General features: G+C 40.7%; 1 protein-coding gene across 1 annotated transcript; it reads left to right on the forward strand.

The window, feature by feature from the left end:
* Positions 1-5,830: 5,830 nt before the first annotated feature.
* On the forward strand, positions 5,831-29,213 carry lrrc24 (leucine rich repeat containing 24). The gene is made up of 5 exons (XM_074687784.1): positions 5,831-6,406; positions 22,631-22,825; positions 25,835-26,113; positions 26,482-26,650; positions 27,192-29,213. The coding sequence occupies exons 2-5, from the start codon at positions 22,664-22,666 to the stop codon at positions 28,433-28,435; spliced, it is 1,854 nt and encodes a 617-aa protein (XP_074543885.1). The 5' UTR covers positions 5,831-6,406; positions 22,631-22,663; the 3' UTR covers positions 28,436-29,213.
* Positions 29,214-72,089: the final 42,876 nt, after the last annotated feature.

Below are 72,089 nucleotides of genomic sequence, written 5' to 3' on the forward strand. Positions count from 1 at the left end.
TGTGAATCTACTGTGTATGGAAATTTTTCTCTTATAATTTAAACAGCACTATTAAAGGTGAATTCCCTTTCTTGTGATCAGTGCAGTGAGCAGTGGGAGATCTCAGACAGCTTCGGTGCTCCTCTCCCTGTGTGCTTGCTTTTCTTGTTCCCTCACGACAGCGTTTCAGCATTCCCTCATGAGTTTCTGACCTTTTTCATCTGACCTTTGTGACTCTGCCTTTGTGCCTGTTGTATTGGATACCTCTTCCTGTTCGACTGATCTCTTGTGTAATAAATCTTTCCTGTAATTACAAAGGCTTTGATTTTGCATCCAGTGTCTGAGTCTCACATCCGGCCCTTACCTTGATTCAGTATTGACACAAATCGGGTGATTAATTTGTTGTTGTGTTTTTATCTCACACATGGTTTTAGTTTTATGGCTCATCCCTTTGAACAACCTGTTTTTCACACCACACTAATCATGAACATTCTTTATACTTGAGAAAAAAAAATGTTTGTAATCAGCTTGTCTCTCCAGTTTTAACTTAGCAATTCATAGTGTATGCTGTTTGTATTTTTTATGAAAAAGTAGTCCCAATGCAAACTTTCGACTCTGAGCTTGTGATGCTAATTAGAGTTAAACTGGTGTCATTTTGGGGATAATATGTCTGTTACAAAATACCCTGAATATTAATGTGTGTTACTTTGTCCTTAGAGGTAAGATTTTATTCATCTCACTTGTATTTGCTGAAGCAGGGATTTAAGTGATCTGTAATGGCACACAAAAGCAAAAGTATCTGTGGTTTTAGATACCACTGACAAATTTAAAAAAAAAAAACAACTTGTTTTTTGTAGTGGAGGGAGAATCACCCTTTAATCTGAGTGCTCTTGTATAACCCGCAGTTGTTTACTTGATGTGAGCACCCTCTGAGTATCTGCAGGGAACATGCCTTTTCTGCACAGATCAGCGTAATCCCTTTATTCTGTGATCTCTCATGTCAAAATCACTGACAGCTGTCAAGGTGTGAGGGCCAAGGCATGGTGAGGATGCACGAGAGGCTCATCCAAAGTGTGTGCTTGCTTGCGAGCGCGCGTGAGTGTGTTGTTGGAGTCACGGTAGCACAGCCTAATACCATAAGACTCTCTTAGCCTCCATTCGGCTGTATTCCACAATCCCCTCAGTGATTAGTGGAACAAATGTCTGCCTGTCGCATTACAGCTGTTGTTTTGGCGGCCATTTGTACAGCTTTCATGCCCTGCGTGCTTTTTATGGTGAGATCATCACATTACACAATGTGAGTGTGTGTGTTAATGAGTGTGTGTGAATCTTTGCTCTGAAATCGCTCTTATTGCCCCAGCATCTGTCTTTGCATGTAATTGATTCTCATCCATTTCGACCACATCCCAAACAAAACAGGCAATTTCCTCACCTGGGTATTTATTTTCACATTTATATGGAAATTGTGTTCATTTTTATTGCTCCGTAAAATATGTAAATTTAAGTTATAACGCCCTGTTGATAATTTGGCAAAGTCTATCCCCCCCTCCCCATCTCCATCTGTCTGTCAGAATATGAATCAAGCCATCACAGTTTACCTTTTCTTGCCATTTTGAGAAAAGCAGGAACCAGTCAATTTCAGCAACAAAGAGATGGATGATTCAGTCTCAATTATATTCCTCACAATGACAAGACATCTGTGTCACTCTGTGCTTCTTAATCCAAGCTTCTTTCACACGCTGTGATTCAAGAAAAATGAATCCTTGCGTTTCTTCTTAAAAGTACCTGGACAATAAAGGATGACACATCATTTCAATATCAGAGGAGGAGAAAACCCTTCATAGCAGGGCTGAAACAAATGTGTTCCCTCTTTGATACAGTGCTGCTTTCATTTACAAGGAAAGTTGCTAATTACTGCAAATCCCTCTGGGAGAGGCTGCAAAAGCATGAAGGGTTTTTACTCAAACACACACTCCCACACACACACTAACACCTGGAAAGAGCCCAGAGCACCGCAGTCTCCTCAGGTTGGCCTCAGAGCAGCACTAATGGAACTGTGACAAGTTCAAGTGCACTTAGACAGTTGGACGATGTGGTGAGTAGGTGTACAGGACTGATTTCCCAGCAGGTCTGTGGATTCAGACTGGCAACCATGACATTATAAGCCTAACTATCTAACTCTAAGGCAGTTAAATTGGGTGCTTTTGTTTTTATGGCTGGAAAACACAACTTGTTAGCAAAGTTTATGGGCCAATTTATGTGCAAATAAAACGTGGATGAGACTGTATGTGCATACAAATAGCCTGTGAGTTGTAATTTAAAATTTGTTGCCTTTTCTCCGAGGCGGAAAGAGGAGAGAATGAACATCAGGATGAGAGGGGAGATGGTAGAAGAAGCCTCTGCTCTTACAGACATTTGAGTGTGATGTTAATTATCCTGATGTGGGTCGAAATAGGCTCATGCTGGCCCTGAGGGGGTGGGAGGAGATCATTAAAATCTGAGCTCAAACACACCGCGGTGCGCTCAGCTTCACAAAGACACGCAATTAGACTCAAACTGATGTCGGGTACCTGCTTAGGCACGGGAACCCTTTCACACATGGATACGCATCAGCAGACATGCTCATGCACACAGGCGTCAATCGAGCGATGATAAATGTGGGTCAGCGCTGTTTCAGCCACTGTGTTATGTGATTAGAGAGTAATAAAGTCATCACATCACTGAGGGAGAGGAACGTAACTTCTGTGGCTCAAATCAAGGAGGGGCTTCTTGTGCCAAAGGTGCTGGTTCTGGAAATGTTGCGATTATAAGAAAAGGACAAAAATGATGGCTGGTTAACAGTTCTTCCAGGATATTGTGGATACGTGATAAGAGAACTACATTTATGAATATCATCAAATTTAGAAATAATTATGGCAAAAACTGAATGATAACTTTGTCATCAAGACTGGAGGTTGATGTTTTGGATGCTACTTACGTACACGTCATCATTAAGTGTCTCAAGACAACATTACTTATGAAGTGGTGCTATAAAAATCAAGTTTGATTGATTAAATGATTGATTGATTAATGCTTGTCTGTTTCTGATAATGTTTAAAGTTATGTTTTGTCAGAACAGAAGCCCTGTGTGTATATATATATAAAAAAATCCAATAAGTCCCAAATATTGAAGAAACTTTTCCTAGGTGAGGGTAGAGTACCAGACTTTCATCTGACATCTCCCTGACCTGACTTGTATCACAGTAGAAACCACATGCTACATTTGAAGCTAACCAGCTGTTTACAATGTCTTACTGTAACTGTGCATATTAAGTCTTGATAATCATAAAATCTCAGGGGTAATGGCTTTTTCTAAACTTTTTATTTTAATAAAGACACAAGTTCATCCCCAAGTTCAAATTGTAACCTGGGCATATATGGAAAAACTTTTCCTCCAGAAGTAGGGATGATCTGATGAACTCTGATGAACCTGTGAACCTTAGGTACTGTGACAGACTGAAGGAGAGAGGAGAGAGGAAGATATAAACAGACATGCAAATATAACTTCAGCTTTTGCGTTGAAATCCACAAAAAAATTTGTTTGATTTGTCCTTGTGTTGTCAGTAACACAAGAGCTATGCTATTGTTAGATGATCTAATGAGGTAGTTTAAGAGCACACACTGCAATACACTAAGTTGCTGAAAAACCATGAATTAGTAGTTAAGTTAAGCTAAAATAGTTGCAGCATTCATTTTAGAAATGGGTTTTGGTTGGGGTATAAAGCAATCAGGGTTGAAAATTGTTCATACCATATTATGCAAGGATTGGAAAAGATGTGTCTCTGATCTTGCTCTGCTCTGTTGCATGTTGACTTCCTATGTCAGCTCACACAGGCTGGCAAATTGCAGGAGTTCCCAACACTTATCTCTGTATTACTGATCCTCTTCTTGTTCATGTTGGGCTGTAAAACCTCAAACCTGTTGACTCCCACCATGCTGCGCTTCTTGTTGTAGTTGAGCTATTTTGAAAGTCACTGTTTTTTGGTAGTTTCCATGCATGACTTCCTGTCCTGCTCAGTCTGCCTTATGGTGAAGTGCCACGTCACAGCTCCGGCATATCTGCTGTGAGCTGCAAGAGCAGGGGCGCAGCTGGATCACAACAAAGGGGATCCAGTTTGATGTGACTCATTGACTTGAATATAAACCTTTCTGATTCTGTGCCGTGACAGAGTGAAGCTGGACTGGAGATGCATATGTTGTATTTTGACTGTAAGCTAGCTTGCTAGCTAGCTAACAGGTACAAAGCTCCCTTGACTTTAAAAGCTTGTTTATGGGCCTTAAACTTCAAGATTGATTGATTAATTGCTTGATTGATCATCCATTTATAGTGATGATCAAGGTTATAAAAGAAGTTATGCTTAAAGTAATCTATTTTCAGTAACCAGTACAGCATCTCTTCACTTTTCAAATACAATATTGAGCCATAAATGAACAATTGAAAGAGCTCAATACCTTCTGTCAAGTTGAAACAATTAAAAAATATCAGTGATCTGCAGAATAGGTTATGCCAACATCAGCAAAGTAGTATCCTTGGAGAGAGAAAGAGAGTGTCTGGTAAAGAAAGAAACACAAGGGCTGATTTTCACCCAGGTATGAGCTTTCCTGAATGTAGCAGCATTATTTTGAGACCAAGGACACAGATATTACCTAGTAATGAGTTGTAAACACTGTGCATAGAGGAAAACTTTGTCCACTGCAGCAGACTGTCCAACCAAACAACACAATTTTCCTCAGCTAGTTGCCAAGGAGCGGGATGCTGCAGATGGTGGTGACTTAGGTGCAGCTCACAATAGCTCTGATAACCAAGGAGAAGCCACAAGCCTTAAATCGAAATCACTGCCAGTCCCATAATATGTTAACCAGGGAGGGCTAAAGAGACTGATTATAAGGTTTAGTAATCTGAGGACATGCTTTCCATATCAGCTTTTAAATCTGCTGCTTACAGAGAACCAATTACCATAACAGCAGTGAGACAAGAGGCAGGGTAGATTAATGAGAGAAGCAGAAAGGAGTAACAAGTTATTGGAGTCCCTATGGTTGCTATTTGACAGTTGTAACTAGTAGTTTAAACTAATTGCTCATTTACTACCAATTTGCACAACACTGCAGCTGAATGTTTGTAAATGTCTGGGTAGATATCAGTCCTGCTAGCGAGGTAATAGCTTACATCTTGGGTAAAAGACTGATAGGAGTGCTCAAGCAATTGTGTGGAAGCAGTCCTGCTGTGAGAAAACTCTTTTGGAAACTTTTTTTTTTTTTTTTTGACAATGCCACTGTCTTTACAGGCCACAGCTTTAAGTCTCAACCTGTTTTATCCCACATACCACTGCAGTGGTACAAATACAGAACAATCTGAGACAGTGGCCCTTAAAGTGATGTAAAAAACAGAATGAACATAACTTTTGTCCAGATTCACCCACTCCAACACAACCAGTAATGAACTGTGTCCGCCTGCTCCAGCTGAGAAATACGGTTTTTCAGGATATTGAGGGACCATGGTTCAGCTTGAATTCTTTTGCCCTTGGCTAGACAGAAATGGCACTTTCTTTCAACTCACTCTTTCGCGCTTTTCCACACTTATTCCAGACTTTACCGCCGCAGGAAATAAAACGTCTGGCGCCGGTCTGTCAGTGGAGGCGTGTGGAGGATCAAACTAACGCGCGTAACCTTTCATAATAAAAGACAAGGCCGCTGTCCGTGGTGCTGAAATGACTCTGCTCCCATCCCAACGTGTGCTGTTTTACAACACAGTGTCACTGTTTTTCCGGGCTCATTTAGCAGCGAAAATTACTCTTGAAGTTAAATATGACACCCGCTTTCAGGCAGCTACGAGACCACCTAATTTATGTTTTGAAAGTGAGAGAAGGAAAATAAAGACAGCCCTCTTTCTCTCTCTCCACCTCTTTTCTCTCGCACACACTCATGCTCAGAGAAAGAGGGAGAAAGAAAGGGGGAGGGAGTCAGTTCAAGCAGGGATAATTAGAGGAGTGGGTCACTGTTGGAAGATAACATCCGCGTTGAGAGAAGACGAAAAAAGAGGGAAACGAATCAAAGCTGCAACAATATGACAGGAGGGAGATAAGAGTCTCAATCGACCACCATCAGCGCTGACGTCCAGTGTTGGCAGATGCGAGCAGTTTCCTCCGGCTCCCAGCATCCAATTACAATGGACGAGCTCCGGCTGTGTGGACTCTAGAGCGCTGCCCAGCCAGGAGCGAGTGGGAAAAAGAGGAAACCAAGCGAAAGAGAGGAAGAGAAAAATGCTCTGGCTCATCCATCTGCACTGATTTGAAGTGGGATTCATCTCTCTTTTTTTAAAATTGTTTTGCCTTCGAAGTCGCCTGTGTCGTCCTGCTTCCAGAATCAAGTCCACGCACGCGGGGAAACGGTAGGAAGCTGTTGTGTGTGTTTGGGAAGAAGAAAGGGGACAGTGTGCGCGCGGGATAGTGACACAGTGCTTCTCAAATGTTGTGACTCTTGTTATGTTGGCTTTATTCAGGATTGTGTCCTCAAATTTATTTCAATTTCACCCAAATGTCGACTTGGTGAATTTCTTTTTTATTCCTACTGGAGTAAAGATATGTCTGCAGTTTACTTTGGTATATTGTGATGTGAGAGTGGAGCCAAAGAGACGAAGCGTGTTTCATAACATGGATTAAATCATACTGAAAGAATTCAAAGTGAAACGATATCCATGCTTTTGTGACCCTGAAGGCATCCGAACCTGAGAATCCCTGTCCCCCATTATCCAACAATAAGTGTAAATAATTAAGGGGTTAGGGGTACACAGACTGCATACATACACGAAACAGGTGAAAGGTGAGAAAAAAGTCTTTCCATATTAATATGAAATGAGAGGATAAATATTAAAACACCTCTCATTATAATGTAGAAAACACAAAAACAGCAGAAACTACAGACCCCAAATGTGCCCTGTAGCCCATCCTCTTTGTGTTATTGTTCCACAATGGTTATAAATATTTTATAGATCTGAGTCTGAGTGTGTGTGTGTGTGTGTGTGTGTGTGTGTGTGTGTATACCTGTGTAAGGTGCACTTAAGCAGTCCAGTCTTTCAATTCAAAATATTTAGTTCTTGGTGGCTCTATCAGAGATGCACAAATTTAATTTGTGTGTGACAGAGGTGTCACAGTTTAGGGTGATGTTGTATTAACCTGAATAATATGAGATGTGCTTCTAATTTAGAACCCTAATGCAGCGCTCACATATCTGGGATGAGGATATATCGGGAACCAAGTTCCATTGAAATAAGTCCAGTAAAACACCATCCCTATATGAGCAATATGAAACATCTAATTTAGTTTATTATTCTATGACAGAGTCAGAGGAGGCAAAACACAGCATCACAGAAGGGTCAGTTAATGGCAAAGGTGTTGAATTGAACTGCATCACACTGTATATTTACATTTATTTAGCAGGAGAGGGGGAGTATAATATGCATAGCCACAAATGACTGCAATAAGATGAATCAGTCTTCCTAAAGCAACAAAAATTAAACACAAAAATATTCATCGTTTAGAATTCATCTCAGGGCTGCTGCTTTTCCTGCATCTAGTTTGGCAAGCTGTCTAAAAAAAGCCGGCTGTGGAATCTGACTACCTAAAAGTCTCTGATCTGAACTGCTAATTCATGCTTTTGTGTTATTTTTAAATGCTCCTGTTTGTTTTCCTCTCATAACACACAATTCTGAAATGAACTTGAGTCTGGATGTGTCATAGATGTGGTCAGTAATGTAATGTCATACCAAGGTTTTCCCCATCATTTTGCAGTACTACAGACCCAAAACTGCTGTCCTGATCTCATAGTTTAGAGACAAACTATACCAATTTCCCCTGCAGAGCCTCTGTGTATTCAAATCACATGGGGGTTTTCAAGTGCTACTGTTGTGATAAAAAAATGGAGTATAATAAGATGAGTGCTGAGCACAGCATACACCCTGTAGGAATCTGGCAGCAATATTACAGGGACACTAAGGGAGACGCCAGGAGGAATTCAGTGTGATTAGATCACCATGAGCTTACTATCACATGCTATATGTCTCTACAAAGACACAGTCATGTTTTCTCACACTGGTTTCTTAAGACCTTAGGTTCTTCCCTAAAGCCTGAGTCCTAAACCACGTCTGGTTAATTGCTATTCTGCACAGGAAGCAGTGAAAGTCCAAACAGCGGGCCCCTGGATAGGACCTCGTTTGTTAAACTCTGAGGTCGAAATGTCGGTTTGTGTGGACAGATTCATACGGACAAGTTGACTGCTTATGCCTGCAGAGGTATTAAATTTTTCATTGGGTACTGTCTGCTAGACAATGAAGACTGAATCTCTCTTTCTGTGATAGTGTAGCCCCCAATTCTGCCCCTCATTGGGAGCGATGGGGCAGAGGGAAAGAATCAGCTAGGATAAGAAATGCATGAAAGACAAAACAGATTACTTTTACAGTTTCATTATTTCCTGTCCATATGCCCGACTTCACAGATAAGCACAACACAGGCGGAATGCCATGGTATTATTTGACACACATCTGGCATCCATCACTTGCAGTCAGCAGATGCTGTCACCTCCATGGCAACAAAGAAACATAATTTATGAGGATTCAATGGCTCCTTCTGCAGACACTACTGCACACCCAATATTACTGAAACGCAATATAGCCTGCATGATAAGCAATCATTTCCCAACCATTGCAAAGTATTCAATTCATTTTTCGGACACACATCCGCGCACTTTCTCTCACACATTTGCTGCTGCTTGAGCAATACTTGCAATTTCAACTGAGCTGCCATAAAAAAGGAGTAATATTTACAATTCAGATTCACCCGTCTGGAACATCAGGGGAAACACAATAATGTAACAGCTTAGAAGAAAATAGAATCACATACAAACTCAGTCATGTGGATACTTTTGTCAGAAAGAGAGGGAAAATATTAAAATGGAAGTCATTGTTCTGCTTCTCAATAGAGGAGGACGTGACTCGGCCTCATCCATCTTCCAACCCGTCTGATCTCATCCATCCATCACGGCGCGAAACAAAACTCCAGAGCAACTGTCAGATATGATGGCTGTGTGTCTCATTTTGCTCCTCTTATTACTACACCCCCCCCACTCCTACAGCTAGTTACACAGAAGAAGTGATGAACTGAAATGGGGTGCAACCAGACTGATGAAAATGAAACAAACGAAGTCTAAAGATCAAACCCCTCATTCTGCCCTGATCTAATCCACTGACTCATAAATCCAGCAGCCTGTCAAATGAAGCCACAGTGACAGAAATTGCTCTGATCAATTGCGTCAACCAACCTTGACAATTAGAATGGACGCTGAATGGACGCCGTGAATGTGTGAATGTGTGTGTGCATGCAAGGCGGGCAGGCGGACAACGAGAGACGAGAGAAAATTGTTATTTGAAAGTGGGCGACACAAGAAAACACACAGGAGTATGGTTCAGAGAGGTGGTGTTGACAAAGAGCGTCTTTTGAAACGTGAAGAGCAGGAAACACTAATAGTTATTTTCAAAGGGTGAAACAGTTAATGAAACTGCTGCTGTGTTTGTTTGTGAGAGTAACCGCCTGAGTACAAGAGAGGCACACCACACCATGGTGGATTTCTTCTTTCCTCTATCTTATTAAAGAAAGGAAGCATAGTTTTTACATTTCACAGACTGCACTTTTTGTTTCCATCCCTATCTGATCAGCAGCTGGATAAAGAGTGGAAAGGGAGCACAGATAGTGAGGCTCTTCTAAAGGAAATAAAATCCACCAAAAACTCCTCTCCACAGAGTCTCCACCAGGTTGCTTGGAAACCACACGTACACAACAAGACTCCAGAAAGTCTCTGAGTCTGAATTGAAACTCCTCATAAAACGTTAACTTACAGTTAGTGCCTCTGAAATCACTTATAATGCTTGACAAACTCGTTTTGTTTGCTGGAGCTGTATTCTCTGCTGTGTGAATAAACAGCATGGATCCTCTCAGACACACTGCGACACTCAGTTAGTGGATCAAGTCTCCTCCTGTGTAATGGAAACAGTGTCTGCTTGTACCCAGCACAACCACTACAATGTCTGCACTAACAATTATATGACCAGCTGATGATTTAATTACTGTTTTCAAAGCTAAGATACAGTTTTGAAATGACATGATCAAGTCAAGGTTGAATGATGATGTGGTGGTAAGAGAATGTTCCTGGTTGAAATCTCTTTCTGTGTTGAGATTGTATGTTCTTCTCCTGTATAGATGGGCTGTCTCACAGCATCATGCATGCATCAGGTTGAATGGTGACTATAAAGTGCTAGTGGGTGTGTGAATGTGAATGGTTGTCCGTCTCTACATGTTAGCTCTGTGATTGGCGAGTGAATTGTACAAGGTCTACCCAACAACAGCTGGAACAGGCTCTCACGACCCAGAAAGGAAGTGGTAGTGGTAACAATAACAGTTGGCTTATAAACTCATAACCTGGCTGTGTTACTCGCTTGATTCATATTGGTTATTACAGAGCAATAATTCATAGCCACGATCTTTGATTTATTGTTGACCATGCAGCTAGGAAGGCACCATTGCACAGGATTATGGTTCTTTTATCACAGACTCTGGTGGACCAACTAAAATGGTAACAATGCGGTCTGGTGTATTAGACACTGGTTTCATCTTGGAAATCCCAGAAGACACAAGGGAAGTGGGAAGAAGTTAGTAGACATTTAAGACCCAGAAGTGATAGGCTTAAATGACTCAGACGATAATCAGGATGGTGTATGGATCAAGCGGCAACCTCCGGTCTAAGAATATGAGACAATGCGGGAGTGCTAAAATCTGCTGTTTCTGGAGTGTTTCCTTGAGGCTGGCTCCGGGAGTAGCAGAAGACACATACACACCAAGCCAAAAAAGCCATTTTGAAAGCAGAAATTAACTTATTTACAGCCTGGTTCAAAAAACGTCTCCTGTCTGAGTTGCTACTGTTACTATCAGCATCCACGGTACAGGGGGTGAATTTTTTTCTAATGCAGCTGTTCAGGGGATATTAAGATCGCGGGCTCCCCCAATAAGAGGCACAGCTGAGGGTCACGTGACGGACAGGCGCCCTACGGCTGTAGGCGAAGCCCTTGCCACTACCAGTATGGCCGCTATAGCCGATGTGCTTCATTTTCCGTTTCAGAAACAGACGGGCGACGTCGGCGAGACTACATCCATGTTTAATACAGTCTATGGTATGGATGTATTACAAACAAGTGAATTAAGTAAATAAATAAATAATGCCATGGGTGTTGAGAGGGAAGACAAAGAAACAATATTTGAGCCACAAGCAGTTGAAATGCTCAGTTAAATTTGAGTAATTGTATATAAACAGCCGGTAAGTAAACTAAAATCAATCAAAAATATGTTCTAATTTGACTATTTGATGCCAGCAGATTATTAAAGTGGGACCATTTTTTTTCAAACTACTTTTTTACCTGTAAAACATATTCTCCATAGATGATGATGTTGATTAAGGGGAATTTTTTTCCCTTTTTTTTTTTTTTTTTTTTTGAGGGGGTGGGGTTACTGTCTCTCTGGTACCTCTGTAGAAGCTTTACATAATTTCCTTCAGCTGCTGTCTCTTTAAGGCTCCCAAATCCACAAACCTCCTTCCCTCTGATTGGCCACCCCTCTGGAGGCCCATAAGGGGCGGAGCTATGTGCAGACCTTGGTGTTTTAGGTCAGCCCCCTCCAATATGCTTTGAATCAGTTTTGAGATCCTAATGCAATGACCTCATAATTTCAGCAAGTCTCTGAAAAGTCCTGTTTATTTTCAGAACAGACTATTTTGATCAAGTTACAGATTCAGGGATTTCTACAACGTGAATCTGTAGCGGTTTGAAAAATTTGCTTATGTGAGTATGAACATACAGCTCTGTTACTTTTATCCATGTTTAAAATATAGTAAAGCAGAAAATCCACTCTTTCAACTAATCTCAGTTTCGGCTTCAAGACTCAGAGCCTCTGGCCATGACTGGATTTAGTGACAAAGTTTTCTGGCTTTTGTCTGCAATTCAAGTAGTACTCCAAGAGGTATAAACACAGTTTCATTCTCACGCCTCATTTAGCTAGTTGGGCATTAAACAATGGCTGAAAAGAGCGTGATTACTGGAAATCCTTTTGGCTGAGTCAATAACACTGCAGGCTCAAAAATAAGCTCACCTTCAGAACCCGGGAATCATTATTGTTGAGAGGAGATGGCCAATAGGTTCCACACCATTAAATTGTACAATACTAATGTAGTTGCACTTTGTGCTTGTATACTGAATCATTTTCCAAACAATTGTATGTGTCACATTTTTTTATTAGATTACAGATCCTGGATTTACATTTTTTAGAGTACTAAATAGCATGTTAGCCAGCTATTCCCTGTTGTGCTGAACCAAAGCTACGCTAATTATTAGCCATATTTTTGTATGTGAAGGTAATCCAATCAAATCCAACCCAACTTCTTTTATAGAGTACATTTAAAAACAGAGCTGATCAAATTGCTTTACAGTAGTGACATAGCAAGAGCAAGGCAAACAATACACAAAAATGAAATAAAATAAAAGAATAAACAGAAGTATTTGAGGGATGTGTTGATTGTAACTATCTGGGCAAGGACATCTCGCCAAATTCTGAACAATTCCCCTAATCATTAGTTATCATAGACCTTTAAGACTTTTTATCCTATTTATTTATTTATTTGTAGAGGACAATAAGGATTGACAAATAACACTGTGCGCATCATGTGATTCTGCTGTTTTGTCAGATTGGCGGTTCTGTTGTAGAGTTATGCTGCTGCCGTTTCACAGCAAACAATTACTACATTCAGTTAAAGTATAGTCATTAAATGCCCGCCCTTTTGAGTCATCCCCTTTACCAAAGTGCTTATTCAATTCACTTATACACTGACTATCATCAACACGATGTGAATTGTACTGTTGTGATACTTTTTGGATTAGAAAAGTCAATGATACAAATCTTCAAGCCCATAAAAGTAACAGAAGAAACCTGGTACAGAGAGCCTGCTGGCCCTCTCCAAACGATGAATGTGATGCAGTCAGAAGAAATCTTGGATATACCCTTAATTTTGTTGGATCTAAGAAGTCTCAAGTAAATTATTTATTTAACAGCTTATTAACCATTGATAGATCCATTAGTTACTGTATGTTAACAATTCATAAGGCTGTCTCTTTTAGAAGATGTGCCCAGAAATTACGCAAATGTTCCTCCTCACATTACACATAAATAAAGACATCATGTAACAGCTGTATTAAAACCATCACTGTGCAGGGCATGGCGTTCAATGCTGCACTGCAGATTAAGAGTGAAATTTACTCTCTCACCAATAAGTGATACCTCGTCCAAGTTTTGCTCATGTCTTCTTTGTTTCTCTTTCCCTTCAACATCCTCTTTGCTCTGCTCTTCCTCTGTATCATGATGCCACGAGTGAAAGCACTGAGATAAGACCTATAATGGGAGGTGTTTGCCTTCAGGGCTTTTTGCCAGAAAGCCGTGCCTTTACTTCTCCCAGGAGATTGCACACACTCACCCCAAGTTACAAGGTGCAAGAACTGGCTGCAGCTACGGTGTGAAGATGAATGAGGCACCACTCCTCCCATTAGAAGTCAGTGTACCAACAAAATTAATATGGAGCAGTTATTTTGGGAGAAGTGTTGAATAATGATGCTTTAAAGTGAAATAATATGCAGATTGTCAGAGAAGCAGTTAGAGGAAATGAGACTTTGACTATGTGCTTGTGTTTTTTGTCACTTATTGCATTCAGATAATGTAACAGGCTAGCTGCAGTTTTATAAACTGTCATCTTTTATGAAGGGCCTCCCATTAGAAAGCACTAAACCTGTTTTGTTCTATATTAAGTTTCATCCGTTTAATGTTCCTCTCTCTAAAATCAATATATCATTGCATTATAGTTCAGTTGTTTTGAAGTCATGCATTTTTTACACAGCTTTGGCAATCTTGCCTCTGCTTAGTCATGCAGATTTAGTTCTGGATTTAAGACAAAAGAAAGCACAGAGAGAAGAAAAAACAGAAAGTCACAAAGCTGGAACAGTTGAAAATCTTCTTTTAAGCCTCAAGCAATAACGATGTGACGTAACAATCACTCCACTGGGGTATCAAGAGTCTAAGAGTAAATTTTGTGTGAAAATGGATATCGATTATACAGTCGTATAGTTGCCATTGTGCTCGACTTCTCCATTGCAAATCAACGAACCCTGAATGCCAACACAATACTTGTTGAATCAATAGACAGTGTATGTTTATTTTTCTGTGTCATCCTGTTTGGGGCTGAAGGAAAAGTACTGCTGCTCACTGTGCATGAAGGATGAGAGGGTTTCTGGGACCGCAGCAGGCAGCTCAGCATTCAAAGTCTTCAAACACAGCAGCTTGGTCAGTAGCCGTATGCTCTCAAATATAACGCTGAAGGCGGGCCCCAGGTATAATTCTGGCCCCTTCATGTGACTCATTGTTTTGCACTAAGCAACAATCTGCAACAATCTGCTGTAGGATGCAGGATGGATGAGGAAAGCAAAGGTGGAAGGTTCAAAGTAACATGCTTTTACTTAATGGGATACTTGGGTTGTCTTGAAGTGGGGCCGTATGAGATATGTGTTATTACTAGCTGTATTAACCACGAGGGATGGCGGTCAGCTCGGCCCCTTTGTTCAGAAACCAGCAGGGGAGCTGACACAGAGGCAAAGCCATCAACCACAACAGGAGACGGTACTTTACCAGGTGATTTATCCAACACTTATGTCAGTGTAAGTGTGCACTATGTGGAACATTTTCAGTGCTTTATGTCACCATCAGAAAGCCTATCTGAGCTGAGGTGACTATCCAAACTATCCCTTTCACCTGGCCTTTTTCCAAATATGTGCAACAGCAAGTATGCAGAACTTCTTTGTTAAAGCTGCTTTTTTTTCAACCTTTTATTGCCCCCTACCTTTGCAATTTTTTAATAACATCCTCCTTAACCAGCAACTCAGTGCTGACTTCTTTATGTCTTGAGAAAGAAACATAATAAATGTATATGTTTGGCTTGTTTGTTATCACAGCACTACTGTGCAATGACCGACCAAAATGTTTTACCAAAGCCAGTCCTTTCAGTCTCAGAATGTCATGATTAGCTACAGAATGTTTTGTTTATGTGTTTATTGGTTGATTTGGGGGCTTTTAAAGCCTTTCTAGAAAATATAGGACAGGGGTTAAAGTCAGTAAACCAAAGTGAGAGTTTTGGGAATGATGTGGTGGATTTGAACCAGGGTTGTCAGCTTCAGCTTGAGTCTTCATGCATGGTGCACACTAGGCAAAACCAGTGCCAGCTCAAGATTGGTTGCAGAATGACACACGTCATCTTGATTTGTTTTAAAAATTTGACCCAAAACTTGTTACTTACCACCACTCAAACTGCATTATTTATGGAGTCTCATTGGACATGAAAATAAATAATTTCTGTCCACATGAACCGTGCTGATGTCAGAGTGGTACCTGCCTCATCATATTTTAAAACCAAGAGGCTACTGACCAACCTGCTGTAAATGATGGGCTAGGTTTGAGAATCTGGTGACCAGATGTAGAGTCTGTGAAGTATCTTTGTGCTGGGTAGTGGGTTGCTTTGAGCCTGCGTGCAAGTCATATCAACAGCCTTAGAGCCTCACTGCTGGCCAGCTTACATTACCACCAACAGGCCCCACATCTGAGACAGACCTGTCACAGCAGTTTATCATGTGAACTCTTAAAAAGCAAAGATTTATCGAGTTTGTCCGAGCACAGGGAGACCGAGTGAGGGTTTTAGACAAAATGCTCCGCTGGGAGAAGAAGCAGAGTGCTGCTGCTGCACAGAGGGTGATTCTGCCTGAGGTAGCCTGGCAGCAAGCTACACACACATGCACACACATGCACACACATGCACACACATACTCTGATACACATACAGACACACACAACATGCTCTCTCATTTATTTTGTTTCTCTCAACACAGACATTTACAAATGTCCCCCTCTGCTTCTTCCCCACATCTGCTTTATTGTGAAAATCAATGTCTGCAGAGCTCAGCTGGACAAAGTAGTGGTGGAAAAATAAAGAAATCAATGCAGCCTTATTAACTGGGCAGAGCTTCCTTTAGCACTGACACAAAAGTATGCGAGAGTGTGAGAGCGTGTTCTTGGCTGCCAGTTGGTGTTGGACTGGTGTCTGTGAACGATGATGGCTGCTGGGTGTAGGAAGGATGTGGGAGTGCCTGAGCATGTGTGTGTGTGTGTGAGAGAGAGAGAGAGGATAATAGTGTGTATATCCCTGTATGTTGGAGGGAAGTGTTTGTGGACAAGTGCTACTTTGTAAGCGTGCTCTGCATGTTCATGAGCTATGTGTGTGTGTGGGTGTGTGTCTTTGTCTGCATGCTTGAAGACTATCACTCAAAGTCAGTGTGTTACTCTTGGGTTACAACCACAGTCCTCTCCCTTTTGCCTTGGCCGCAGTCTATTTGTGGGCGAAAGGATGCTCAGAGACAAATGATTTAGCACCTGCCTGTCAGTCAGCGCAGAGGGCGAGAGATGAGGAAATAAAGAGGTCAGAGATTGGTAGGGGAAGGGAAAATGATTGAGACTTCAGACTTAAGGAGGAGAAAAAGTTCAAGTCAGAGTTGAACCGAAAAGGAAGCGTGATTTCGCTCTTGGTCATCACATCACTCATATTCCTGTGAGCAATTTCCCTAGCAAGCTGACAGCTCCTATTTCTGTTGAGTTGTTTGCCTAACACCGGCTCACATGAACTGTGGCTGGCCTTGGGGCGCAGACCTTCCCTCATAGCAAGAGTTTCCATAACAACAGATGAGGCCGACCTGCACCGGTGGCAGCACGGGGATGTGAACTTTGCTTCTGCCTGCAGCATTCTGGCTGTGTGCTGCACCTTCCGTCACCTCAACACCTACCCTGCTCTGAAAGGAGAAAAAAAGGAGAGAGAACCACCACATCAGCGTGTGGTGATTTTTTTTTTCTCTATGCTGCGACTGTTTGGCCAAGCAAGCTGTGATTGTTCAGCAGGAGGATGATTTGTTTGAGGCGTGAAAACAAAGCGCTATGTCAAGAATAAAGAGGCAATTGTAATTTCAGAAACTCTCAAATAAACAAACTCCCGGCTGCTGTGGACTCCAGTGCGGAATAATGTTTGCAGAGCCGCAGCTTGCAGCGTGCGGATGCATGTGAGGAGGTAGACGCTGATCCTGAATGCTGAACAGGCATTGTGTGATGTGCACTTTATTAGATTTGTTGACTGACATATGCCCTGGCAGGTCTGCAGCCACTCTCCTTTAACACTCTGTCTATGCACACAGCATTAGGCGCTAATCAGCCTATTTACACATTTATACACAGTCCATACAGATAGGAAGCTGACCTCGTTTTTCAAAACAGAACAAAGCAGCCCTCCTCTATGAAAACGTTGTCAGCGCCGAGAGCGGCTTAGCTAACGAGCATCTGATTGTGCAGATTACGCATGTCCCACAGAGGATTACTGAGACTGAAATGAACAAATTGACCTCTTACTTTTGAAATCCCACATCAGCATGACAAAAGATGAGAGTGAGGGTAAACTGAATCTAAAACAGCAGACACTGCACACACTGTACAAAACCTCATAGCTGGCATTATTATTTAAAGAAACCTTTCCCTGAATGTTGTTTTATTTCAGTCTTTGCTGTTTTCTCTGTTTGCACAACCTGAAAACTCCACGGGTTTTCTTTGTCTCTACATCTCATCAGCCTTGTTCTAACACAGAAAGTGTGGCGCGCTTCCCCGCTCAGGCTTTTAAAGGAATGGTAGCTCTGAAATGAGCAACGAAATGCATCAGCTTTTTTCCCCTCTACCTGGCAGGGTGTCATTTGCATAGATGTGACTCCAACAACAAATACGAGCGTGCATCCTGTTCTGTGTGTATTCTTAGCAGAGGGCAAGCGAGCGCCTTCCTCTCTGACACTTTCCAAGCAAGTCAAAGCTATTTAAAAGTCATCTCACTGCGGGAAGTAACAAAAGCTCAATGACAGACCAAGGCCTTATTCAAAATTCAATTTTTGTGCTTTCTCTCGCCGACAATAGAAACACATAATTTCTCTCCACGCTTATTTGGTGCTCTCTACAGAGGAAATGGCATGCTTTGTTAATAAGCGTCTCTGTTTTTGCAGAGAGAAGACGCTGAGCAGCTTATGTAGGTCACATTGTATTAATCTAACAGGCTATCCCCTGTAATGTGCCCTAAATCAAACATGCCATATTAAAACCCAGTTCATTGCTCATTTGCTTCATAATGCGGCGTGTCTGAACTAGGAGTGACTTCTCAGCCTCTGAAATAGCAATCCTAGTGCTCTTGCATTTCAGTTTTAAATTACTGCTCGGGATTATAGCGGTACAAATGAGAAACGCTTGATATCAATCTGACTGAACAGTTCAAACGGCCTGCGCGCTGAATATTTATCAGTCACAGTTTATTTCAGGCACAGGACCCTTTCATCACTTAGCTCTAATGAGATCTTTGTGCATTCTAGTAATTAATAACAAGATGATTCAAAATCATTGAGAGTGAGATGTTAATCCTCACAATTATCTCTCTGGGTGATTCTGCAATCTTAAGCAAACTCAAAATTTTCACAAGATAGACAAGCTTAATGGGATCTAGAGCCACGGCTGGGCTGCACATGAATGTTTTATATCAATGTGAGACTTTGGAGCAGATCAATGTCATGTCTGCTTCTTTGCTGGATGAAGATTCTGTACAAGAGCCGGGCAGCTCAGCGGAGCACAATAAATCTACCTGCTGTCAGCGGAGCAGAATGACAAGCTCAGTGTGACATTTCAACATGTATTATATCTCCAGGCCCGCAGTATCTCCATGCGATCTGCCGCTGATGAACTGTTGTGAACGCCGCTGGCCGACGTGATATTGGACTGCAGGTCTAAGGCCGCTTAGATGTGAACAGCAGAGCGAAACAATAAATCCCTTCCAGGCTGTATAGGAATAAAACAGGCCATGGGTGAGCTGCTCACTGATGGGTTTATATCAGCGACAGATATCTCTAAAAGGTGCAGTAAACAGCTGATACTGATGTTTCTGGTTAGATGACTGGAGCTTGCAGCCACTTAGGATTTGCATAGAGGAGGTAAATATGGTTTCTCATAAAGTAGGGGTCAGAACACATCCTTGCCACACACTAACACACGTGTTTGTGTTTCATAGACAGCAAAGCAGACTAGAAGACAGGCAGAGTGTGAGTGTTTGCGCATACATTAAAAGACAAGAGAGAGGTCCTTGAGGCAACCTGCACATCTTCTATCACATCTTTAATTAATTGAAGCCTATAATAGAAGCTGTTGCAATTTCACTGAATAGACGTGGCTGAATGGAAAACAGGCATGGATGAGAAGATAGTTTTGTGTTGCCATGTTTTTTTTTTTTTATCAGTTCTCCCTTGTCATTTCACAGTCAGCAGCTTATACAACATATCTGCAGTCTTAGCTTTTAGGGATGAAATTACTGTGAGCTGAAAGGGTTTGTTGTTACTGAGTGGAGTGAGAAACAGAGCTGGAAAAAGAACGACTACTTCTGCTGCTCTCCAGCAGGAGCACAAGTACTTTTGACCCTTTGACAGAAGGATTCAGGTAAAATTAAAGTATCGATTCAGCTTCCTTACTGGAGAAAAGAAGAATAAGTGCAGCCTCTAAAATTTGCTCTGAAGAGGAAGTAAAGGAAAAGTAGCCAACTGGGGTTCATCTCCTCTGGCTGTTTGCATAGTTAAATACAATATGATACCCTATTACCCTATAACGTATAGTCATGTCTTTTCATAGAGTCAGGATAATTAATTGTGAACAGGTGATTATGCAAATTAAAACTGTTTGTTACCTGCTTTTTATGTCCTTTTATTACTTAATTACCACATTAACACTTAACAATGCTGACACAAAACTGATTAAATCATCTTTTTTTTTAAAGTTTATTAGTTTAAAGTCTTTTTATGGCTAAAATAATCTTTCCAACTACATAGTTTCCTGTCAGCCTCCTTGCAGAATGACTCAATAAGCCATTTGAAATATCGGTCAAGTTTGCCTGCTTTTTTGTTGTAGTTCACGATAAGATTAACATTCCCATTAAAGGTCACACCAAACAAGGTGAGCTGGACTTCTGCAGGAATACTTATGTTGACAAAGTTGATACCTCGTACGACATGTATGAAGCACCTTTTTACGATTGTTGCTTTAGGTCTCTGTGATGACTTTCCAATTGATCTTGAACAAGTCTCACCTCCCTATATGCCCGATCATAATCCAGGACATAGGCGATTTCTAAATGCTATTTACAGTGTCCATGTTTGGAACCAAGTCTCTATGACAAAACCACACCAGCTGACAAAGTTTAGCAGTGTGATGAGAGATCTGTGTTTTTCAATGCTGAAAACGACTTCTTGGATTCATTAGATTCATAGTGATGGTGGACACTGAAACTGAACTATCAAAAAGAAAAAGGATGTCAGAGCAGAGAAAAAAAGCAGAACAGGAGAGTGATAGAGCACATGCTAAAACACATGTTAAGCTATTTGTGATAATGTTCATTTCAACCCTCATGCAGAAGTTATACTGCAGTGGTCTATCAATAAAATGAAGAGTGAGATTATGTTTGCTCTGCTTGGACATGACTAGGATTCACAAACGTTACATGTTACACTCACAGCCCGGTGTCTTAGAGCACCGGGCTGTGAATAGCTCTAAATATATAGCCTGGTATTAACAACAGTTAAACAAACTGAGTTTACAAAGTTTGATTCATGTTATATTTCAAACAATAGTGCTACATAACTACTAATAAATACATTACCGCATCGCTTTGTATCCTGGGAAAGTTTGTCATAAACAAAAAAAAAAAAAGAAAAAAAGAAAAAAAAAAGAGAGAAAAAAAGAATGTGCCTAAAAGATCTGCTTCATTCATTTGCTATAAAACAAATGCATGCCTTGGTAAGAGTCATGTCCTCACGACAGTGGGTGCTAGGGGTCATGGGAAATGGAGTCCTTATTCAAAAAACAAAAAACAAAACATTAGCTTTTGCAGATAGTCTTGGATGGTATATGGACCAGTACTTATATAGCGCCCTTCTAGTCTCTCAGACCACTCAAATAACTTAACTCTGGTAGTCTTCATTCACCTAAACACACAACATTCACACACTGATGGTGGATTTTCCTATTGGAAACCATCAGTTCTATCTAATCCATTCACACTCATCCACCACTGACCAACAGTGGGAGCTATTTGGGGTTCAGTGTCTTGCTCAAGGACACTTCGGCATGTGACTGCAGGAGCTAGAATGGAACCCCCGACCTTCCAATTGAGAGGCGACTACTCTAGTACTGAGCCACAGCCACCCCCTGTCTTCACAACCCTTTCAAGACTGTTTTGAAATAATTGTCAAATTAAAGATGCTCTCACCAGCACTGCAGCTGTTTCCTGGATTGCTGAACAATCTTGCTCTACACTTCCTTATCAGAGATAGCTGGGACTGCTGTAAGACCAGACTGAGATGAACACTAATCTACTGGGCAACAATGTCCACCTGATTATACTGCTAACAGAAAATAACAATTTTGCCACAGTGTCAACAGGCAGACGTGAAAGGTGCTGGAGGAGGTGCTCATCCATTAATTTGATTGAAAGTGTTAGGTTGTCCCTGGTCTCATCAAGAAGTAGACATAGTTGTAGTGGGATTTAGACCAATCAGAATCAAGTATTCAGTGCATCTTGAAACATTTGCTGATTAAAGGAGTTTGCCTGGTTATAAGTTTTAACGTCCACTCTCTGTCATCTTCACTAGGTCATCCATCTGTTCCTCATGCAGAGTAATGACAGGCAGTAATGGCAGGGGCCATATTGGATACTATTTTAAACAGGCTGTAAATAGGTTTTTAATGCTGTAGAAGTCTGTTTTTTATGTTTTTTTTTGGCTAGAAGTGTACATAGTTTCCAGTTTCTGCAGCTAGCCTTAAGCAAATTCTTGATGAACAGCAACTTTTAGCACATCCGTATCAGCTTCATTTTTCTAAACCGGATGTTGCCCCTCCTGCTGAGTTGTGTGAGTAACAGTAACAAAGGATATGCATAATGATTTTACAGCCACAATAAGGAGGTCTTTTCATAAACTTCACAAGCATAAAATGCAGATCCATGTGTAATGTGGTGAAAGTAGAAAGATGTTCAAACACATGGCGACTTCAGTTGCCTAAGTACAGAAACCCAAATAAAAGTCTGTTTGAAGTAGCTTTTACTGTATTCTGACTTGGGTGACTTATTCATTTATTTTTTCTACATTTACCCATTTCAACACAAGTTAAAAGAACAAAGCATTTCGTGTCCAGCATCTTTCTACTGGTCTTTTTTTCTTTTCCAGGTCACAAAGGAATGGATGCATTAATTTAGTCTGTTTCATAACCACTTTAAAACACTTCTCAGTACATTTAATAAGAGGAACTATACATTAGTACTCTTTGATCACCATTTCTGCCAATCGATGCTAACTTTTCTCTTTTTTCCACACTTCCCCCAGCTTTTGTCCCTGGCAGTCGACTGTCAAACCACCATGGTCCTCATGTGGTTCTCCAGACTCGTCCTAATCATCTTGGCCTGCAGCCCTCGCCTGTATCTCGGATGCCCCTCCGGCTGTCGCTGCTACAGCCTCACAGTGGAGTGTGGATCTCTGGGGATCAAAGAAATCCCACAGGGTGTCCCATCAGCCACAGAGGTCAGTTGGCCAATTGACCATGAGTTAGCGCACTAGCTGCCAGTGCATTACGGCTGACCTGCCCATCCTGCATCACTGCTTTCGTACCATTCGCCTCCCTCTCTGATCCATTCTTATTACCCTGGAATGATTGTGGTTAATCAATTCACCATGGCCCTCTTTGATGTAAGCCTGAGGGAGGGGCTGCGCTGCTGGCTGTGTAATTATTCATTCTTGCTCAGAAAGTGACTCTCACACACCCTCTGATCATCTGTCGAGAAGATGTTTAACATTACACCGTCTTTTCCTCTCGGGTTCAGGCCCCCCAACATTGCTGCAGCTCATGAATATTAATGAAAAGCATGTCCGGGATAAATTGTTCCATTAACCTCAATCAGCAGGTCTATCTCGTCGATCATACTTTACCTCATGGCCCGTGTTTTTCTCTTTCAAAACATTGCTCGTGAATGCGCATTAGCAATCAAGCAAAGAGCCATGCATTATGGATCAAACAGTTGCTTTCGTGTAGCTGCAATCACTCAGACAGTTGTTGTTTGAAGATGTTTGCTGACAGGGTCTGTGATTTCTGCTGCATTTGGCAAAAGAACTGAACCGAGCAAAGGGTAAAATGCAGAGCAACCCACATATTCAGAGTCATAATTAGAATTATCTTGCACTAGCGTATTGCACATTGTGTTTGCTCACACATTAACATAGTGTGTATTCAAAGATCTGCACAGCCCCAGGGTGCAGAGAGGTCTAAAGTTGGCTCTGATGTTAATGAATCCCTTGCATGGATGGTAAGTTTTTCAACAAAGTCTTGATTATAGTGGTGTAGTAAAGACAAACTAAACCAGTCCAAGCAATGGCCAAACCCAGTGTTAATGATGCAACACATTGTTCACGAATATCCATATCTGCCTTTTTTTTAAAATTTCTTTTGGACTCTGCAATAAAGGCTAGCGATTACAGATATTCTTCTTCTTTAGCCGCATCTTTCTTTGTCTTCCCTCTGTTTTATGCATAGTGACAACCAGTGTCAGTAATTGCTGTCACCATTTAACGATTAGTTGCATGGTATTTTATTTTTTTCATAAATAAGTGTTCAAACTGGTATCAACACAAGATATCAACAGTCCTACTCACAGCTCTTGAAAATGTATGATTTTAAAGAGAGCTACACGTGTGAACGCAAGTGACAGAGATTTTCACCCCAACTTCATGAAGTATTTTCTGCCACCTGCCTTGCAATATATCTGCATTAATTCACAGTTAGCTGGCAGAGGAACAAAGCGGGAAAATGTGACACTTCCTCTTTCCCGCTGCTATTTCCTCTTTTCCAAAATAAATCAACGGCAAGTGAAATAAGTTACTGTTAGCCAGGGATGCATGCGATTAAACCTGATCCAAGTATTAATTTCAAATTTGCTAGTCTTTAATATGAGACTGAGAACTATGTTTCCATAACCCCAGTTTTCTCTATTTTTGTAAAACAAAATGAAATAAAAATATACATAAGCTGACTGCATTATTATTTCATAAAGTGTAAAGGTGTGGAAAGTTAATCTCCAATACTAACAGGAATCAGAGTTTAGCTGTAAACCTCAGTAGTGGATAAGTGAGGAATTAAACTTGCACTTATTGAAAGTTTCCAACAGAGTTTTTGGTGAAACAAGTGAAATATCTCCAAACAGCTGGAAAACTGTAGTTTTCTTCCTTTGTGACATTTTAGCACTGTCATTACTTTATGGATTAAGATTTACATTAAAACGCAGTTCTAATGGAAAAATTTCAGGAAGTTGGTCAAAGGTAAAAAAAAAAAAAAAGGAAGACAAAGAAAGAGTCAGTTTTACTCACTTATAATTCAATTTATTTCTGTAATTTAGCCTCCTCCCAGATGTTGTGGCCTGGGGTCTGCAGCAGTCTGAACTTGCAGTGGTTTATCGCCTTTGTAGAAGTTTCTCCCAACCTCAGGCTTCTCCTGGTGACAGCTGTCACTCAAGGTTTAGAAAAGAAAAAAAAGAAATCAATGTTCAGAGGTCATTTGGGTGCGCTTGAGTTAAAGATGACCAACCATTAGAGGATCAGTGCCTCACTTGGTTTCTGGCATCAAAGTGTCGTAGGTTGAACTGTGCAAGAAGAACTCGAGTTCAGGACTCTGCACAAACGTTCTCAACGTATGTGCTTTGAGTCAGAGTCAGACTCAAACACAGGCAGTGCATTTTTAGGTACTCTCCATTGTTTTAACCGTGCTTGCAAAGGCCTGTCTACCTTTGGGTTGTTAAATTTACTGGTAAGGTCTTGATGCATGCTCTGTGAAACCGCATGTTTTTCCAGCTTGCCTTTTCTGTCACATTTCAAGCGCCACAACTAAGATGTATGCACAACCTGTCATAGCGTTGGCCTCTGTTGCCTTGCCAACCATCATACAGTAAGCACTACACCATGGCTTTCACAGAGTGCTTTTGATAACATCCTGCTTTGCAAGACTTCATGCCCCTCCATCCTTTGTACAACAGGGTAGACTTCCTTCTCCAAGGAAACAAGCTTCTTTTGAAATTTACATGAGCAGAGCTTCAGAAACTTTGAGGGGAACATAAATGAGAGAGACATGAAAATAAAAGTAGGCTGTTCCAGTTTGAGGATTAATTGTCATTAAAGGGAATAATTAAACAGTTTTAGTACTTTCTTTAATTTAAAAATATAGCCAATAGTTGCATTTGACACAAGACATTCCTCACCCAAATGATGATAAAATGCAGGCAGTGCACTTTCTTCCCAATATCCCTGAAGTTATGGTCTTAACTGACCTTGAGATACAGTCCTATTATTCAGAAACAAGACAAGCCGGAGTAAATTTAATTTGAATGTAGGTTGAACATTAAAAAAGTGGCCTTAAGGCAGATAACTCTCAGTACTCTCAGCACAGCCTTAGGCCTTGATCATATTCTTCTTCAACCCCCTGCTCTGTGTCTCAGATGCAGTCCGTCTGTGATCACTTCATTCTTATTTGCTTTATATCCCCAAAAGACCATCTTCCTCCAGGACAACGCTGTGGTGCAGATCCGTCTTCAGGACCTGACTCGACTGGGAAGCCTCCATTACCTCTACCTCCAGAATAATAGCATCTCAGCTCTGGAGCCCGGAGCATTCCTGAGCCAGGGGCAGCTACTGGAGCTGGCCCTGAACGGCAATCTGATCCACCTGGTCACAGCAGACATGTTTCGGGGTCTGGAGCACCTCAGGATTCTTTACCTTGCTGGGAACCAGATCACCAGAGTGCAGGACTTCACCTTCAGGGGACTGCAGGTTGGTGCTGATGATGACTGGGTGGGTGGGTGAGCAACACTGATACATTCTCGTTTTATTTTAAGTGCTCAAAAAACTACCTATAATCCCTTTTACATTAAGGGTAAAAAGCTTAGCCCTCAGCAAAGCTACTTCTGTTTTAAATCAGATCCTTTCATGGATTATACAATATGACGTGTGCAACTGTAAATCCAATTCACAGCAACATGTCTGACTAATCCCTACCATACAGTAATACAGCACAGGCTGAGTCAGGTGGAATTAAGTCATCCTGTCTTTAGATTTGACATCATTTTCCTCCTCCTGTAGCTTTCACGTTTCACATTTCCCCTCTTCTGCTTTTCGTCTTTTTTTTTTCCTGCTTGCAGCGTCTGCAAGAACTCCACCTGCAGGAGAACAGCATCGAGCTGCTGGCAGAGAAATCTCTGTCAGGTTTATCTTCCCTGGCTCTGCTGGACCTGAGCAGAAATCACCTCCGTACCCTGGGGGCCTCATCCCTCAAACCACTTGTGAGCCTGCAGGTCCTCCGTGTCACAGGTAAGCAGCAAAGACAGAGACCGCCAGTATGTGGAAACTGACGTAATACTTTTTAATTTTGGTCATTGAATCTACAAAAAACTTCCGTACCACAGCTATGGAGAGCCTATGCTTCCCAAAAATTACAACAGGCACATCAGACAGACTCGTATAAATGAAATTATGTGCCCTTAAACGTATTTTGCATATCAAAAGGTTTCAACCAACCAAAAACCTTTTATGAGACAGAAAATCCCTCAAAGACACAATTAAAAACACACACACAAAAAAACAATTGGAGAAACAGATGCTAAAAATGGTGTGAGTCCTACAGTGTGTTCTGAAAGGGCTTAAATACAGTTTGAATTATACTAAGTGAGGTAAATTTGTTTACTATGCATTTTTTTTTTTAGCTCTTTAAAGCTTACACCCCAAGCACATGCTCTTCAAAAGCAATCAGTTTGCTCAGACTCATAAGACTTTAGATAAAAAGCAGGAGGTGATCTCAGACCCAGCTGCGTTTATGAGATTTACCTGTATTCCTTGTCTTCTTCCCCTCCAGAGAACCCATGGCGCTGTGATTGTGCTCTCGGCTGGCTGAGAACTTGGATCAGAGAAGACGGACAGCGTCTTCTGAGTTCCGCTGAGCAACGTCGGCTGATGTGCTCTGAACCCCCTCGTCTGTCCCATCTCAGCCTGGTGGAAGTCGCTCCAAACAGCTTGGTCTGCATCCCCCCTGTGGTGCAGCTGGAGCCCAGCCACCTGACGGTGCGATTGGGGGAAAGCCTTCGAGTCTCTTGCCAGGCCTCGGGTTATCCTCAGCCTCAGGTCACCTGGAAGAAAGCCTCCTATGGCAAGCCTCAGTTGTCACCTCGAGGTCTGGTTCAAGAGCTGGGGCCAAATGGTGAACTCTTCAGGCCTGGACCTGGAGGAGTGGTGACAGCTCTGCCCAGCGGTGGAGGGAAGAAGGTCAGAGGTGTGGGAGGAATCCAGGGTCCTGTGCGTGGGACAGAGGAAGGTGGAGAGAGGGATAGCTTTGATCCAGATATGGGCAGTGGCATGCTCTTCCTCAGTAATGTCACAGTGGCGCATGCTGGGCGCTACGAGTGTGAAGCTTGGAACCCTGGAGGTGTCGCCAAAGTGACTTTTCATCTGGCTGTCAACATGTCCTCTTCTTACTCATCTCAGTTCTGGCCTCGTTTAAACACCCACTCCTTTGTTTCCTCCTCATCCAACTCCTTTTATCAGCCAGAGGTTCTGGATGTTAGCCAGGAGCCGCTCTATGAACAGGACAGCATGGACTTCAGTGCTCTCGGACCAGCCACACAGACAGCCATTGCTGTTGGCATCTCACTGCTCGCACTCACCGCGGTTCTCCTCTTGATCATGATCTATACCCGTCACCAGCAGATCCGTAAAGAAGAGGGCGGCTCCTTCTGTACCAGTAAAGAAGAAAGCATCCTCTACGTCAACGACTACTCTGATGGACCCACCACTTTTGCACAGCTGGAGGAGTACCGCGACGACCACGGCCATGAGATGTATGTGCTGAACAGAACCAAACCTGTGCTGAGCTCCACGTCCTCCAGGTGTCCCATGATGAGTGGGTTCGTCCAGCAGAAAGGTATGAAGGAGGCTCTCCTGGAACATGAAATGGTGCAGACACTGACCAGATCAGCAGGGATGGGGCTGCGCAGAAACCCAGCAGATGGTGGAGAAGGACCTCTTACGACAGATCCAGAGGAGCTCTTCCTCAGTCAGAGCCTCCTCTTTGGATCACAGGTTGCCTATGAGATCCATTGCTAAGAGGGTGTCACTCCACTCTGACAGAAAAACATCTAATTATGGACTATTTTAAGGACATAAATGGAAGTCAACTGACCTGAAGCATCACATTAGGAAGGCGTTAGTGAGGGGTTACTTGGGGAAACCTTGATCACGTCAGCTTCTCAGTGATCTGTGTCTGATTGTTGAGAATTACATCCATGTGAATCAGAGAAGAAACAGCGGTTCGTACCTTTTTGTATCTGAGTCAACCCTTTAAAGACAAAGACAAGAGGCTAACATGATGGATGGTTAGGCTGAAACTGTGCAGCTCATAGAGATGACTTACAACATGGATTCAGACAGAGGTTCATATTTTGTACTGATTCCTCCTCTTCTGTTTCGTTTTAGGTGTTTTGTCCGTGTTTCGTGCTATATAATAAAGCTAAATTCCACTGTCAGGTACAGTTGTTTTGTGGACCCTGTTGCAGATCCCATTAGAGATAGACCTTAAACAAATCCTCTCATTGAAACTGCATTGTCATTACCTTTGTGTGTGTGTGTGTGAGTGGGTGAGCGTGTGTGGGTGGATTTAATTAAAGAGATTAGTTTTAAACGCAGCTACATGTCTTTTTTTTTCATACCATTGCTTGGATTCCTCGATATTGACTTTTCATATTTTTCTACTTATTTGTTGCAACAATAGAAAAAGAGATCATTGAATCATTGGTGAAATTAATTTTACATGCGTCTGTAACTTCTAATGTGAATGTTGTACACTTTAACTTTGGTTTCTTCATAATAAAATATATTTTAAAAAGGTGTGTGTGTTTTTTTTTCTTTCAAGTACATCATGTTACTTTAACCAAAAGGTTTGGGTTGTTGTATTGGTCCAGTATTGATCAGTACAGTTTGGTACGAGTCGGATCAGTAAAGCCTGATTCTGTTGGCGTTTCCACAGCCAACTGTGCCATTATTGGTAGGTGTGGTGTAAGCTGGATGCCAATAGCCGTGTTAGCTACGTAATAGCATGACAGTAAGCAGCGCAATGCAGTGTACCCACAGACTGTAAAAAAAATGGACGTCCTGTTGCTCGGCTCGAAGTGAGGTCGCCTCAAAAACAGCTCCCCCTGGTGGCTGGCTGCAATATAGGCTAAAAACCTCGGCTATACAGCCATTCCAGATGGGCTGTGGTCAAACTTTAAAAAATTGACATTCCTTGTAGACATTTCTTTTCTCCGATTGCTGTGGTGATTTCAAGATATATTTTGGCTGCCTTGTATTCAAGTCCTCTTTTTTTCTGGAAAGTTTCGTTTTCAGTCGTTATACGAGGTGTAGAACGAGGCTTTACGTAATGTTTAATGATGAATGACAGGTGCTGTTCTCGTGTATTTTTTTGGGGGGGGGTTGTAAAATATTTTGGGAGGTAGAGTCAAGAAGTGATTAAACTCTCGAAAGAAAAAAAAAAAAATATTCTTGTCACTCGGCACCACTCAGATTCTCACAGAATCCCTCATTGTCTCTTCTGCGCAGACTCTGGCTGCACAACTGCTATAATGGCTGCGCCTGTGACGGAGGAATGTAGCTTCAAAACCGTACAATGGTAAATGGCAGAGCCACGTTGGCCACTTTATATACAGTCTATGAGTGTACCCTGCTAATAAATCCAATGAAGAAGAGAAAATAACACAGTAATAAAAGTACAAAGGTAGTAATGATGGATGGGCTGTTAAACAAAGAACAATGAAAGAAATCCATATTTGTATAGCCGGAGAAAGTTGTGAAAAAAACAAAGTTATCTTCACAAAGTTGACTGGAGAGTTATATGGCAGGGTAATGTATTGCACTTTATTACTGCTGTTGCACAGGAAGTGACGATTCTTTGGACCAAAGGAAATGCCACAAAATGTGTGCCGTGCCCAGACAAACCAAATTGAATCGCTTGGTGAAAACAGGGGTTACTTAGTAAAGCCCAACTGTAAGCATGTCAGTGTTGACGATGTAAGCAGTGCCACTGCTAAGACTGCTACAACCGAGATCCTGCATACAACAGGCATTTGAGCATGCTGGTACATGCTGTACAGAATATTTCAACTCTTTCACCATGATGGTGGACAGACTTCAGACGCTGTTTTTACAGATTATTTTCAGATGTTTTGTATTTTAATTGAGAGGACACAATGGTAGTTGGAGCATGGAACTGGGCAAAAAAGTGGAGATTAGCTTTAGACTTGCAGTGCACAATACCTATCAGTTATATGTGAGGATTAACAGATTTCCTCCTCCTTCTCCTCACACTGCTCAAAACTGAAGCCCAACAAGCAACCTGCTTTGAAATGTCAAGCTGATGATGTTTTAGGAGTGTGTTTGGGCAGTAGGGACTGTCCAGTGGAGCTAAGGTATTGAGAGCAAAACACACATTTAACCTGGAGATACTTCCTCAGGTCGATGTAAACCACAAAACAGCAGAACGGCTTCTTGAGTTTCCTGCAGAAGATACTCAGGGTGATGGGGAGTTCAGTGATTCTAGCATTTGTTTGCAAACCTGTGCACAGTGCCGCTGGGGGCCACTTCTGTTAATCATTGCATTATAACCCCCCTAATTAGGAATCAAATAATGAATTAAAGAGACAGAAAAATACTTTACTGACAGAAGTCATGTTTAGGGGAAGAAATATGAATGCATTTTAATTTAATAGTTTGACTTTTGTTCTTTCTGTTAACAAGGAAGGAGAACTTGAAACCATTAGTCTGAAAGAGGATCTCTAGAAGTTTAGCTTTACCTTGTCAGATTCTTTATACCAACAGCAACCAAGGTTATCAACAGAAACTAACGAAAATAATTTTAGAAGACAGGTGGGGAAAATGAAAATAAAGCAAAAAAAAAAAAAAAGACTTCACAAAAAAAAAAAAAAAAAAAAATAGTAGTAACAAAATAAACAAAAAACTTTAATGGTACTGTAAGTTTACAAAACCACCTAAAAAAAAAAAAAAAAAACAGTTGGAGGTGATAAAGTATGTGGAGCTCTTTTCAAGGAGATAAATATCACTCATGACAAAGTTTATTTGAAAAGCTCACACAGGGAAGCTAACCTAGCTTAGCTTGTCAAAGCAAGGAAGAGTGCTTGCCCCCCTTCTCCTAAAGCAGAAGCTAATCCTCAGCCAGGCATTTTCATTTTTTAAAACTTGTTAAACTTAAGTTCTCTGGTAAGGTGATGGCTGACTTGACTGACCGTCGGGTACCCTGTAGCTATTTTCAGAGAGGCTAAATGCCCACCTGTCGACCTCATCCACACTTATGCTCACTTAAATTCAGAATTCCTTATATTCCTTCGACAACAAAAACAAAGAAAGCAAAATTATAAGACCTAGGGTAAGATTCATGAGAAATCTTCGAATATAAAAGCAGAGTCATCTAAGGCCCCGTTTACATGACAACATTTCATCTGAAAACTCTAAAACGCAGTGAAAAAAAAAAAGCGCTTACATCGAAACGCTTAGGTAAAACACTGTAGTAAGCATTCCAGGCCTATAGTCAGCGCTATAGCTGTCTTGTCCAGAAGCTGTTTTTTGGAGATCTCCACCCAAGTAGAGTTGAGCCGATCATCTGGTGTATTAGGGAATTCTAAGTGCAAAAGTGGAGCAACAGATGCACGTTTTGCATGAAGACAGTCAGCAGATACAGTAGATTGAGCAGCACAAACACAACACGGTAGTTTGCGACGATTGTAACTACGGCACTGTTGGACAGTTGTATGGGCTCGCATGAAGCAGATTGTGACATCAGCGTTTCCACTGAAACGCCGGCTTACTGTTTACACGGCAACGGTGTCAACAGTGTTTCAGAAAAATCGCACTCTGGAGGCCGTTTTCAACAGTTTGCATTTAAGGTCCGCTAAAACGCCATTTTAGTGTTAACACAAGGCTGAAATGTTACCAAACTTTTTGCATTTCACCCTTAAACCATTGTCGTGTAAACGGCCCCTAAGTTCAAAAAACACCACAGGTGACTACAGTAGGCAATGACTCCTATTAGATGAGCTCATTCTCATATCTGAGCGGAATGGTTTAGTCCTCATACCAACTGTTACATCAGCTCATGTTTCTCTTCCTGTCTCCTCTTCGGTCCCTCCTCCCTCTACCTGCTGTACACCTTAGTGTCATCAGCGCTCGGGTAGGAGGAGGTGATTTAAAGGAGACAGAGAGGAAAGACCCGTAGTCTTCTGCCAGTAAGCAGCACATCCCCCATAGCAATTTTTTTCGTTGATTTTGTTGACTAACCTTTGTCATTTGCACTGTTATCTGGGAGCTTGTCCTAAGCCCTGGTTGGTTCAAAACAATCTTGTGATTTGGTAGGCTTTGTTTGTAATGCTGTTTGTGATTGTTGTTGTATTATTGCTTACCTGCTGGATTTTGTGGTTCATTTTGACCATTTGGGACACCATGTTTTTCAAGGTGTGCTTTTCCAGCTTATTGCTATTATTTTCTCTCTCTCCCTTCTCTAAATACGTGTACATTTTTGTTCCCTCTTGCTGTGTCGAGGTGGTTGAGGCAGCCCCTCTCCCCTCCCTTGTTTTTTGGTGTGTTTGTTGTGGCTGTGTGGTTGCTTCTACGATGGACTTTCGTATTGATGAGTATGAGGCTCAGCCCTGCCTAGACATCATTAACAGTTGCACTAAGAAGCAGTTGTTGACTATTGCAGACTGTTGTGAGGTTTCTGTGCCAAAGCAGGGTGAAAAAAATGTGATCAAGTCAGAGTTGATGTCTGCTTTGTCATAAAAAAGGCATTTTGTCCCTGGTTCTGAGCACTAAAGCTGTCACTTCTCCCACCACACAAGGTCCAGGGGAGCTCCTGCGTATTAAGGAAGTGGAGGTTGAAATACGTCAGCTTGAGATTAAAGAGAAGGAGATCAGTGCCGAGTTACAGTTTAGGAAAACTGAGGTTGATAGACAGCTTCAGCTGAAAGAACCTGAACTGAAACATTCCTCCTCACCTTCTAGGTCTCTAAGAAAGTTTGGGGACTTCAGTGTTGACAAACACATTTGTTTAGTCTCACCATTTAATGACAAAGGTGGACAATCTGGACTGTGCTGCTGCAGTGTGTGCTTACTGGCAAGGCTTCTGATTTTGTTGGACTATGATAAAGTTAAAGCTTCTGTGCTCAGGGCCGATGAGTTAGTGCCCGAGGCATATCATCAAAACTTCTGTGGTTATAAAAAGGCTGATGATCAGACATTTGTTGAGTTTGGATGGTAGAAAGAGGTTTTGTTTGATCACTGGTGCCAGTCTAAACAGGTGGATGATTTTTGTACTCCTTGTGAATTAATCCTTTAGGAGGAATCAATGAGTTGTTTAAAATTGTTACATGTGATGATGAAAAGCAAGTATTTAAGGTGACTGACTGTAGTCCTTGCAGATGTGTACATCTTGACACACAAGGAAAGTTTCTAGATGTTTCAGTTGCCTGTAGAGTGCAGCGTTACAGCGGCTGAAAAACCTAGTTATCCAATCTTGATGCGTATTCTCCTTTTATTATGAAGGGGTTTGTGTTAATGAAGGAGGGTTACAAGGTCCCAGTAACAATCCTGTCTCCAATCCATTTTTTCCCTATAATATTGGTTTTCTTTGTTTACTATGATGATGATTTGATTCAATAAAATTCCATTTATTCTTCCTAAAATGTATCTTTGGTTGTAGTGTCCCTCCTCTAATATGCTACGGTGCAGGGTTCGAGTCATGGAAAAAATGAATAGACCGCCTTTGTTTTCTTCAATTTCTTGTTCATTTTAATGCCTGGTACTAAAAGTATATTACCTGAAGAATACAATGGACATCATAAAAAATGCAGCTGATTACATAATATTTTATGGCCTGTTTGAAATGCTCAAGCTTTATTGTATCCCCAGCGTATGTAAGAGGCCAGCAGCACTGTACAGCAAATGCAAAAGCCTGGTGGTTTGAGAGTGGTTTCCTGCTTACATTCAAGCTATAGCATGTCTCAGAAGTTGTCAGCTCTCACATAATACCTAAAACAAAAGAATTAGTGAGAGCCACAAAGGCAGCTACCTTGGCAATGCTGGAAATTGGCATGAGTGAGAGACAGGTAGGAAATAATCTGAAGATCTCCAAGACAGCCATTCATTACACCAAGGAAAAGCAAGCCAAACATGGTACTACCAAATTGCTAGCTGGTTGAGGCAGGAAACATCTTCCTACCCCACAAGATGACTGTGCACTCGTTAGTTCTTGTGTCAGAAACCATTGTCAGATTCCCAGGGACCTTAGAATAGATAGAATAGAATAGAATAGAATAGAATAGAATAGAATAGAATAGAATAGAATAGAAAATACTTTATTTATCCCCGAGGGGAAATTCAGGAGTCACAGCAGCATTTAAAAAAACAAAAGTAAGAAAGTGTATAGAAAGTGCAAAAAGGTCCATAAGAAAATAGATGACGACAACCCGTCCACCACTCTCCAGCTTCCACCTCCACAGGGTCCAGGACTGAGCCTCCCCTGCAGTCTGTTCAGTCTCTGTCTCCTGGATCCTGTCTGCCCACAGCAGGCGAAGCTCCTCCAATGTGGCGCCGGCGTCCAATGTCAGCTCCGTCAGCCACGTCCATGAACAGCACGATGCCGCTGGGTTAGCATAGCTAGCTCGTCCATCCCACCGGAAATAGATCCCACGTTCCCATCAACGATGGATGGAAGGACAGGTCCACGTCTTCACCTCCCAGCTCACATCCGAGAACCAGCACGTTGTCCTCACCTCCTCCTCCTCAGCTCGAGGGAAATCATCAAGCTTTACACCAGTTAGCATTGACATGCTACAGGCTGCTAACAGCTAATTTCACATGTAAACAATGCAGCCATGGTTACATGTAGGATCTCCAGACAAACACAGGAGAAAAGAAGCAAAAAATATCGTTGAAGCCACAAAAAGTTTGGTGTCCATGACCAACAATGAACCATACAAAGTAATGATCCACTTAAAAATACAAAAATGACTAAAAAGAGACGAAAAAAATTACAAGAAACGGACAAAGACGAGAGAGCTGCTGCAACAGGCAGCTACTCGGGCAGTGCCTAGCAACGGAAAAAAAAAAAAAAAAAAAAAAAAGTTAGTGGGCACTGTCGACAAATATCACTTGTTCAGCAAGGACAGTTCAAAACGGACTTCTTGAAGCTGGTCTGTCAGGAATCCCTTTATCGAAGAGAGGCAGAGGAAGGCATGGTTATTCTTTGCTAGGGATCACAAGAATTGGACTGTTAATGAATGAATGAATGAATGGGTGAAGGTTCTCTTCAGTGATGAATCCAATTTTGAGTTGATGTCCACTCCAGCCAACTTACTTGTGAGGAGGAAGCCTGGAGAAGCCTACAAACCAGAGTGTCTTGCTTCTACAGTAAAACATGGGGGTGGATCAGTGATGATCTGAGGTTGTTTCAGTGTGGGTTGAACGGGGCAAATGCATCTGTGTAAAGGGCGAATTAACCTGGTCATGTGTAGGGCAACTCTTGAAAACTTCTTCCATCAGCTGGAAAACTTTTTCCTGCCTCAAATGACTGGATTTCCCAACAAGACAATGCCCCTTTCTGCACGGCAAGGTCAGTTAAAGCCTGGATGGACCAAAACATTTGAACCATGCCAGCTCAATCACCGGATCTTAATCCATTTGAAAACCTGTTGAGCATCATCTAAACTCAAAATGGAGAACCACAAGCCCCTCAAATAAGCAGTTCTGTTTGAATTTTTGCAACAGGAATGGGCTGCTGTGACAGCAGAACATTGTCAGAAGCTGGTGGAGAGTAGGCCAAAATGCATGGCTGCGGTCATCAAAAACAATGGTTATGAAATCAAGTACTGACTTCTGTGAGTATTATGGGACCAGAACAGCCAGAAAAAAAAAATTAATGCCTGAAAGCACTGTTTTGGCAGTACAATGCCATAGCTATTAATGTAAGACCTTAAGTAATTTTGGTTATTATCAAGACAACAGAAAATGGTGAAGTATCAGCCTTTAAATTAAACTCTTGTGAGCTATTTTTGTTGGTATCATCATATTTGTCCAAATAAATGTACCTTAAGTTGTACCAGGCATTAAATTGAACAAAAAGTTGAAGAAAACAAGGGTGGTCTAATAATTTTTTCATGACTGTAGGTGTGTATAGGAGACAGTAACACCAACTGATCAAAGGAGGTTTTGATCAAGTGAACTTCCCTCCCGCAGCAAGGTGAATGTTCTCTTTATCTTCATCTTCACCTCTGCAGCTAGTCGTCTTCAATTGAGAGAATTACAACAACAATCCTGACTACCATGCACAAGAACCAGAGACGGAGAAAAGCTACTTAACAGCCATTTAATGTTCTCATGATTGAGAATTTGAAGCAAATAACTGCTATTTTACATATATTTATTATTCATTGAAAATAGTTACAATTCTTGTCATCAACTTTCTGTCCACGTGCTCATCATCTTTTAGATAGAATAGACAAGTTTTCTAAACTCTGTGAATAAAATGCCTAATACCAATCCACGCTGATACGATAAGTTTCTATGTACTGGAAAGGTCTCACAACAAAAAATTGCCTTGGTCCATGCTTCATTTCCTCTAAAATACACACATACACATGCAGCCCAAACAACAATAGTGAAAGGACAGATAATACCATGAACAGCTTGAGAAAAAATTGCTTTTCCAAGACAAACTAAACAGTGAATTCAGGTGACGCTGTATGTACAGATCTAACAACAGCAGCCTCACGATAGACAGCTGAGCTAATATCAGCCACGGGAACAGGAAAAAAGAAGGACCAGACAGAAACCCATCATAACAGCTCCTTATCACAGCTGTCAATGGATTATGCATCGTATCTCACACAATAAAATAAGAAATACTCTGTTTGCAGCTGTCCAGTGTCGTAAATGGATTTCCTTTGTCCCCGCTGTGATACAATCCTCTGAATGTGCCATTACATGTTCAACATCACAATGGTTGTCATGGGCACAACAGCAAAAGCTCAAAGTGTCCACTTTTTTTTTTTTTTTTAATATATTTTTCTTTTTATTTTTGTTTCTTTTTGGGTTGAGCTCTGACAGCTTGCTTGTCATTTTGTGGTGAGTGTAATTTTTTCACAGCCTTTATGACTGCTGCATGCTGGGTGTACTAAACTGTTGTTTCATTTTGGTACACAGAACACCTCCTCTAATCACTCTGCATTATTTCTCAAACAACCCCACCAGTGTACCTGCAGGCGTGTGCTGGTGATCAGAGACCTCCATAATTGATTGAACAGCCAGAAAATTATGCAAAACTAATACTAATGATTGCAGTGATGTGAAAATCGACGTGTTAATGCTCTGCTGTTCCTGAGCACGGCCCACTGAGGGCGCGGGACGTGTTTCATCTCCAAAAATGCTGCAGCACTTTGCTATGCCACATAGGTCGTTGTATATGGGCTTTCTGAGAGGATTATTCAACCATTGACGGTGCAGAAAAAGGTCAATGGCTATTGAACTGAATCGTAAAGGTACTTAGGAGCATATTTTAGAGCTTCCTCAAACTGAAATGTTTCATGGTTGAGTGGGAGACTGTAGTCTGGTTTGGCATGTTGAAGGGTTCAGAAGAGCCATAGATGAATGTAAGAATAAAAACTGAAAGCACTTTGAAGAATAAAAGGACAAATTTAACTTAGTTTGATAATTCAAGGTACTCAAAAATAAAGCATGCAAACTAATATTAATTGCTGAGATATTTTATCCCTGTTTCTTTCTCGAAAATGAAGGTTGCCATAAACCAACAGGTGACTGACGGTGAAGGATGCAGAGGAGAGGAGCGAGACCTCCTGTTTCTCATACTAATGCTCCTTCTTTTGACATCTCCCCACAACCCTCCTTCTTTCAAGCACCTTTTCTCATCTCTTTTTCAAACTCGGCTGAACACAGGGGAATGAATTTTTGTACGAGGTCAAATATGAGATCTCTTGGACTGAATTATTAATGAATTCCTGCACGGCCTCCACAACTGCTTTCCCCTGAAGAGGGGATTTTACAAATTTTTTTCCAATGCTCAGTGTCACTGATGTTGTGTTCACTTGTCATTCTTCTATATTAGTTTTAGATTAATGCAGCTTTCATGCCACGCTGAATGACGGTGAAAATATGTTAGGCATTGGGAGGTCAGTTGAGTCTTTTCAAATGAAACAATTTTAATCATAACTAGGGGCAGAATCCAGTGTTCGTCTTCACCCGTCGAGAAAATGAGGGAGGTAGAGGCAGGGTGGAAGCAGCAATCAACTCCAGTATGTGTTGATTCAAGTCCTACCTCCATGGTGTGTTTCCAGTGTACTGTTTGATTACAGCTGCCAAAAGAAATCCATTTGGCTCCGATGAATTGTGTGCATGGTAATTTTATATTCAGGCAATGAATGAATGCTATGTGATTTCTCACACAGTGTTCAGATGATTGAGACCAGAAAAGCACTCAGGTCAGAGCTGTAATTTCTGTTAAAATAAAAAACACAAATAAGAATTCTAAAAACTCTTCTTTTCCTCGGCACAGAGCCAACGGGGTCGCAGAGACCCGTGGAGAGGAAAAAACATGTCAATGAATCACGCTGAACTTCAGTCTTTCTTAAAATCTGAAAGGCAATTTTGTTTTTTTCCATGATGCTTTCTTTTCTAATAGAGCTGAGCTCTGAACAGCACATACAGCACAGTAATTGGTCACCAGTGCAAAAACATCCATTAGTCTATTTTTGTAATGCAGTGCGAAAATACACATAATTCTGCAGCCTATTTTGTTTGTTATGGTCTCAAAACACTGAATGTTTCAAGGCCACATACTACATGTTCACTCAGAATTTAAAAGTTTCAGAGATCTGAAAAAGAAAAAAAATATCTGCGAAGCAGTTTCTTTAAAATCATAAATAACTGAGGGCAGCAGAGGATAATTGAGGGGTTGGAGAAATATTAAATAAACTGTCAAAAAAATAAAGGAGCTGAACAGAAAAAAAATATCCACTGCAATTGAAGTTCAGTGTTTGAACTCTCAGGAGTAAAGAAAATTAGACTGTAAAAATGTGGTTTAAAAAAAACACACACATCAAAAGTCACACAACAATGATGGAGACAGTGGGGAAACGTGGGCTCTGATAACGCGCCCACAACTTTGGACACATTTGATGATTTAGTCATTCTGGCTGATTATATGTTCAACTCTGAGACAGACTTTGATGATTTGTTGTCCCCCGTGGTGCAAGGGTTGTTGCTTTTATAATAGAGGATGTAGATAGAAAGAAAAATACAAAAAGCTTTAATGCTGTGAGGCTCCAAGTCTCTAGGAACAGGAAAAAAAATTGTACAGAAAAAGATGACTACTGTGAGATTGAGAGCACAAACCCTTGGTAAGATCTGTGAGGAACTGGCAGGAGTTTGTATCAGAGGAGGAAGAGGACACAACCTACATGTGACTTTCTGGACAGATGAATTTTGGCATGACATGGTGTTTATTTCTGTTGCCTGTGTCTCTCTTCAGTGAAACCTGGTTGAATTAAAAGTACAAAAACATTTTTTTTCACATCAAAATATTCATTATTTAAACCAGCAGCACTAAAACTATGAACAGCTGCAGTTTACAGCTTCTTTCAGGGACTTTTTTAGCATCTACAACCAAACATTTCCCCTGACCACCACCAAGACAAGCAATGTTTATTTTCAGACACTATCTGGGAGAGAAAAGCTTCAAAGAGGAGAGAGGGAGAGAATATTAATCACTTAGCGGCCAAAAAAAATGTGTCAGTGAAAAAAGGCTAAAAGTACTGGATGTGAAAAACTAAAGGTTGAAAATGTTCTGTTCAAATGGACAAAAATAAAAAAAATAAAACTGTAAAAATCTGTGAATAAGATGCTTTAAAACCTTTTCTAAAGGCTGAGTGTTGTGATATACACTACTGCAACCGATGCAACAGCGTGAAATATGGTATTTTGTAGCACTACAGTATTCTGCTCAGAGGATGGAGCTGAAAGATGCAAGCAGCTGCTCTGCTGTAAAATACATGCTGGACTGTGACCTGTGAGTCTAGCAGTGCCAATCTTTAATAGCTTTTCTGCCTCACTGGGTCACAATCATGAATTTCTATAAAACTTGATTAAGTCTTTAGTAAATAAATCTTAAGCAGTGCTGGTTTGACTGAAAAGACTCCACAATTCATGACCCATGATAAGTGAAAGGAGATGGTGTGACTGTAGGCAAAAAGTCTCCAGGAGTGGCTCTTTTTGTACCTTATATCATGTCTCTTAGCTCTTTTATTACAATAGCAGTTGGGAGGGCAGGTGGAAAAATGCTTCTCTGTTGAAAACAATGGAATACAGACCTTTACACAGGCAGGCAGTTTGGAGCAGGAGAGTCCAAACATTTTTAATGAGAGCCACATTTGCTTTCAAGACTATTTTAACCTGCAAATTATATTTTCAGCCCCAAATATTTCATTCATATTATATTATTATATCATATTTTATATTCTGAACCTTTATTGCTTCACAAATTTTTGCCTTTTCTGCTGTGCTATTTTATCTTAATTCAGTGTAGATATACTTTTGATTTTCTTTGTGCACTTGACAGAAACAATAAAAGCACACATCGATTAGAACATGGTCAATTATGTGCTATTATTGACACATTGTAAGTTAAAAGCTGGGGGCCGTGAGAGAATAGAACTTTGCCCCAATTGACCCTGAGCCCTTTCATGGACATGCCCGTAGCAGCTGCAGCAGCTCAGTCCATGGGGACTTTGCTTTGTAACCGGAGGGTTGTTGGTTTAAGATTGGGACTTGGGCCGATAACTGGAGAGGTGTTAGCATAATTGAATTGAACACCTCTCCCCTCCATGTTCCAAGATCCCGCCCCCCAGCTCGTATCACCCCACCTCGCCTCCAAACAACACGCCCCCCTCCAACAGAGTAAGAAGCCAGCCAGCAGAAAATGTACCAAACACAACGGTCATCCCCCTTGTGACACACAGTGGTAGCTTTTTCAATAGGACCAGCGAGATCAAAACCATAAATTAGCCGGGCGAAGCAGGTCTTGCTGCCAGCTGATCAGAGCAGAGCAGACTGTGGGTGAGGCTTCACCTTTCCTGGCATGTCACCAGCTCTGTTTACAATGTTTAAGATGTGTGGCTAACTTATGCTAAAATCTATTGACAGAGCCTACTCGTTCAGACTAGCATCATTCAGTCATTAGCCAGTATAGGCACAGACTAACCAGTTATTCAGCTGACATCTCCCACTGTAGTAAACAAAGGAATTACCTGTCCAACAGAAATTCAGCTGTGTCAGCATCAGTCTTCAGTCCCAAATCCCTCTGCAGCTTTTTCCACTGGTTTTTCTCCAATATTCAGTCTCTGTTGGCACCTGTATCACTTATAATTCTTCCTTGCTTCACCCTTTTTAAAAACGTTTTCATCTTCTTCCCTTCCCTGTGGAGGGTAACAGCAACAGCTTCCTGGTTTCGATCTTCTCCGGCTCTATGACGCTTCAGTAGCTGAGCAGCTAGCTGACGTGAGAGGGGAAGTGGGGAAGGCCGAGGCGGGACTATGGGCAGGACGGTGTGGAGCAGGGAAGACAGGGGATTGGATGGACTCACACACAAATCCAAAATGAGGGGAACAGCGGTTCCGATTGGTAAATTATTATGCTGTTTTGCAACTGATGTACTGAATGGATTTTTTTGTTCTTTTTGCTGTTTATATTGCGTGGATGGAACCATAGGACCATAAGGGTGTTATTAATAATAACCAAGCTTCCAAATTGTAGACCATAGCTTTAATGTGCATCGAGCAGTCAACAAAGATGAGAGTAGACAACACAAATAGATAGGTTAAATTTGAAGTCTACGGTTTAAAATGGTAAAATCTTGACTCCAAGAAGGTGGAGTATAAACTTTGCTCAGATAATGAAATATAATTAAAAAATACTTAAACATTGAAAAAAAAAAGAGCAAGTCTTGGAGAGCAACTACAAATGTAAAGTAATGTAAACTGCTGAAAGCAGTATTAAATGCCAACAGAGGTAGGTATGACAAGTGCTAGTGGCATTCTGACATGAGCAAGTTGAAAGTGAGGAGTGGATTATGGATGTTTTTGAATTTCTTGAGCAATGTCAAAGTGCCCCTGAGCCAGGCACCATAACCCCCCACTGCTCAGTGTTGTATGTCACTTTGATTAAAAAGTGTCTACTAAGTGAAGCTGTTCTTGTTCATGTCTGGTTTAGACCCTTGCCCCTAAAACAAGCTATGTCTTAAACATTAATGTGACTAGTATTGTTGAACAGGTTTATGATTTTAACTGATCAGCGTTACTCTTCAAGTAAATTGTTGAAATAGTTAAACAAAGATCTTATAATGCTAGACCAAATATGTTGGGCAGATGTAGTTCATACCATTTTGTCTTTTCGTAGTTTTGCATCTGTAAGAACTTAAAGTGGACACACACCTCTGGTCTTTTAGATAAGGAAGTTTTGAAGGACCTGACCAACATATGAAAGCAATTTGTTTTATATCTGCAACATTTTTAAAAGCACTTAGCCTCCATAAGCCCACGTCCCTCCTCCTCTTTGCAGAGTACACAAACAAACCTGCAATACAAACTGACTGTCACTTTTTCTAAAGGTTATGTTTTCACCCTCTTTTGATGGCCTCAGCTGAAAGCGAAATGGGAAATGTGAGGGAGAGAGAGCAAGCTCTCTGGAACAAAACATCTGTAAAGAGCTAAGTTGTACGGATTGTCTGGGATGTGACACCCAAGCAGCAATCTATCAAAGCCAATGAGGAGGTGAGAAAAAAAAGTGCAGTTCATCAAGTGTTCACTTGAGGCTGGCTCCAAAAGCTAAAGAAATCCTTCTCGGCCCCACACAAAAGCCAATTCAGCAGCAGAAAAAGACATGTTTACAGCCTTGTACCTGCTCTGAGGCTTGTTTCTCTATTTATCGGGCTGTACAGGGAGCAAAGTTTTATATTGCTTTTCTGTTTCAGTTACGTTAAGCCTGGAAGTTTTGTGTGGGGTCACTGTGAGTGGCAGGTGGATATAACTGGCTGTCTGCAACACATTGTCACCTTTTCAGTCACCAAAATGAACCTCTCAGCCATGTGTCTGAAGGATTTCTCATTGGACTCTTGGAAATTGGACATATAATCCTGCTCTTTGTATACTTTATTGCACCAACTGGCTTCCAGAATGTCAAACAAAACATTTTTGGGATTATCATAGATTTATGATTTTTGGCGTTTCTCCTAGCAAGAGGGCTTTTAGCAAACAGTTGTGACAATAAGAGCAGCAGTTATAGATGACTGGATCATATTGTTAATTTATCAGAAATCTTGGTAACTGAGTGGATAGTTCACTATGGTGTACAGGCTGTATTGAGCAAATTACTTTAAAAAAGTAACTAGTTATAGTTATAGTGACTTTGCAACCCCCACCCCCAAGAAAAATAAATAGATATATAAATAAATAAAAAGAAAGAAAGAAAGAAAGAAAGAAAGAAAGAAAGAAAGAAAGAAATACAATTAAATAAATTCATAAAATTAAATAAAAAAAAAAAAAGAAAAATAAATAATTATAATGATAACTAAATTACTAATGAAATATCTTTTTCATGAATGCAGGTCATTACCAGGGAAAGTAATGATAACCTCCGCCAAAGAGCTTATGGTTTTGGGAGAGTTTGTCTGTCTGTTAACAACATAACTCAAAAAGTAACGGATAGCTCTTGATGAACTATTTAGGAAATGTTGGAAATGGGATAAGGAAGAACTGATTAAATTTTGGAGGTAATCTGGATCACTATCTGGATCCAGGATTTTTTTAAAGGATTCTTTGTCATGGTGAGATAGGGCGATTTTCACCATATGTGTATATAACTCCACAATAAATGGTTGGATTGCTTTGCAAAACAATACAAGACAAGGTCACGATATTTTCTGACAGATGTAAAAGTACGATCCAGATCCTGCCAATATTCTAGAGACTAAGATCTGGAATATGAAATATGAGCTGGGTCATCATAATTTTCAACACTGTCAGGTAACAAATTATTGTACAAACCTGCAACTAACACCAAATTGTAGCAGAAAGGGAGTATAACATTAAAGTAGTACTGAAGTGTTGCGTGACAATCACAATATGGTTGGCGGAGGTCCGCACTCTCCGAGTGCTTTTCTAGTTCTGTTACTTTTTGAAAAAACTTTAAATTTGTAAAAGGATTCAGGTTTTTGAGCTGGTTTTTCTCTGGGACAAACTGTTCGCTTTACATGTGTGTTTTTGCCTTTTACATCAATGATAATGAAGTACTGCCAGTACTTTCATCCTGAAAACGCCAGTTTCAACTTGACAGACTGCTCTGGACGCTCCATTCTTACATCCAGTCCTTCGTGTGGCTGTGGGGTGTTGAAGTTTGTAACAACAACCACCACCTACCTGAATTCTGGCACTGATTGGCTCACCATGAAATTGTACTTTTAGCCAGTCATCTTTGCTAATGTGTCTGTCGACAAAGCAGCTTCATTTCTCTCTACCTGTGTTGCTATGGTGTCAATCTGAAGCACAGAGAAGTCTCTTTTTTTCTGTGATTTATTCCTCCCAAGCAGCAACATCTGGTTTTAAAAAAATGGAGCCTATGCCGCAGTGCCAAAAGTTGCTGTTCATTAAGGATCCGCTTGAGGCTGGCAGCAGGAAGAGCAGAAGTCACGTACACACCCAGCCAGAAAACTGACTTTTAAAACATATTTACAGCCTGGCTCAAAAAGCAACTTGGGTCTTCCTTTCCGTTGCTAGGCGCTCCCCAAGTAGCTGCCTGTTGCAGCAGCTCTCTCGTCTTTGTCAGTTTCTGGTAATTTTTTTGTCTCTTTTTCGTCATCTTTGTATTTGGAGTGGATCATCACTTTGTGTGGTTCATTGTCGGTCACGGACACCAAACTTTTTGTGGCTTCGGCGGTATTTTTTACTACTTTCTCCTGTGTTTGTCTGAAGATCCTACATGTAACCTTGGCTGCATTGTTTACATGCAAAATTAGCTGTTAGCAGCCTGTAGCCTGTCAATGCTAACTAGTGTAGGGCTTGATGATTTCCCTCGAGCTGAGGAGGAGGAGATGAGGACGACGTGCTGGTTCTCGGATGTGAGCTGGGAGGTGACGACGTGGACCTGTCCTTCCATCCATCGTTGTTGGGAACGAGGGATCTAGCCCCGGGGGATGGATGAGCTAGCTTTGCTAACCCAGCGGCATCATGCTGTTCATGGACGTGGCTGACGGAGCTGACATCTGAGCTTCGCCTGCTGTGAGCAGACAGGATCCAGGAGACAGAGACTGAACAGACTTCTGGGGAGGCTCAGTCCTGGACCCTGTGGAGGTGGAGACTGGCTGGACTGGAGAGTGGTGGACTCGTGGTGGACGGGATGTCGTTATCTAATTTCTTATGGACCTTTTTGCACTTTCTATACTCTTTCTTACTTTTGTTTTCTTAAATGCTGCGGTGACTCCTGAATTTCCCCTCGGGGATAAATAAAGTATTTTCTATTCTATTCTATTTCTATTCTATTAAATGCTAATTTGCTATTGTATAAGGGGGTCATTTTTTGTTACTCAGTGGTTTAGAGAAGATATTAGGATTGTTTGACTGTCTAATCAGAAACATAGCTCAGCTTACGTGACTGATGGTCACCCTATAGCTGTGAGAAAGAAAGCTCAAAGCCGGGGACATATCCAATGTGGCTGCGTCCACGGACTGGCTTCATTTTATGGTATCAGGAACAGACGGGTGCCGTTGCAGCGACTACGCCCATGTTTTATACAGTCTATGATAATAATACATCACATTTCACTCTGGGTAACAGTAACAGCATTGTAACATTAGAAATTGTAATTAATTACAAATTTTTTTTTAGTAAAGTTGCTTTTTTCAACCCAACAAAGTCCCTTTCCTTCTTTAGTCTCATAAATAAACAGCTGAGGTCAGCATTAATAGAAGTCACAGTCTACGGGGGACAAGTAGGAAATTTATCTCATTAGCAGTAGGGGTGAAACAATTGGCTGAAAAAATCAATGACAAAATTATTTGCAGGCAAATGTAATTGTCTATAATTAGTCTGGGACATCATTGTGCTTGTTTTCATCCTCTTTGAGTGTGTACACATCCTTTTCCCTGAGTGGAATCACTGAGGAGTGAGACATCTTGCATCCTCACTAGCTTTGCTGAGCTTGTCACATGCAAATTGGGGAGTGGATAGACAAAACAGCAGAATAGTGGTGGCTGATGTAATATCACTGCATTTTAAAACTCAAAGCCTGGAGTATCTCAGCTGCAAAGAACAGGGCTGTTTATTCAAGTTTGTAAAGCAGACTGGACTTCTCAGCTAAAAAGATGTCTCTTTTTTTAACATTTCCAGAAAAAAACAGCCACCTAGTGTGATCTTTATTTCTTTCTCATTTTTGGTCCCGCATCTTCCGCAAAACCTTCGACCTTCAAAACTATCCCCAAAACCTTGGACCCACAACTCCCCTATTTCTCTTCCTTAAACAGTGGAGAAAACTGTCATGTTATTATAAAGTAACCATGCAATACATGTAACTGGTTCCTCAGTATTCATCAGTATTCATCAGTACTGGTTACATTAAGAGCCAAGAGAGATTATGTCTGACATTAACATTTTGACCTGATGTGATCTCAGTGATGTCTCACAATGGTTTACAGCAGGGGTGGCCAACTTGTGGCTCGCGAGCCACATGCGGCTGTTTGCCTTTTAGTGTGCGGCTCTTTGATCCATTCATTATTGTTATGAGTAGTGGTGTACCAATCAATCTAAATTATTGATATATTGATGATGTGATCAGTATTGATCAATACTTGGGTGATGAGATTGATACTTAAGTTTCAGTTTCTTTTCTCTACATCGCACTTGTGCTCATAGCTATATAGATAAATAGATGGCTGAAACTTTGTCTCTTCTGCAGTAAAAACAAAAACTTGTCTTTGACACGGCTCTTGGTACGAATTGAAACACGCTTACAAACACAATAAATTTCACTTCAAAATTTGGTAATCTTTTGATTTTCATCTTATGTCCTTTCGTTTATGTGTGAGAGGAAGTGTGTGATGTGGCTCTTTGTAGTCGACTGGTTGTCCACCCCTGGTTTACAGGGAGAAGTTTTCAACTGTGGTGATCTGTGGACAAATCCCCATTCTGGTAATACTGACTCAAACTAACTTTTGGCCAACTTACCACAGGAGTAAAGACAGAGTTTTTTGGCCTACCTGTCACATTGGACCAACGCCAATGCTGTGTCCCATATCGCACACTGCTGCACTTACACTTCCTATTTTGAGTGCATAAGTGCGTTCACACCCATGGGCAATATCTGGTTGGTAAAAATGAAGCCTCTGCTGAAGTTCTAAAAGTTGCTGTTCATCGAGGCTGGCTGCAGAAAGACCAGAAGTCATGTACAAACCCAGCTATAAAAATAAAAATGGACTTTAACAGCATTAAAAAGCAAATTTACAGCCTGGTTAAGAAAACTTCTTGGGTCTAAAACACTGATTTCTCTATCGGCACACGCTGTATGGTCTGTGAATTTTTTTCTAACTTGGCGATTCAGAAGTTATGAGGATTGTCTGATTGTCTAATCAGAGACACAGCTCAGGTCATGTGACTGGCGGGTGCCCTGTAGCTGTTTGAAGAAAAACTCACAGCTGGCATCATATCAAATGTAGCTGTGTCCCCGGATTGGCTTCATTTCACGGTTTCAGGAACAGACGGGTGACGTTGCGGAGACTATGTCCATGTTTTATACAGTCTATGGTTCACACTGCCAGTATAGGAAACAGCTGGTGCATTCTAAAGGATCAAAAAGTTTAGTGTGCATTAGCAATTATTAGCTCTGGATGTTTACCATTGAATTTTGATCATTCATTCATCACACCATCACTTCTCTTTAGCTTCTCCTCCTTCTTCTTGCTCCAGGAAACCAACATGATGGACGCCAATTGGAGGAGGTGAGGACCACTGAGTGGAAAAACACAGTGGCTATGTCCATGTTTTATGCAATCAGTACTGACACCTCACATCAGCACTCTGAAACACTTGAACTTGAGGAGCAGGAGGGAACTAGAGATGATTTTAAAGCAGCTAAAGACTCAAACAGAGGTCAGTGAAAAAAAATATAATGGCCCATGTTTTTTCTCAAGAGGAGGCTGGGAGATTTGAACAGCAGTGCACTGGTCACTCATCATAGATTTACTCATATCTGGAATTGAAAAGTTGTATAACTATATCTTAGGGAATGTGAGAAGAAATTACAAGAATCATTGAACATGCAATCAGAATCAGGGACACCTCTCAAACCAAACTCTCTGTCCTCTACAGCAGTTCAAGCTCCCTCTTTAATGACCCTTCACACCTTGTTCAGCACTCTTTAAGCTGCTCCTGCATTGAGCAGCACTGCAGAGTTCTCCCATTCCCACTACTCAACACTGCCCACCTCCACTACTTTAAACAAGGTCAAACAGACTATCTGTGCCTCTTCAAACAGGCTGGGAATAATGCTGTTTTAAGTAGGTTTATCACTTCTGTATGTGTCTGTGTTGTAGATCATTTTCATTTATTCTGTGACTATAAAGCCTTTTCGAATCTTAAATCTTGGCTACAAGTCATGGATTAAAATAGAGTGAATACATCTGAAAGTCATGAATACAGGATAGATGTTCGTCTCTCAAGTGAAAGTAGGAACAATGAAAAGGTTAACCAAACTGACCTCAAAATGGTCTCAGTGTTTTGGCCACTCCATGTCTTGTTTTACTCTACTTATTTAAGTGATTATTCACCAAGCCCTTTGCGCCCAGGGGTGTTTTCAGAGGGGAAGCTGGGGGTGTTTTAGCCTTTCATGAATTTATGTTGGCTAGATGCCTCGTTCAGCTGGACTGTACCAGACTGTTGCAGCAGGCTGCTGGAAGCTGTCTTTGCTGTCTTTGCACTCAGATGTAGCACGATTTGTCTGTTCCTTACATTGTAAGAAATACTTCACACATCTTTTTCAGAGGACAGGTGCATAGAAGAAGAAAGGGTTTATCAGAAACACATCAAACTTGGTTTGATGTGGAGGCAAACCAAGTCCTCCACAAACCTCGTCAAAAATACATTTACTGACAACATTTCTTAACCACATGTCACCACCAAACATATTTTAACCATAGACTGTATATAAAGTGGACAGCATGGCTCCACCATTTATCATTGTACGGTTTTAAAGCCAAAATTCCCACGCCACAGGCGCCACCATTGTAGCAGTTGTGCAGCCAGAGTCTGCGCAGTAGAGATGATGAGGGATTCTGGGAGAATCTGAGTGGAGCTGGGTGACAAAAATAATATATATTTTTTTTTCTTCCAAGAGTCTAATCACCTCTTGACTCTACCTCCTGACATATTTTGCAATCCCCCCAAAAAAATACACGAGAACGGCAACTGTCAATCATTGTTAAACATTATGTACAGCCTTGTTTTTAACCTCGTATAACTAATGAAAACGAAACTTTTCAGAAAAAAGAGGACTTGAATACAAGACAGCCAAAGGATATCTTCAAATCACGACAATAATTGGATGTGAGAAAATTTTCTACGAGGTGTATACATTTTTTAAAGTTTGACCACAGCCCATCTGGAATGGCTGGAAAGCTGTATGTTTCAACCTATACTGCAGTCAGCCACCAGGGGGAGCAGTTTTTGTGGAGACATCACTTCAAGCCGAGCATGCGGGCGTGTATTTTTTTACAGTCTATGATTTTAACAGTAAGATAGTGTGCAGAAAGTTGCTTGTGGGATTTTACTTTTAACTGTGGCTTCAGAAAAAACATATCTTTTTAAATCTGTGAAGAATTAAGCAGAAATTGTTCTATATGTTGCATTTTTAGGATGTTATACAGGAATATAAAACATATTTATGAAGATAGTTTAGGATGATATGCTTTCCCATATTTTAAACCTGGATAAAAAGTAACTGCTGAATATTCATATGAAATGCATTTTTTTAGACTGTAATCATGTGTCGTGAAAATCAGTGAATCTGTTTGAACGCTGAGCAAAAAGGTCTGTTCTAAAAATAGCACGACGTGGTCATCACATATGGCTCTCAGACCCAACGGGTTCATAACACTTTGGAGGTGGGGGTCTCAAGCACCAAAGTCTGCTCTGGCTTCCAGAGGACAGGCCAATCAGAAACAGGGGGGATTTGTTGTGTAGGTAAACCTTAAAGTGACAGCAGCTTAACCAAAGCATGTCAGACAGAAGCCATACTAATAGTTAATAGAGTGTGAGTAAAATAGGGATTTATTAAGTTGTAAATCACGCAAAGATACTGCAAGGGTACCAGAGAGACATTTTAAGTTATGAAGAACAAAACGCAACAGAAAAATAAACCAAAACAAAGACAAAAACAAGATAAGCCAGCCCAGTCAAATAGTCTGGACACACTGCTGCCCCTGTGTCCACTAACCTTTACACTTTTGAGTCCCTAATGCCATTAGCTGTGTATACCTACTAAACCTCTTGCTTACTGTCTTACTTACAACCAACCCTCAAAACTCCATTCATCTGTCTTCCTCTCAATCTGTCTTTCAGTCTCAAAACATGAACTACTGATCCACTGATCCACACACTGTCAAGATCCCTCCACCTACCTGTACATCTTGATAATTCATCCTGAAAATTTAATTGCTCTTACTTACTGTTTTATTTTTCTCAAGTGCATTTTTCTCAACTCACATTTATTCTGTCATTGTGATACTCTGTGTTTAACATTGTACAACACTTTGGTCAACTGCATTTTTAGACTTGGCTCAAACTTTGAAATTTCAGTCATTTTGCAATTAAGGTCCAGCTGGCATCATTAAGAAGCTATTTATGAAGACTTTATCGGACATGGCACTTCTATATCTGATGTAGATGACAGCCCTGCATTAATAACAACTTTCCTATGAGTGAAGAGAGAGAAAAAAATATCATCTGTACAGCCATTCTGATAATGTCTTAACTTTCTCACCATCTTCAGAAACAACATAACAAATCTTTCAACTGAAGTATAATGAGTGAAATATTATGAATCATTGTTATTACAAAAACTCCTGGGCAGGAGAACCATGATCAAAAAACTCATTCTGGTATGAAAACACATTTTGAAAATGTTAAACCATGCTGTAATTTTGCAGATTTTCTTATGCTATTATACTACACTGCTTTGGTAATTTGGTTAAATGTTGGAGCAAGCAGATCACAAGTTGTATCTGCCAGGGTACCAGATGGCATGGCTGTTCAAGAGCGAGTCCCAGGCACTGAGATTGCAGCCCTCGTCGCAGCAGTCACTGCCACGACCTCTTTGCGGTATGTCATTCTTTGCTCTCTCCTACCCACATCTCTTCTATCTTCAGCTGTCCTTTCAAACTCAGGAAAGAATGCCAAAAAAAACTCTGAAGATGCTAGTTATTGCAGAGATTTTCATGGGTAAGGATGGTCTTTGAGTGGAACAATCAGAAATTGTTTAGTGTCAGGCAAGATATAAATAGGAAAGAGGCTGCATTGTGTACTGCATAATTTTCTTTATTATGTCTTCTGTTATCTCCTTTACAAAGTAGATCATAAAGCAATAAAGAAAAGACGGCCTTCATGTAACACACGTCTCGTATCTGTGTGACAAAAAGTGGTCTGTCTGACAGTGATATAGATGCATTGTCACTAGCTTAGACAATTATTTTCATTCAAACCCACAATTCATGTTATAGAAGCAATATTCCCACACTGACAATCATTCTACTCAGCCCATATGGAAATAACTACTCCTTTTGTATTTTTCAAATGGCTGATACTGTTCACTGTTTTTGTATGTAGTCGCTGGTCTCACAGTTGTGTGCCGTTACAGCTAAACCACTGTGACTTTAAAGTGTGATTAATGCTGTTTGGAGCACATTCATGATGCTTTAATAGCCAATTTTGGAGACATGAAACCTTTCAGGTGTTCTCATATCCTCAGAGTGATGCAGCAGTTAAAAGCTGCCTCATCCAGGGGGCGGTAAATGGTCACGACCTGTAAAAGCTTTAATGAGTTCATATTTATCACAGCTTCTTTGGCATTAGTGTGGCTGCTTGAAACAACACCGTAAGAGAACACAGGATGATACACGCAGGCCCACTTGACACATGTGACATCTCCCTAATGTACTGTAAGTGCAAATAGCTCTCTAAGTGTTTTACTTTTCTGACACTCTTTGGTGAGCCCATGGCGTTTTAAAATGCAGACAAAGTGGTTAGGAAAAGAAAAAGAAGGTCATATTTTGGACGTAATGACCACCACTATACATTGCAAACTGGAAGTTAAAAATATAGATGGTATATCTAAACATTTTAGAAATTGTGGAAAAGAAAATTAATTTCACTTACATTTTGATACAGATTCAGTGCAATCAGTGTTTGGTTTACAACTCAAAGCATCACCTTCATAGGCTTGTCGCTGGATTCAGCCACACTGAAAGCACACCCATCTGTGGAGAGGGTCTGACACTTTTCCGCAGAGGAGTGATGCTTAAATTCAGATTTTGTCTTAGACGGCTGGGATTGATGGCATAGGCACAGACCGTCATCTTCCTCGGCCGTCTATACATGAGACTGTTTCAGCAGTGGGTTGCATCACTAAAATTAAGCCCCACCCACCACTGCCATTGCCAAGTGTTGATCACCACAGCGTGCACAACTTTCTTTACCACAGGCATTTACCACAGGAGCCACATTTTCTGCCCCTTCTAAGGCCCCGTTTACACGGAGACTCCCGCAACGATTCTTCTTTTGCGTTTTCAAAAGCCACCCGCGTTTACATGAGGACGGCGTGAAAACGATCCGCGTTCATATGACTCCAGGAGGACAAGTCTCCTCTTCTGTTCTTTCTTTTTCTGCCGTTTTGTTGTGTGAGACGGTCGGCAATCCAACCATAACGCGCATTACCGCCAACTACTGGCTCAACTGGAAATGTGGCTGAGCGCGGAGCCTTCACCTAAAACTGCGAGTGCGCATGCGGTGACGTCAGCGTTTCACCCTGAGACGCTCCGCTCTGTGTTTACACGAAGCTGGATGGAGGAGCGGATTCAGATCTTTCCACTCTGGGGAGCGTTTTCAAAAGTTTGCGTTTTCACTGAAAACGCAACGTGGTCTCGTCTAAACGGAAGGCCAAAACGCAACGAAATGTTTGCGGAATCGACCGTTTTCGGCGTTGTGTAAACGGGGCCTAAGAGGACAAAATGCGTTGGTCAGAACGGACAACACCATGGTGGTGGCGTGCACAAACAGACAAGGGGTGCTGCGCTCACAACTGCACATGTTAGCGCACAGACTGATTATGTGGAGCAGCTCTCACCTATCATCTCTGAGGGCCATCCATGTGCCGGGAGGGCAGACCTAATCAGAGGCAACTCAAAGAAACAAAGACTGGGAGCTCTACAGTGAAGTGGTGGCACAGATAGGGATGATTTATGGCTGAGCTTTGCATCTGAGGAAAATGCTCAGTGCCCACTGTTTTATTCTCTGACCGGTCAAAATGCTCTCATGGGATTGGATGCTTCGGCGTACGAGTGGCCGCGCGTCCTTCTGTCCGCTTTTCCCCCATTGGAGCTGATCATTCCTACTCTCACCAGGGTGCGGGAACAGGGTCTCTCTGTGATTCTGGTAGCTTTCTGCTGGGCGGGGACACACTGGTTAGTGGAGCTGTTTCCAGTGCTTTGGGGACCTCCTTGGCCTCTGCCTCTCCCCAGGGACTTCCTGTCACAGGTGAACAGAGAGGTCTTCATTCCCCACCCAGAGCACAGGGCTCTGTGGGCTTGGCCCGTGAAAGGTTAAATTTAACTGGCTTCTGCAAAGCGTAAATGCAACTATTCAGAGCGCCAGAGCATCATCCACATGTTGTGTATTTGATGGCAGGTGGCGTGCACTTGAAGACTAGTGTGCAAGGACCGGGGTTATTGCTTTCCAGAGTTGGGTGTCGACTGTTTTAACATTCCTTCAAGAACTGCTGGATAAGGGCTTAGCCTTCTCCACTGTCAAAGTGTGTTTGGCCGCAATATGACATTAGCCCTACTTAGAAGACAAGCACTGGCAGGACATAATCAAGATTCACTAACATTACAGACATGTCTTGGAGCACTGGGCTGCCAATGGAGCTGAATATAGATGGCGACTAAACTACAGTACAAACCGACAACATTTGCTTGTTGTCATGTTTCAAACAACAGCGCTACGTTGATCATTACCTTACCTTGGCATGTTGTGTCCAGTAAGTTTTTTTTGAGTGCAGAAAAATTCAATCTCCATTGAAATTCCAAAACAAACACACACTTCGTTAAAATTCACAGCTTCGGGCCAGAAGGTGGCGAGGCAGTCAAATTTAAACAGATTGTCCTCACAGCACTTTAGACAGAACAAGGAACTACTTAACAGCTCAGGAAACCTTTGCAGGTGTTTCCAGTTAGTCTGCTGATCATATTGCAAATCTGTGAGTTAAAAAGTTTCCAAAAAAAATCAGCTTGTTCACAATATTCAAATTTTATTAAATATTTTGGCTCTCATGAACTGTAAGCCATAACCATCACAATTAATATAATAATGATAAATGTCTACAATATTTCACTCTGAGCATACTGAATATGTATAATAAATGAGTTGAAATAAATCAAGTTTACACCATATTCTAATTTATTGAAAAGTACCTGTAAGCCTAATAGACTTATGTGACATTCGTTTTGAAATCAAGTGAGGACTACAACCCTTGGGACTTATTGGGTGATATCGATAAAAGCACTTAAGTCCATTTTCAACCACTGTGTCTGGTCAGAACAATGTGATGATAAAGATGAAAGCACTGTAATGATTTCCTATTCCACATCTTTGTTTTTCCTTTAACTACAGAGCAGGTGGACCCAGCGGCTGTCTTTGTGACACTGATGGAAAGGATATTCTGGGACCAGCGTGTGTCCTTCATCCTTCACCGTCATGCTGGCTGCTTTTTTCCCATCATCCCTCAGCAGGCGAATGTCATACAGTGAAATGTGAGCGGCAGCACAGCACTGCAGACCTTGGCAGCTCTTCTGATAACTGCTAAGTATGGAGCCACTGAACATGAGCAGCAGTGATGCTTTCCTCTGCTCTTCTCAGTTTAATGCCCACCACTGACACAAATGGGCCATAGACACCCACATAATCCATATGTTAAGAGGGGCTAACAAGAAAGTCAATGGCTCTGCCAGTTAGTCATGTAGTAAATTTCCTGCTGTAGTCAGGTACAGATGCTTTGTTAAACAAAGAGCAGTCATTTTGCTGAGTCATTTTAGAGTTTATCTTATTCTGATGAGATTTCAATAGGTCCCAAAAGAACAGGAAGACAACTGTCTTACTTTGCAGAGCACAATTTTAATCCTTCAGAGGAGACATTAGCATTGAAATAACACAGATGAGTTTCTCTCATAAAACTGTCAAAATGTTTCTGTATCCTGAATCTCTTTTGGCTTCATTTACATGGACATAAAAATGATCTTTTCGTCTATTTTCTTTGTTGTAGTGGAGTGTTTGTAGTCTTAGGAGTATGGACAAATCACACATCAGTAGGATTCAGTGATTGTGTGAATTTGGAGAGCAAAAGCAGGCAGCTCACGCAGCTGCAATGACATCCCAGTCTCCACGGCAGGAATGTGACTATAATTACATTAAAAATAGATTTCTGCAGATGGAAACCCATTCTACGCACAAAAATTTACCTTGAACAATAAATCTTCTTGACAGGGTTTCATGAAAGACAATCACAGCCTGATTCAGTAACAAAGCATATGCATATAATACACGTGCAACAGATTACTCTGCAGGGGTTACAGCATCACTCTACTCTGGTGTTGTTTGCATACATTCAAAGAGCATACTGTATTATAAACAGGCCTGTTTTATGCAGATGAGCCTCATTGTATATAACACCCAATTTTTCCACAACCCTTTCATTATTTGAAATATCAGTTTCACCTCCAAATGACTGAGAAATAATGTATCTGTAAATTAGAGTCTGTAAATAATACTTTGATATCACTGTAGTCAGGTGTTAAATCAGTCAGTGGATGTCGGAGGCCCACCCCCTGCACATACAAACTGTCATTGCGCACTACTGAACAAATTAACAAATTAATTTTCTAATCTCAATGAGCAGATTAATGCCAGCTCACTCTGGGTATTAGTTATAAACAGCATTTGCCATTAATTAATTCCATAAATGTGAAAGACTTACCTCTCTCTGTAGCTTGTTGTGTGTGGACAGGACTTATTGCTGTCGCGATGTGATCAAACAGTGTAGCTCTGCAAAGCAAAGGTGTAGCAGTTTATCTCAGCCACTCTGGTGCAAAACTGGAGCAAACTGCACAGAGATGCAGAACTTTATAAGTTAGATCAATGGACTGTAAAAAAAATGGACGTCAGCTTGCGAGGCTCGTAGTGAGGTCTCCACAAAAACTGCTCCCCCTGGTGGCTGGCTGCAGTATAGGTTTAAAAAATATGACTTTCCAGCCATTCCAGATGGGTTGTGGTCAAACTTTAAAAAATTAATACTCCTCGTAGAAATGTTTCTCACATCTGATTGTTGTGGTGATTCGAAGATATCATTTGGCTGTCTTGTATTCAAGTTAGGGATGCACAATAACTTTTTTCTTGAACCGATACAGATAACCGATAACTTTCAGCTTCTACAGGCAGATACCGATACCGATAACCAATAACACACACTTTCAAACATTTATATATTAACCTAAGATCATGATGTGAATTCTATAAACAAAACCAAAGTACTATTATAATTGTAGCTACTGTGTACAGTATAGTGCTTGTATATAACTTGAGTTTGTATCCTATATATATTTTTTTCTATTTGTGTGCTGGTTCTATTCTTTGGTGCAACTGCTGCTGGAATCTGAATTTCCTGGGGCAACCTTCCTGAGGGATTAATTGAGTTCCTGTCTGTCTGCCTGTCTATCTATCTATCCTTCTATCTATCTATCTATCTATCTATCTATCTATCTATCTATCTATCTATCTATCTATCTATCTATCCATCTTAAAGGACTCTGGCTTCTGGTTTGATTCAAATGAATATCTTTTCACTACAGTAAATGAGGTTCACTTATTTTTTTCTGCAACTTAAACGGCGTAAAAAATTAATAATGGAGACACCAACATTTCGCAAAACCTCTCAAATTTGAATAAAAAGTTTTAATGCTCTCATGAGGTGATTTTTCAGAGAAGTTTATCACAAAATATGCAATGGAAACACCTTTATACCATATACTATACTATACTATACTATACTATACTATACTATACTATACTATACTTTACTATACTATACTATACTATACTATACGATACTACCTTTAAAAAACATGTCACTTTATCATAACAACGCACCTCCCTCACATACACGTACGGACTCTGGGGTTCATACAGTAACAGCTCTGCTGTTAGTTCTGTGTTCAGTGCAGATGTTTGTGTTTTTGACCGTCAGTATGAAGGCATCATGACGGCTGTGAGCCGGTCAGAGTCGGAGAGCAGTAGGAGGGAGGGGCGGAGGTGTGTGTGAGTAAGCTCTGTGTGAGAGTATGTGAGCTGGAGATGATGATTTTCATTCAGTGTTGAGTTCGTGCCTATAAAGATGGCACATGTTCTGACCTGACATTGTATTCAAAACAAATTAAAAATTAAATTACCTTCGCCCGTGGGTCATGTCCGGTAAATTTCTCGGATTTTTCAAAAGTGTGTAAGTCCCAGTGGATTCGTTGCGGTCGGCTTTACGTTATTAGCGTCTTTAGCATCCCGGGTGTCCTCGTGCTTTCAAAACTCCGTCGAAGCGATGGTTACGTTTCAGCTGACTGATTAGGTTAAAGTGTTGAAGCTGCTCCCTTTTCCTCCTCATGGAACTTTCCTGGAATAACTGTCTTCTTCAGAAACTTTAAAGAAGTCCGACACAGTCGACTCCATGTTTTCTGTTTTGAAGCCTCAACATGTTGTACTGTGTTGTGATGCATTTAGGGTGTGACGGGAAATCACGGTTCCCACATTTGCTGGTCCTTCTTTCAGCCTTTTTAAATTTATATTTGCATTTTTTATGTGTAACATGTCAAAAAAATACTGTGGATGCCAATTCAAGTCTGTAACTTTAACAATATAATGAGTCTTTTCCAACATGAGGGGGAACTCTTAAATTTCCCAGTCAGGAAGCGTTGTAATTTCTTTTTTTTGCCAACGTCTCTTGAACATATCAGTCACTGCAGGCCGTTCATGTCTTACAGTGGGAGCGGGGCAGCGCTGCGCTCACAAAGATACACGTGTTATCGGGGCTAGCCGCCATAATATCGGACCGATATGAATGACGTCATAATATTCCCGTTATCAGCTCGATAACTATCGGTCCGATAGTTACCGTGCACCCCTAATTCAAGTCCTCTTTTTTCTGAAAAGTTTTGTTTTCATTAGTTATACCAGGTTAAAAATGAGGTTCATGTTTAATGATGATTGACAGATGCTGTTTTAGTGTTTTTGGTGGGATTGTAAAACATGTTGGGAGGTAGAGTCAAGAAGTGATTAGACTCTCGAAAGAAAACTATATATATATATATATATATATATATATATATATATATATATATATATATATATATAATTTTTGTCACCCAGCTCCACTCAGATTCTCCCAGAATCCCTCATCGTCTCTACTGTGCAGACTCTGGCTGCAAACTGCTACAATGGCTGCGCCTGTGACAGGGGTATTTTGGCTTCAAAACTGTACAATGATAAATGGCTGGACCACGTTGTTCACTCTACATACAGTCTATGGTAAGATCTCAAGGCGGAAGTAAATGACGAGCAATCTTAAATGATATTGATTCATTCTTAGTCAGTTTCCCATGGAAGCGTACTGATGCTCTACCAGAAAAAAAATAATAATAAAACAAAATTAAATCATGTTATAACTTGATCATTTTCACATTATAACGTGATGCTGAGTTATTGTGTTATAACATGATATACTAAATTATTACGTTTGAAAACGATACTGCTTTATTACGTCATTTCATAATACTGAATTTCACCTTATTTCATATTACTGAATTATGACATTAATGTAGTAAAAAGCAAATACTGTTCACTGCTGCTGCTGTCTTGGCAAGGACACTCTTGAAATGTTTTCTCCTGGTAAAAAAGAGTTAAATAAATTAAAAAGAAAAAACGTAAAAAATTTATCCACATAGGTACTTTTGTGTTTTGCCTTGGGGCCAGTTAATGAGACCGAGTTGTCCTGTTAACCTGTCTGTTGTCATTTCATATTTTGAGCCTCCAATGTACTTCTGTGCTACAAATAAAAGAAAAAAAAAACAGTTATCAAGACACTAGTTTCAGTGGCGTTAAACTGGTGCAGCTTGATTGTGTGGAGCCTTCCATGCCCCTCCAGCTTGTGGATAATTAATAAAACTACCTCCAGAGGGTCACACTTATTTATACTTGTGTAGAGCCCCATGCATTTCAAAATCTGTCTTAGTGTATGCATCAGTACGTCACCCACAGTGCTCAATAACAGCAGAATCTCCTGGTCTTAATTGAGGCATAAAGTAGAATTTAATCAAACCAACAACATAAGTTCAACAGTAATGTAATCAAGATAAAATGTGATAATTCAGTATTACGAAATAACTCCATGATTCAGTGTCATGTAACTGGATAATGATGATTATTTTTTTTTTTTTTCTGGCATGGCAGCAACACGCCTCCGCAGTTTTCCACTATAAATATAACTGCATATATAACCTGACATCCTGGCATATATTAACGATAAAAGCCGCGTTTCCACCAAGCAGTCCGGTTTGGTTCAGTACGGTTCGGCACAGTTTGCTACAGTTAAGCCTGATCCCATTTGCGTTTCCACAGCAAACTGTGCCCTCTCATGGTAGGGGCGTGTGAGCTAGATGCCAAAAGCCCCAGCTGTTTAATAATAGCTTGACAATAGCAGCGGGACACAGCGACCCTGCGACCCCGCTAATAAATCCAACGAAGAAGAAAAACGTGACACAGTAGACAAAGAGCATAGATGGAAGACATGCAGTATTTCGTCCTCTCTGTGATTGGCATATAGCTCTTTGATACAAAGTGCCATCAAGCTTTGTTTCAGAGAAGACTGGCCAGGAGAAATGCAGCAGCTTTCAGGGAAAGTGACGATTCTTTCGACCAATCAATAGTCTGCAGTGTTGTAGCGCCAACCCCCGAGAGCAGATTGGTTCAGTCTGGCACCCATACGAAAGGGTCCCAAAAAGTGGGTAGCGAGACGAGCCAAACTGGTCTGCTTGGTGGAACCCCGGCTAAAGATTTCAACATCAACTCACAAAGTAGCCTTTAAAAGTTGGCCTCTTCTTATGGATAAATCTGTCTGAGAGGCTATGTTGGTATTTCTGCAAACTTTCAGGTAAACCACAAAAAAATGTCCGTTTTGTGGGGTTATGTTCCTGAAATGAGTCAGAGTGCAGTCTTTCTGTATCTTGTTATTTTCAGTGAATTGAAGACTCCCCGGACACAGTTTCCTGCATCCTTTCCTGTCCTCCAAAATACAGATTCTGTGAGCAGTTCACTAAAAATATTGCTGATGCTGCACTATGACACATTTAGGTCCTTTCATGCGCACAACATGGCACAGGGTTGTCTTTTCCTTTTCCTTTTTTTTGCTGCAGAGTGAGACATGCAGAGAAGTGGACAGCTTGTTGTCCTGACTCCAAAAGGGCACCAATGCGTAGATGGGAACACAATAACGCAGAGACAGAAAGAATCTTTGTTTATGTGACACAGTAAAGTATGATTCAATAAATGTGTAGTGTGAAAATCTTGAATTAGTTTAAAATGTAGAGCTCAGGATTTAACTCAAGATCTCGTGTTATTTAACAAGAGCTTCCATGAAAGGCTTTGAGACACTGGCTGTGGCTACGGGTAAGTTACACTTCACGTGAGTTTGCTTACTTGACAGGGTTTGCTTAGGGACTGGATGAAAAACTGACAAACTCTTACCAATCTGCCTGATTTAGCTGTGTGATCTGCCATTTTCACTTCCCTGGGACACACCAGATAGCGGCAGCTCTTGTAGACTGAAATTAGGACAATCACATTAACCAGTGCACAATCATTAGGCTTGAAAAATATCCCATGAAAACAAAAGTCTAACTGTTAATGAAGAGAGTTGTTTAAAATTAAAATCATGACATTACAGTGCATAAAAATCCAAGAAAAATCTATTCCCACTTGTTCTTCATATGCATGACACAGACATCAACACATTTTTATCTCTACGTAAAGCACAGTCTTTAACCTTTTGATATCATCTCTAGCAGTTGCGTTTCTCGACAGATGTGGCCAGGATTGATAGATTGGCCAGAGGGTCTGCAGGTCAATCTATAGCCCCTCTAGTAAGAACTTCACACACTGAAGTCTCACTCACACAAAGGCAAAAGCATCAGGGTGTGAACAAAAGCTATATCCCAGGGGGCGGGTGAAACCTTTTGCATATTCGTGTGTAAATGTGTATAAATGTGGCATTAAGCACTTCTCGAGGTAGGGTATTCTATGCCGTAAGGGCGGTGTATTGACCTTTTATTGTATTTGATTGTAAGACACTTGAATATGATTTAGAAATACATTTCCAGTGATTTATTACACATGTTGGACAGCATTGCTGCTTTGAACTCACAGAGATTCATTTTTTGACTGGCACTTTTACAACATTTTACATTTAAAGTGGATCAAGAGAATCCTGCAAAAGAAAGTACCTCCAAACTCAGCAGTGGCCCAGAAACTCTACTGTTTCTTACTTTCATTTCTTTGAGCTCATTGTTTTAATTTTAAAGCCTCACTCTTATCAGCCTTCTTTTGCAGTACGCAGCTGTTCTCATCCTAAAAGCTCTCAGTACAATAGTCAGCAGGCAGAGCATTTAGCGGCTTAAGAGCCTATTTCCCCCTGGAGTTTGTGGGGACCAAACAAAGCCAAATGGAGATGAGTGGATCTATAATTAATAACGCTGATATGTGTCCAGAGAAGCACCTGAGAATGAACTGAACTAGCCGTCTATGTTAGCTGGATGAGTTGGAGGAAGCTGTTTCCTCTCACTTCTGGCACAGCGATTCAAAAAGTAGCATTGCATTTTAAACTGGTTCAGCTGCCCCCAAGTGAAATCAATTAAATGAGCTTTAAAATTCAGATCTACACTCTTTAATGCATTGTACCTGGATTAATTATTAAACAGTTCGTCTTTTTGAGACCTCAATGTCTGAAAATCAAGAGACTTACATACTAATGCACAGATTACACGCTTACGATTCATTAGTCGTAAAAATCTACAAAGTGTAAGTGCCCTCAGGCAGACGGAGTGGGCGGTGGATCTGTAATGATATTCAGTGTTTAAACATCATATGCATATCAATGCTTTTAAATTCATTGTTCCATATTCAATCTAAAGTTTCTAAGTGGTTCACTGCAGCTCTGCAAGGAAAAACAAAATCACTATACTGAAAGTGCACAGACAGACTTACTCATGGGCATCATCAGCATCTAAATGACCAACCTCTCTACATCTGATATCTGCTTATACACTCAGAGAGGGCCGAAATTGAGCTGTTGTGCTAATAAATTGCACAGTGCTAATGTTACTGCAGAACCATGAAATAGATATTGATCCCATCCGGTGTTTCTGTTCTCTGCAGTATCTTTTCTCAAGCAAGGGTTACCAAATCCTGACAAACTAAATAGATTGAGATTAGTTATTCCACATGGCAGCATTCAGTTTGTGAGATTCACTGTAAATACTAAGGTAAAAATTTACTTTCATAGGTCACAAATAACCCTTATGATTGAAGGTCTTGTAAAGCTAGATTTCATTAAAATAAAAAGAAGTTTCCTGTTTTTGCCGTGAATAATTCAACCTTTTAATTTCAGTCTAATAATTTATTCTGCAATGCAGAATATTTAAGGAGCTTCACAGCACTTTGCACATGCAGCATCCATCAGCGGTGCAGTCATGACTGCGTGAATCATCTTTCTGAAGCAGAGAGGTTTTTATATGCAAATAACTAATATCAGAGATTCATGTTTATTTGATGTGATTCAGAAACATTACCAGTGAGTTCTCTGTTAGAGACTCACTTTAAGTTAGTCAAAGTCAGACTCCAAGGCTGAATGAAGTAGCAGTAATATCTCAATATTTTCAGAGTTCCATATTTGTTTCACACGTAATTGATTGATGGTGTTGAAGGGCACCTCGCGTTCTGGTAAAAAGATATAAATTTTACCTGCTTGTGATGTATTCTGTGTCTGGATATGAAGCTCTGCTGTTTTTCAAAGACTTGTATCATCCCTCTTTTGTTGCAAAGGCAGCAGCTCATTTAAAAAGCTAATGTTTTATTCACTTAATTATTGCAAGTGTTGTGCAGTATGTGGGCTGAAATGAGAGATAGGCCCAAAGATTCAAAAAATATTTGATGTTTAAAGAAATGAGCACCAAATTATGGAAAGTAGATGGAAGGCTAAATATTTAATTTCTTCTTTCTGTTTTTAGAAAAGTAGTTGACGTTAATGTTGTATGCACACGAGGCCTCTGTCGAGGCTCAGTGCCTGTTTTTTATCACTCTGCATTTTCTTCAGAATAGGAGATAATGCAATGTGCCTTGACCCAGTTGGACGACATTGCAGGACTGCTGCTTCATGCTGGCGTTGACATTTAAATCACAAATCTCATTGTTGAAGGAGCTGAACCCTGACACTGCTCCATCAGTAAATGGTCAAAACAGTCTCCGGCTCTGGCATTTTCCATGAATGCTTCAATAGAAAGCTGATATTCTGATTCTATTTAAGGATTCAAGCCTAATCCTAAATGCCAGAAGACACTACAATGAATAAACAGTAATCTAACAATCCCTTCTTCGTAGAAAAATTAAATGTTCTGTTGAAAAGTTAGTCTCAATCTCAGTGTAGTGTTTCACCTTAAAACTAGAGTGATTTTTTTGGGAGTATTATGATTATCTAAATTTTTATTTAGTTGAGTGAAAACATTTTTCTTCCTATAATTGGACTTGAAAATTGTAATTTTTCGCACTGGTCTGTAATTGTTAAGATCATTTGAATCCCTAGCAGTATTTTAACCATTAGAGTACATCTTTTGGAGTTTTTGCGCAGTTGTAGAAAAACAACCAAAAAAAAGCAATTTAACCCCGCCATTTTGCCCTGGACAAAAGCCCTTTCCCAAGGTTAGGTCTATTGGAGTTTTTGCCAAATTGGAAAAAAAAGGTTGAAAAAGGGCCGTTAGTGCCCTGGGAAGAAGCAATGTTTTTCCGACGTTGTACCAAAAATCAAGTTTTTTAGCAAACACACTGGGGACACTCTTTGTGACCTCATGGAGTATGTGAGACCATAGGGTATATTTATTGGGGTTTGTGCCCAATTGGAAAAAAAGGAAAAAATGCCCCCTTTCCCTGCAGTTTTGCACTGGGAAAAAGACCATTTTTCTTAAAAGTTGGACCAAAAGTCCAGTTTCAAGACAACATTTAAGGGACACTTTACCCCATGAGTATTTGAGCCCTCAGGTTAGATGCGCTCTACTATTCATTCTCTGAAGTGTGTTTGTGTGAGGTACTTGTCAACAGCAAGTCCATTAACAACAGCGGATCCCGGTCAGCTCAACCACTTTGTAAGAAACAGAGAACAGAGAACTGGATAAACTCAATAAGAAAAGGTTTACTTTTGTGAGATTAATGTTCTTTTCTCAGACTTTAATACACCTCAACCTCTTTGGAGAACAATCGAGTCACCACTTTCTTCAAAAAGTGAAAACATTTTTGTCTATGCTTTAATATGTTTAAACACAGACGTTGGGTCCACTCCAAAAATCTGGATTTTTATTTTCATTGGAAAACTGTCTTATTGCCTTTTATTCAAGCATTTTTGACCCCATATCAGTGTTTTCATAACAGAGATAACTCAATTACAAACTTCTTGAAAATGCCTCTATGGCTTGTGAACATTAAGGCCATGGTATGGAAACAAATCTATGGCTATGGATTGTAAAGTTGCATATATATATATATATATATATATATATATATATATATATATATATATATATATATATATATATATATATATATATATATATAGATTGATAGATAGTTAGATATAGATATGTATGTATAGATAGATAGATAGATACATACATACATACATACATACATACATACATACATACATACATACATACATACATACATACATACATACATAGATTATTTTATTCTTTTTTTTTTTGTTTTATCAACCTTGTCCATGAGTGTCTTTAGAGATTGTGACACAGAAAATGTAAACACAAAGTTCTGTGATACAGAACCTAACACACCAACCAGAAACAAACTCAGAGTTACACTTTTATGGTTTCAGGCTTCCCTGAACATCTGCCTTAGGAATCAACAGGAACACACGTCTGTTACCGTCCACTGGTCCATAACCATCCATTGTCTGGTTGTCATAGCGATGACAACATCAAATTTTAAATTCTCTTTTCTACATCAAACTACTTCTCCCAAGGTCAGGAATGAACTTTCCTGTTCTGTATTATAATAATTATGAGATTATAATACATCATGGTGACATTTTATGACATTTGGGTCCTTACTTATGACAGGGCTAATAGAAAGTATTACCCTTTACCCAGACCATATATGTGACTTTTTCCTGCTGACTTCAGTCTGCAGTACAGACATTAATCAATGTGACATTGTCTTTTTTCCTTAGCAGAATGCGGTGTTTGGAAAAAGGTGGACTACTCCAACGCAATTGCTTCCTCTGAGCTGCAAAGTGAGTCTTGTTGTCAGCAAGAAAGAAGAAATTACTTCTGATTTGATGCTTTTATACATGTGCCCTATACATTTTGATTACATGGTTGCATTTGTGAGGCATGTTGGGTTGTGGTGTTCCTCAGGGATCCACCTAATGTCGTGTAGGAGAGCTCATTTTCTTTAAAAGTGGTAAGCCAAATACCTTAATTTCCTGACTGATGTGGGCTGTAAGATAAGAAAAAGTAATTCCTTTGTCTAGGTCCCTTCAGTTCAAGCTATTGGTAAAACACTGCACAGTGGAATCAATGTTGCCTTTCATAATTGTATAACAATGTGAAAGGTTAATACAAGAAAAGAGAAGCATCAAGGCTGAACAAATATTTAAGCTTTGTAGTCTTGTAGAAATTGAAACAGACATTGTTTGGTTGCAAGGGCTGAGCCAGACATGACAATACTCAAGGCTTAGTGGAAACCCCAGGAGTGTGGTGAAGGAAGAGATTTTAAAATACAGCAGCACTCAGTGCAGGGGCTTGCACAGACTTTTTGATTAAGGGCACTCTAGCACGTGATTTTGTGTACCAAGAGGGCAGTTTATCAAGCTTCAACCAGCCCAGGGGGCAGTTTGGTGGGTTGTGCAAATCAGGAGGGCACTTGAGCAGGCGTTTTGGCTCCCAAGAGGGGACTTTGGCGAGCATGTTTTTCAGCGTAGTATTAGCATGGCTTACAAACTAACAGAAGTTTACTGTCATCCACAAACTTAGAAAGTGTGCATTTACTAACCCAATGGTTCCCAGAGCAGAGGTAGGGTCCCCTGAGGGCTGAGGTGTCTTCCACATTTGTCTGTTGCAAAACCTGTTGATACTGGTACCAGTGAGCTTCTCATTTGGGAAACACAGCAATATGTGCATGTGGGATGTTCAACTGATCAGCTAAATTGATTAAATCTTAGGCTATTCTCCTTTACTACTATTTTAGGGGGTTGTAGGCTGAAAATTTCCTGGAATAACCTGAAATAGACGAAGGCTGCTAAAACTATCAGACTGGTTTCCGTGAATGACTGAAAAGCGGCTTCGTCGGAACAAGAGTGAAGAGTGATGGAGCACGGGTTTAAGGGTTTGTGATAATGTTCATTCCAGCCCACATGCAGCAGTTCTACTGCAGTGATCTGTCCAAACTTGACAGTCTATCAAAAAAAATTAAGAGTAAGGTCACGTTAATTCTGCTTGCTAGATAATCGCTGGCAGGACATGACCAGGATTCACTAACGTTAAATGTTTCAAACATGCCTCAAAACATTAGGCTGTGAGTGGAGCCAAATATAGCCTGGTACAAATCTAAGGCATAAACTGAGTTTACTAAGTTTGCTTCTTGTCACGTTCCAAACTATAGAACAACCTAACTATTAATGAATACCTTACCTCATCCCTTTGTATCCAGCAAAAAGTTGTCTTGAAAAAGAAAAAAAAAAAGTTTTTAAAAGATCTGCTCTGTTCATTTGCTTCAAAACAAACACACACCTTGGCAAGAATCACATCCTCATGATAGTTGGTACTAAGTGCTTATGGGGAACTGAGTCTTTATGCATGAAAAACACTAGCTTTTCTGGATAGTCCTCACAACCCCTTTAAGGTCTTTCTTACGGCAAAGTAGTGCACTGGACATTTTTCAGATAGAGCAAACTCCCTACACTGAGAATGGCGTATGGTTTTTGAAAATAACGTTACTATTTTCAAATGTACTTATATGCAGCAGTTGGTATCATGGTTCTGATAATTCTGGTTTTGTAGGTGAGATCAAACCATAGACTGTATATAGAGTGGACAGTGTGGGGCGCCGCCGTTTATCATTGTATTGTAAGCCAAAATTCCCCCATCACAGGCGCAGCAATTTGTAGCAGTTTGCAGCCAGAGTCTGCGCAGTAGAGACGATGAGGGATTCTGGGAGAATCTGAGTGAAGCTGGGTGACAAAAATATTTTTTTTTTTTCTTTCAAGAGTCTAATAACTTCTTGATTCTACCTCCTGACATATTTTACAATCCCTGAAAAAATACACTAGAACAGCAACTGTCAATCATTGTTAAATGTGACATAAAGCCTTGTTTTCAACCTTGTATAACTACTGAAAACAAAACTTTCCAGAAAAAAGAGGATTTGAATACAAGACAGCAAAATGATGTCCTTAAATTACTACAACAATCGGACGTGAGAAACATTTCTATGAGGTGTATTAATTCTTTAAAGTTTGACCACAGCCCATCTGGAGTGGCTGGAAAGCCATATTTTTTTTTACCTATACTGCAGTCAGCCACCAGGGGGAGCAGTTTTTGTGGGGACTCTACATCAAGCTGGGCAAGCAGATGTCAATTTTTTTTTTTTTTTTTTACAGTCTATGGATCAAACGATTACTAACACACACACACCCAGAAATGAAATACAGAGACCAGATTAAAACGTGTGTGTTTGCATTAAAAATGGACATTTAAATATGAGTACTGAGTTTCTCTTTGGCTTCAGTTTTGGACACTCAGAGAAATGCAGTTTTAGCATTACACACTAGCTTCATTTTTCAACACTAGAAGCTGCTGCTTGGTCATAAGCCAATTTTCCAGTAGATGGTGTCCTTTTTTCTTAGTGGACATTATTAAATGTAGGCCAACATAATAAACAACAACTCATTACAGTGTCTTTACTCCTCACACACCGCAATCAGAATGGTTGGCAATACAATAAGTATTAGCTCTAACAGTACAGTGGTTAAGTGAAAGAGTGATGGTGTGGTGTTATTATCAATCACAGGATTCTCCGGTCTAAAACCAACTATGGAAAGACCTCCACAATCAGCCATGTCCTGTTCCCTGATTCATTATTCTTTTGTAACCCACTGGCCATGATCATTTCCTTTATCAAATTGGAAATTACATGTTTACACTGAGTACCACTCTATGTTGGTCTTATTATCCTCTAGGATGCTGTCTCATTCACCCGCCACTCTGACAGAACAACAGAAATATCTATTTATACAGACTGAAAGACCATACACTATGTCCTTGCTGATACTGGAAACATTTAATGCAGGTTTGTCGTCAACGAGAACATGCTAAAACTGGCTGCCACAGAAAATATTTCTGCAGGAGGTTTGAGATATGAATTCTGGTTTAACGATTTGCATTTTACAAAGCTGTACACAGGGGGGCTTATATCAGCAGGACCAGCCTCTGCCCTCATTTCCAGCCTCCTCGTCCCCTCTCAGCGGGTGGGAGGCACTCTGGCAAGTCGGAGTGGATCTTATGGTTCAACAGGATCTGGCAACTAGGTGCCATTTCATTTCATTTGTTTGTGTTTTGTTTTTAATCTGCAGTTACTATAGAAACAGACTGAAAATGTGCTTCTTTCTCTGTGCTGCTTATAGCACTGAGAGTGTATCTGAACCAGGATACAAGATAAACAATGCATTACAACATGCGGAAATATAAGTGCATTTCAATGAGTGTTTTAAAAACTACCACAGATTATAATACACATAAAAAATAATGTATATACGGTGTATGAACAGCCAAAACAGCCCTCTTTATAAAGTGTAGCTTTCAGGGAGCTCAGCCATGAAGGGATATTTTATTCTAATTAAAAAGCATGCTAATCCTCCTGCCCTTTTGAGTCCAGGTGAACAAAAATAGTTCAATATTTAATGGGAACAAGGCATGCTTCTGAGAAACTTGGCCTTCAGAACCATAGTCATGGGGCAGAGAGGAGTCCCTTGTCCCTCATTGTGGCCCTCCATGTTTCCAGCTGATGCCTCATTATCTGCAGCAGCTGCGCACAAGGTGAGCACAAATGTATCGATTGTTGTTGCCTTCAAATGGCGAGACTCAAGGGTGCAATTACAGAAATGTAATTTCTGTTTCATGTAGACATCAGTAAGGAATGGATTTCTTGTACTGAATTAAAAAAAAAAAATCAGTACACTCACACACAGATTCATGCACATACACACACATATGCACACAAAGGAGCAGAATTCAAGATGTTTAAATCCTTTGAGCTTCTTGGTGACAAGCAACAGCCCCCAGCTTGTCCTCACTTTTTTTCTTCAGCATGCCTGTGATGTTTGGACCAGAGAAAAAGGAACATTCTTTTGTGTATGAATGGGCAATTACAACACACACACACACACACACACACACACACACACACACACACACACACACACACACACACACACACACACACAGAAACACACAAACAACATATTTCATTCAGGGTTGACCTCCATCTAGTGGCAGAACTGATTCAGTTTAAAACACGCAAAGATTAATGACAGGAACATAGCCAGTGCTGAAACAGAGTCTGAGTGGCCTACAGAGAGGAGAAATTAAGACAATAAGATTGAATATAAAGGGAAAGAAAAGGTAACACAGAAAGATAAAGAACTGTTTCTAAAAAAATTCAAAAACTAGAAACTGTAGAAAACAGCAACAACAATGAATAAATAAATAAATATAAAAGGGGAAAAAATGAAATAAATAAATACAGTAGATGGACATAAGCTCACTTTATTAGCCAAGAGGATTTCACAGTCATCCTCCAACCCACTACCAGCCTGTTCACTGACTGAAAACATATGCTGACTCATAAATGATAGTACAGAAACACTTTCCATGGATGGCTCAAATAAACATGGATTGTGTGTTCATGACAGAACTCGTAATGTTTGCACCTGGGTCGTTTCATACACAGTATTTGGTTGTGTGTTTTGTGGATTGTTCCTGTTGCATTGTGCAGCTCTGTTGCCTGCTCGATGCGGCTGTCTCTGTGAGAGTAAATCTGTGACAGTGGGTGTGATTCAGTGTATCAGAAGCTGAAGATACAGTGTCTGGCTGGCCCCTTTGGACAGAGCTGCAGCTGCTGGTTCCATTCAATTGATCATTTGTTTAAATGTCAGGTGCTGCAGCCTTCTCTAGGCTCTTCCTTTTGCTTCCTACTAACTGCGTTTGACCGTGTCATCTTTACTTTCGACCTGTGTAAAATGTAAACATTTGTAAGGGACATGCATTTGTGGGTGAGTGGCAGTGGCTGAGTATGCTGACGAAAAATTTGCCAGATCTTTGCCAATTCCAGACAGCTTAGTCCGCTGTGGCTATTGACTTGTTTTGAGCTTCTGGTACACCAATCTTCTGGTTCTCACAATCATAAGCTGAGTTTCCACCAAGCAGTCCGGGTCGGTTCAGTACGGTTTGGGACGGTTTGGTACAGTTAAGCCTGATCCCGTTTGCGTTTCCACAGCAAACTCTGCCCTCTCGTGGTAGGCGGCGCGTAAGCCCAATGCTGGAAGCCGCAGCTTCTAAACAATAGCGTGACGCCGTAGCAGCTTACCCGGCTATTAAATCCTACAAAGAAGAAAAACGCGAGACGAACCAAACTGGTCTGCTTGGTGGTAAATGCCGCTAAATAGTTGACTGGCACCTCAGTGTCAAGACTTGTGAGCAATGGGTGCCCTTGCTGTGTCAGCTTTGGCTGACACATTTGATTTATCTGGTGGAATAGGGCAACTTAAAGCTGGTGTTCCACAAAACTAAGTTATGGTATTCTTAGGAGTTAGCCATAGTACCGTCTCCAAAGAGGACCAGGTTCCATACGGGGGACGTCAGAGACAGACCATGAAGTAAGTCTTTGTGCTCATCTTGTCAGCACAAAGGAACTGTGGGCTATCTTCTATAGATTTGCAGACAAGGTTTGC

The sequence above is a fragment of the Halichoeres trimaculatus genome, unplaced genomic scaffold (genome assembly GCF_033239565.1).
Source record: "Halichoeres trimaculatus isolate MK-OKI-2021-1 unplaced genomic scaffold, fHalTri1.1 fHalTri1_scaffold_15, whole genome shotgun sequence".
Lineage (NCBI taxonomy): Eukaryota > Metazoa > Chordata > Actinopteri > Labriformes > Labridae > Halichoeres > Halichoeres trimaculatus.

Excerpts from the sequence above, each read along its gene's own strand:
- lrrc24 (XM_074687784.1), top strand. The coding sequence starts at position 22,664 with ATGGTCCTCATGTGGTTCTCCAGACTCGTCCTAATCATCTTGGCCTGC. Across the intron at positions 22,826-25,834 it reads GTGTCCCATCAGCCACAGAG|ACCATCTTCCTCCAGGACAA; the intron begins GTCAGTTGGCCA and ends TATCCCCAAAAG. Across the intron at positions 26,651-27,191 it reads GCAGGTCCTCCGTGTCACAG|AGAACCCATGGCGCTGTGAT; the intron begins GTAAGCAGCAAA and ends CTTCCCCTCCAG.